The sequence below is a fragment of the Lissotriton vulgaris genome, chromosome 9, assembly GCF_964263255.1.
Source record: "Lissotriton vulgaris chromosome 9, aLisVul1.2, whole genome shotgun sequence".
NCBI classification, from domain to species: Eukaryota; Metazoa; Chordata; class Amphibia; order Caudata; family Salamandridae; genus Lissotriton; species Lissotriton vulgaris.
This window is the reverse complement of record NC_141697.1, coordinates 964,478,437-964,550,525: the sequence shown is the minus strand read 5'-3', so window position 1 is coordinate 964,550,525 and position 72,089 is coordinate 964,478,437.

Here is a 72,089-nt window from a genome sequence, read left to right as displayed (position 1 = left end):
AAGTGCTTGTGCACCTCCTCTGGCTTTGTCCTGTAAAGACCCAATGACATCGTTAAAAGCTTGGAGAGAACTCTCATTCCCTGGGGTGGATGAATTTCAGATGGTGGACTGTTCTATGTATTTAGAGTTTTCTCAGAAAATTGGAGGATTTTTAGAGTTCCCTCCAAAGTTTATAGAAGGCCCTGTATTAAATCTATTTCCTTAATTCTCATAGATGTCACATCTATCATTTGTTTGACATCTCATTACTCCATCATTTCTTTATAAGTAAGCAGAAGCAAATAAAATTGCAAAACAATTAAAAAAGGTATCATTGTGAATCACACATTGTATAGCAATCCCCAATGGTGAAAGGCATTACCAAAAATATTCTCTTTTTTTATACTTGCTAAATATATATTTGTTGCAGTTATTCTTGAATATTTGATTAACATACCCACTTGCCCAAACATTATAATTCATATAGTTCGAATCATTTATTTTTCAGACAGTTGCCTATTCACAGTTCTTTCAAGAAGGCCCAATTCTAATCACAGGTTTTCAGCTGCTGCTTTCATTATATAGTAATGTAGTCAGATTGCTTAACTGACTTCATCCATGCCAGATAGGTTGTGGGAAACACAATTAACATACCTAATATGCCTAAATTCATCGTGAAGAGAGGCATTGATCATGCTTTGTAGCAGCCTCAGAATGAGACCATAGTTTTTCACTCAGCACTGCCAGCCTTCCCACCCCACAACTGCCCTGATAAGCTCTTTGGACGCACCTCTTTATATAACACTAAATCTCAATGCACTAATGTTCTCCAATCAGCTACCTCTTATCACTCACTGACTTTATGTTTGTCTTTGACCCTGTATCAAAGAAAGAAAAGTCGATTACCCATGAAATAACACTGCAATCAATACATACAAATACAATGAAGTCTATGTGAGTGTCTAAATGGAAAACCAATACATTAATTACGTTTCAAATACCACATCAATAAAGTGAAGAACAATCAAAAGAAAGTTAAAAATCTAGACTCAGACAGGTTGCCATGTGATTTACAATGAAAGCATACTTGACATGTTACAGATGTTGTTAAGTACCTATGCTAGCAAAAACCAATATACATTAACAATAGGAGTACTGTGGTCGATGACATCTCGATCCCCTAACGGGATATAGGGATCATCATCAGGACACAACCAAATATGCCTGAGACAAAAAATGCCTGCTAGAGAAGAAAGAAAGAAGAAGGAAAGGAAACAATGGCAGGGAGGAGAAGGTGGACAGAAAAAGGGAAAAACAATTAGTGACCCTACTGTTGCTGGCAATTTCCAAACAATCAGGCCATGCAGGTGACATGATGTCTTCATGCGCCTCAACACGAGCTGTAAAACAGGATATCACTGACAAAATATGACATGCACTGTGGTGTCAGCGACGCATAAGCATGCTTGAGATTTACTCGTAAATTAAGCCCAGGGGCAAGAGGATATGGGGGCAGATGTTTCATCCGTTTTTTTTCTCGCAAACGCTGCAATTCGTAAAAAAGCAGCGTTAGCAACAAAAAAAATCGGAAAATTTGCGATTCCTTCATTTTGCGCAAGCATTTAAGGAATCGCTAAAAGCGATTCCTTAAATGCTATGTAAGAAACATTAAAGTTTTGCGATTTCACACTAAGAAATCACAAATTACCACTAACTTGTAGTTGGTGGTAATTTGCGAACTCTTTTACAAATGTACTTTTTGGCATTTGTAAAGGTGCCATGTGGCGCTCATACATGCCCTTAGGGCATGTATGTGCACCAAATGCGCACACATGAACATTTCAGGGGTGCAGCAGGGTGTCCTTAAGACACCCTTGCACCCTTGAAATTAATCTCAATTTGAGAATAACTTTCCATTCCTTCCTATGGGCCTCCTGGCCCATAGAAATGAATGGGAAATTATTCCTTAATTGCGATTAGCAATTTGCTAATCGCAATTAAGGAATTCTAAGAAATCGTAAAAAAATAGCGATTTTCTACATACATCCCAAATTGCAATTCTCAAATAGCGATTTCTAAAAAATCGCTATTTGAGAATCGCAAATGATGGTGATGATACATCTACCCAATGGAAACTGACCGAAAAGCCATCAAGATGATATGTTGACTACAGGTTACTAAAGTCACGAGCCAATGGATAATCATAAAGGAATACATCTAATCAATAAGGAAAAACAAGGTACATCAATAAAAAAAACATGATAGTGCTGGGACAAAGCTGTTAGCTTGAGGAAACCAACCTGAAGCCATGGCACGTCAATGCGACTATCTGAACCCGAGAGGCTGCTAGGAGAAGGAATTGAGGTGAGTCAGTAAGATAAGATATGGAATGAGCTGACTCATGTATAAGATTTACATGCTTTATCTGTTAAGTGGCAATTGAAAATAATCAGCCTAAAACAAATATACAAATGGGGCAATCAGATTATTAAACCTCCACATATGGAGTGCTAGCAGCGGCACCCATTGATTAAACTCACCTGAGGAGACAGTATGTGAAAGAGATTGTGGCTGCGAAAAACCACATCGGTATGCAACTGGCAAAGGCGCAATATGAAACAGATCGTGATTGTAGGAGACTGCGTCGAAGTGTGGCCTGCGTGGGTGTCTTATAACGCTAAATGCATGTTGGGATGTGCCAGCAAGAGAAGAGGTGAGGGAGAGACATGTGGTGGCCATATTCGAATGGTGCCCGATCACTATAGCTGAATTGTAGCAGAGTGAGATTACATTGGAGAGGGACACAAGTGCAGACCAAAACAATATAACTTCAATTAGGAGTCATTTCAAAGATATAACTGAAATTCAGGAGCAATCAGTTACGAAATTATGTACATCAACAATTAGGACCATGAATTTGTACGGTGGACAGGAAAAATAAAAAATTATAAGAAAGCTAAATCATATTGTGCAGTCATATGAGAATTTGCATAAAGTTATATCTGCAGGGGAGCAGAAAAAGCAGTCAATGTCACACAGCACCTCTTAGATCAAAGCAGGAGCTTTTTAAAAGGTCAGGCATCATCAGATACAGTCTCATATCTTTATATTAAATAATAAACCATATTATTGACAGTGAGGAAATATATATATATATATATATATATATATATATATATATATATATATATATATATATATATATTTTTTTTTTTCCTGATGTACTATTGTATAGATCAGGTTCCTAAATCTGAAAGAGGAGGGAATAGCGAGAAAGCCATCAGAATAATGGAATCAAAGTACATCTTGGACCTCAAAACGATGACACCTTGGGGTCTCAACAACGATGCTGAGATGTGGGTGCACCTATGATAAGAAACCTGATCTAATATTCTATCGAATGTATCGATACATTGGATAGAGTACTTCAAGGTCCTAAACAAATAGAGACAGAGTATAGTTCAGCGAATTTGTAAATGCCTGTTTTGCAATCATGTTGATGAATTTGTTAAAATCATGATGATACCAAAAAAATAAGAAGATGGCAAGGTAGGGCAATCCATTAGCCCATACAGGGCATAACAGCCAACAAAACAGCATAGTCCAATAAAAATAATACCAACCCGCATAAGTGACAACAATACGTTTGTATATATGTGACATACTAGAGTTTTGTAAATAGTGGGCATTGGACTAGGCAACAGTGTTATCTGTATATATTGGATTTGCACACATTTTTGACACAAATGAAATTGGGGATACACCCCCACATAACGTTTGTAAATAGCCTGTAAGATATGTAAATAAGATGGCTTTTGGTATCATCAAATGTAAATAATTGTTAATATGTGATAGTCGGAATAATCATTCAGTCAAATGTCGAACTTTTTCACATATTTGCACTGTGCACTTTATCTGTCGCCATTTTTGAACAGTAATTGAGAAGCAAGTATTTGCACACTTAGAAATGGCCGCCACATAATAGAATCATGTACCATCTTCTATGTTTACCAACTGGGAAGGGCGGACTGTTTAAAATGGCGAAAATGTTTGTTCACGAACGACACTGACGAAGCCTTGAGCGAAACGCGTCTGTCGGGGGTGTAGGGGGGTTCGGAAACGAAATAAAGAAACAGATCACATCATCTGTGTGCTGGCCGTTTTTTCTGGTAACTATCACTGGAATCGTGTGATGATATATATATATATATATATATGTATATATATATTACCTACTGGCGGTCGCCAGTAAGTATATATAGTTAGGATTTTTTCTCTATGGGATTTTTGAAAATTCTATGTCTAATAACTTTGGCGTTTGTGGACGGAATTGTCAGGTTTGCCCCACAAGTCTTACCTTTGCTTGTGGCGCGATTCCGCAGAGGCGACAAGAGCACCCGTCCCTGTACCCACCTGACCCTCGTGGACGATTATACCCAGCAGGGATGAGATGGACGCAGGGATGGGAGCCAGGGTGTAGGGTTAAGGATGGCGTGGAGCTGGTGGGGCGTCCCGGTGTCACTGGAAACCAGAACAAGAAAGATCAGAAAGTGAAGCAGACCCGAAAAGGAACCACCCCACATACACACACACAGGACCAGTTACCCTTGAGGACTCACCAAGGCTCTTGAAACGAATGTTCCCCGATGAGTGTAGCTCCGGATGTGAATAGCGAGGAAGGCGCTCCTGCGCGATATCGCCAAGTGCACACTAAATAAAGCGCCCCTGCGCGTTCACCCAAGCTAAAACAAAATGAAAGCGCTCCTGCGCGGGTAGCTGAAAACCGGAAACAACCACCCAGGTATGTGGTATCCCTGGTAAGGTGACAGGGTCTGTAGGCAGGGTTATTCCCAATGGCGCTCCTGCGCAGTGGGAAAACTAAAGTGTACACCCAAAACACAATCCTAGGTTCAATGTACACCCTTAGGGCGCTCCTGCGCACCAAGGGTCATGAAAACAAAAAATGAGCTTTTCCTGGAACCCCCAGGTGAATAATTGCACAAGCGCTCCTGCGTGGCGCTTTCTGAGACAAGGTAGCGCTTCAGCGCGGCTTGCCTCCTAGAAGGGTAAGAATCAAAGTATCCCTTCAGCTCGGCTCTCCGAGAAGGCAGCAGAAACAAAGTATCTTTTCAGCGCGGCTCTCCGGGAAGGCAGCTGAAACAAAGTATCCCTTCAGCGCGGCTCTCCGTGAGTCAGCAGAAGAGAGCTTGGAAGGGCATGCAGGTCTCGGCAAACAGTGTTCCAGCAAGGTACTGGAATCCGAAGCACTCAGCCGGCGGGAAACGCGAGGTTTATGCGTTTTCCCCCGGAAGTGCTTCTGAGCCTTGCTGCCTGGTGACTAGACCGGGTACTCGACTTCCGCCGGAAGTGAGTATCCCGGCCTCCCGTGTGTGATTGCGGAAATGGCCGGCCGCGGCAACGCCGCGAGCCGTAACAGTACCCACCCCCAGAACAGAACCCCTCCAAAGCCACCCCCGAAGTCAGAAAAGAGAGACAGGGCGAGGACACAGGGGATGACGGAGATGGAAAGCACGGACCAGAACAGGAGCATGGCGTACATGGGACAAGGGCTCCCAGGATCGTTCATCTGGACCGTACCCCTTCCAGTCCACTAGGTAGAACAGCTTGCCCTTGGTACGACGGGACCCCAAGATAGCCCTGACTTCATATTCATCATGGCCCTCCACCACCACCGGAGAAGGGGGAGACGGAAGAGAACTGCCAGACTGAACCGCCCGCAACAGGGAGACGTGGAAGACCGGATGGATTTTCATGTGCGGAGGCAGGGACAGCTTCATGGCCACAGGGTTGATTACCTTCTCCACAAGAAAGGGACCCACATAACGCGGCAACAGTTTTTTGGGCCCATGCACATTCAGGTGCCGAATAGAAAGCCACACGCTATCGCCTTCGCGATACGCGGGTTCTCGTTGTCGATGAGCATCTGCACGCTCCTTGTAGGTGTCTTTTGCTTTTGCCAACTCGAACCGTGCCTTTTGCCACAGGTCGCGCAGTGTCGCATGGTAAGAACGTACGGAGGGCAAGGGGCAGTCCTGAGGCTCTTCCCATGCCGACGTGCGGGGATGGCGTCCATGGAGGCAGAAGAAAGGGGACATGCCGATGGCCGAATGCTTGCTGTTGTTGTACGCATACTCGGCCATCCATAGCACTTCGGACCATTCCTTCTCGACTGACAGCAGCAGACAACGGAGGTACTGTTCCATGGTGTGGTTTGTCCTTTCGGCCTGTCCGTCGGTCTGGGGGTGGTATGCTGAGGAGAGACGTACGTCCATCTCGAGTATCCTGCATGTCTCCTTCCAAAAACGGGACACGAACTGCGATCCCCTATCCGTTATGACCACGGACGGAATGCCATGGAGACGAACCACCTCTTGTACGAATATCAAGGCCAGGTCGGCCGCCGTGGGAAGTTTCGTCAAGGGGACGAAATGTGCCATCTTGGTGAGGTGGTCCACGATTGTGAGAACCGTGGTGTGTCCTGTTTTGGTGAGCGGGAGCTCAACCACAAAGTCCATGGAGACGGTATGCCAGGGAGAAGGAGGCACAGGAATGGGCTGTAAACGACCAACCGATGGTTCGGATCTGTTCTTGCCAAGCAGGCAAACGGCGCAGTTCGTCACATGTGCCTTTGTATCCGTCACCATCGTTGGCCACCAATACTGCCTCCGCACAAGATCGAGCGTTTTGTGGTAACCTGGATGGCCGGAGAGAACATGATTGTGACACGAGTATAGGGCCTTCGTTTGATCGGCTACCCCGGTTAGATGTGTTTGGTTACTGGGCCCTCCTTCTTCGTCCCCTTCCGAGACCACGGGATCGGACCGTGTCGTGTCTAGTTCTGCCTGGCCGCTGGAACGAACAGGAGCGATGATGCCCTGGAAATGTTTCTCTGGTAAGATCAGGCCAGGCTCATGGTCTTCGGCGTTTTCTTCCGTTTCAGCCAGCCGCGACAGTGCATCTGCTTTGGCGTTGTCTTTCCCGGGCCGGAATGTAATCATAAAGTCGTACTCGTTGAAGAATAAGGTCCATCGGAGCTGTCGGGCTGTGAGGGCACGTGCTGATCGTAGAAACTGCAGGTTTCTGTGGTCTGTATAGATGGTCACTTTATGTTTCGAGTCCTTCAGGAAGTGTCGCCATTCCTCGAATGCGGTCTTGATGGCTAGCAGTTCTCGGTCAGACACGGTGTAGTTGCGCTCGGCGGGTTGGAGTTTCTTAGAGTAAAAGGCCACGGGATGCAGTCGGCCCGTCTCGCAGTTCCGTTGTGAGAGCACACCGCCTATGGCGTCCTTGGAAGCATCAGCCTCTACGATGAAAGGCTGCTCGGTATCAGGGTGCACCAGAACCGGGGCCATGGTAAACCGTCTCTTTAGTTCCTGGAATGCGTTGTCAGCTTTTTGGTCCCAATCAAAACGTACTCCCTTGCGCAGCAAGCGCGTGATGGGAGCCACCATCTCAGAGAAGCCAGTGATAAAACGACGATAATAGTTGGAAAAGCCGAGGAACCGTTGGACGCCCTTCACCGACTCAGGTGTAGGCCAAGACAGGATGGCTTCCACTTTTTTGTTGTCCATTTGAATGCCTGCCGGTGTGATGATGTGCCCCAGGAACTCAACCGATGTGACGTGAAACAGGCTTTTTTCTAACTTCACGTACAGCCGGTGTTTCTCCAGTTGCTGTAGGACTGAACGTACATGATGGACGTGCTCTTCGTTGGTTTGTGAATAAATCAGGATGTCGTCGATGTAGACGATACAAAAGACGTCGATGTAGTCCCTCAACACCTCATCTATAAAAAACTGGAAAGCGGCGGGGGCGTTGCAGAGTCCGAACGGCATGACCTGGTATTCGAAGAGGCCGAACTTCGTCCGGAAGGCGGTCTTCCATTCGTCACCCTTCCGGACCCTGACAAGATGGTAAGCCCCCCGAAGATCCAGTTTGGTGTAAATGGTGGCGTTTTTGACCTGGTCCAGGAGGTTGGTTATCAACGGTAGCGGGTACCGGTTTTTAATCGTGATGGTATTCATCGCACGAAAGTCGATGCAGGTCCTCAAATCCCCTTCCTTCTTCGACACGAAGAAAAGAGGAGAGGAAACCGGAGATCTGGAGTGACGTATGAAGCCATTGTCCAGGTATTCGTCCAGATAGGAGCGGAGGTGGATGTTCTCTTTTTCTGTGAGCGAGTAGATCCTGCTGCATGGCAACGTGGAGCCGGGAATCAGGTCTATGCGGCAGTCAAAGGATCGATGGGGTGGCAAAGTGTTGGCTCCCTTCTTATCGAATACCCCCGCTAGGTCCTGGTATTCTTTCGGTATGGTTCCTTGGGAAACCATTCCCATCCCTACTACCGGTAACGAGTGTGCCTCTATGACCCGAGGACCTGTCAGGTCGATTTCTGCGTAACAGGTGCTATTACAGTACTCTGATTCAAGATGGACGGTTCTGGTCACCCAATCGATGCGGGGATTGTGCTTCACCAACCAAGGCAAACCCAGGATCACCTTGAACTGAGGGGCATCAATGACGTCGAAACATACGGACTCGGTGTGGTTGTTTGAGAAAACCATGGTCAAGGTTTCTGTTCGGTGTCGGATGGGGCCGGAAGTAAGGTCCGTTCCGTCAACGGCCTTGACGGGTTCAGGTTGGGCCTTCGTCACAGTGTCGATACCCAATGCGCGGGAAAACGCTGTATCGATGAAGCAGCCTGTCGCCCCGGAATCCAACATGGCGGTCACCACCCAGGTTCTGCCCGCCAGATTCCGTAAGGACACGTCCATGCCGACGTGATGACTACCGTCGTATACCACTGGGATCGCAGATGTGCTTGATGAAGAACCCAGAAGACGGACCCCTGTGTCTACTGGGTTTCCTCGTTTCCCGTCTTGTCTCCCTTGCTGATGGGCAACACGAACGGCCTTCTGCCTCGTGGTCTTGAGGGCTTAGCAGGGCATTCCCGTACGAAGTGGCCGCTTTTGCCACAATACAGGCACTGGTTCTGCTTCCTCCTTTTTTCCCGTTCTTGACTGGTCAGGGGTCCTCTGACGCCTCCGATCTGCATGGGTTCGGACGCTTCTCCCTGGGGAGCAGGTGCTTCTTTGGCTTTCTCGACGCCCTTGTCTCCGATGGGCAAGAGACGGTTGTCGTTCCCTTTTCCCCTGTCGGTCTTTCTTTCCTGTAGGCGGAAGTTCATTTTCACCACCATGTCAATGAAAGGGCCTATAGCTTCGGGCGGATCGGGATACTGCGAGATGAGGTCCTTTAGGTCATCCCGTAACCCTCGATAGAACACAGATACTTTCTTGTCCTCTGGCCAGTGGGCCTCGATGACCAGCCGGTTGAACATGGTGATGTAATGGAGCAAGTCCTGGTTGCCTTGCTTGAGGCCGAGCAACTCGTTGTCTGCAGCCTGCACGAAGGTATGGCGAGCGAACATACGCCGCATAGTTTCCTTAAACGTAGGCAGGTGGTTAAGCATGGGATCGTCGTTCTCTACCAAGGAGATGGACCACTGAGCCGCATCCCCGCCCATGTAAGAAAGTATGTAGGCGACCTTGGAAGCATCGTCGGGAAAGGCCGCAATTCTGGCCATGAAATGTAGTTGGCATTGATGGATGAATATTCCGTACTTAGTACTATCTCCGTAGAAACGTTCGGGTGGTGCCAACTGCACCGGGTGGGGAGTGACGACCTGGATGGCTGTGTCTTGGTTCGTGGTGGTGGTGGAAGGACCCCCAAAGGTGAACGTTGGTTGTCTCAACAGGCCGTCTGGTCTGGCTCTGGGGCTGGGAGTAGAACCCCAAGGATTAGTGACCCCGGCTGCCATTTGACCCTGTAGGGCCGTTATGTCCTGGCGGAGGGCGAGGTTCTCTGTTTGCATGGCAGCCAGCATGACCGCGATGTCTTGCAGAGTGACTTCCTGATCGCTCATGTCGTCTGGGCGGAATAGTTTTCGTGGGCTTCGGATTCTGTCAGGTTTGCCCCACAAGTCTTACCTTTGCTTGTGGCGCGATTCCGCAGAGGCGACAAGAGCACCCGTCCCTGTACCCACCTGACCCTCGTGGACGATTATACCCAGCAGGGATGAGATGGACGCAGGGATGGGAGCCAGGGTGTAGGGTTAAGGATGGCGTGGAGCTGGTGGGGCGTCCCGGTGTCACTGGAAACCAGAACAAGAAAGATCAGAAAGTGAAGCAGACCCGAAAAGGAACCACCCCACATACACACACACAGGACCAGTTACCCTTGAGGACTCACCAAGGCTCTTGAAACGAATGTTCCCCGATGAGTGTAGCTCCGGATGTGAATAGCGAGGAAGGCGCTCCTGCGCGATATCGCCAAGTGCACACTAAATAAAGCGCCCCTGCGCGTTCACCCAAGCTAAAACAAAATGAAAGCGCTCCTGCGCGGGTAGCTGAAAACCGGAAACAACCACCCAGGTATGTGGTATCCCTGGTAAGGTGACAGGGTCTGTAGGCAGGGTTATTCCCAATGGCGCTCCTGCGCAGTGGGAAAACTAAAGTGTACACCCAAAACACAATCCTAGGTTCAATGTACACCCTTAGGGCGCTCCTGCGCACCAAGGGTCATGAAAACAAAAAATGAGCTTTTCCTGGAACCCCCAGGTGAATAATTGCACAAGCGCTCCTGCGTGGCGCTTTCTGAGACAAGGTAGCGCTTCAGCGCGGCTTGCCTCCTAGAAGGGTAAGAATCAAAGTATCCCTTCAGCTCGGCTCTCCGAGAAGGCAGCAGAAACAAAGTATCTTTTCAGCGCGGCTCTCCGGGAAGGCAGCTGAAACAAAGTATCCCTTCAGCGCGGCTCTCCGTGAGTCAGCAGAAGAGAGCTTGGAAGGGCATGCAGGTCTCGGCAAACAGTGTTCCAGCAAGGTACTGGAATCCGAAGCACTCAGCCGGCGGGAAACGCGAGGTTTATGCGTTTTCCCCCGGAAGTGCTTCTGAGCCTTGCTGCCTGGTGACTAGACCGGGTACTCGACTTCCGCCGGAAGTGAGTATCCCGGCCTCCCGTGTGTGATTGCGGAAATGGCCGGCCGCGGCAACGCCGCGAGCCGTGACAGGAATTGGCTGAAATTTTCAGGAAAATGGCACATTTTGTTTCTGAGCAGCCCCTAAAAATTTGGGGGGGGGGGGTTCGTCAAGGGGGGCCGAGAAAAAGGGGGTCCCAAAACGCGTTTTCCCATGTTAATTTCCATAGGGCGGTTGGCCTCACTTTTAGCTCGAACAGCTGAATGGATTTGCATGAAACTTGGTAAAATTGTAGGGACTGTTAGCCCGATGTGCCTTTGCTAGGTCTCAATATATGTGCTCCAGTGGATTTTGAGAAATTAACGTTTTAAAAAATATATATATCTGTGACAGCGTCCCGGTTCGTGCCCCGGTTCGCGTACCTGACGCGTAACGGAACTTCGCGAAGCGAAGCTGATTGGCTCTTCGGTGTCTGTCAACATTCTAAACAGTCCGGAGCGGCCGCCATCTTGTCTCTCGGTAGGATCGAGAGACAAGAGGAGGAGAAAAACGAAGGGGGAATTTAATGAAAGGGGGCAAGGTAGACCCCTCTTGACCCCCTAGGAATGATGTTGGTGTTATTAAAGGGTCCCGTGGGGCAAAAAAAAAAAAAAAAACGATTTTTCGCGGTAGAAGCGCTTCCCGGTACGCGAACCGGGTCGCTCACCGGTAGTGTAACGGGAGTTCGCCATTTTGTGTTTCGTTTTAATTAAATCACAAGATGGATGAAAAACAATGTGGGAAATGGGTATAAGGGGGCACGGGAGACGTATCCTGACCCCCTAGGTTTTCTGAGGGTGGCTGAGGAAGCTCATATATGTTGATACATGTCTTCCAGTGGTTGCGCGTGAGCGGAATTTTTTTTTGCTGCGTGACGTCTGTTAACGTTCGATTCGAAGGAAATCAGGAAGTGTTGACCGCCATTTTGTCACTGCGAGTAAATATATTGTTCATTTCAAAGCGTTGGAACATGGAAAAGGGAGAAGGTAGAGATTGTCTTGCTGCGTAGTTTTTCTCAGGGTGTGCTGTAAGGCCCCGGTTGTTGTTATACTCACGGTGGGGTATTTGAACACTTTAGCAAATGATGATCCAAGCTGAGGCAAAGGAGGGTGTCAGTCGGGGGGGGGAGCAATGGTGATTCTCACTGTAAGATAGGTAGTGTGGACCCTTGTCCCCCCTTTTGTAATCTGTAATGCCTATCTTCTCCCCACTGATTGGTAATTGGTTCTACCCGGACCATTTATTAGAGGTAGCTCGTCCGGCCCCACCGGAGGGCACCCCTAATAAAGAGGACATATATATAAAATACGGATTAGCCACGATACCTTCCTAGCAAATTATTGCAAAACGAAAGGAATCAAACAAAATCAGTACGCCACTGATAGGATCCTTTCTGACCCTGCTAAAACAAGAAATACCAGGAAATAGCCCTCCGCAAAAAGTATGAAACCAGGGGGAGGAGCCAAGCTCGCGGTCGGGATGGCCACGAGGTAGTTCGGCTTCGCCGCCCTCGCTGCCTAAGCATGCCTGCCCTACCACCCACCCCGCCCAATAACCGACAAACCCTATACAAATGAAAGTCTGCTGATACCCACTATCGGCGTCACCAGATTGGACTAGATCACGCACAATTGGACTATGTCTTTTTCTGGTTATACAGTAACATCTTTGTGCTTGTTGCCACATTACAAATATATAGCACTCCAACAAAGTAGTAGGATTATAACACTTTAATAACTTATAAACATATACAACGCTTCAACAAAGTAAACACGTTAAAAAAAAAACATTTTAAACAACTATTTACATGGCAGCCTGCTGCAACATCCATCTCAAAGCATTCACCGTCCGCTTGACACTGTCCCTGCCCCTCCCTCCCCGGAGTAGCAACAATGGGCTGCTTTGGTCTGTCTTTTAGTTGGCTTTTGGCTATAAAAATCCTACAAAATCCGTCGGCCTGTAAGGCGGCGTCAGTAGCGGACCGTTGTGCGAATAGGCCGAAGGCAGCACAACGCGCCGAGATCCGGATGGCACCAAGGTGGTGTCCAGCAAGTTGCCGCACTGGTCTGGCCATCCTACAATGCTGCGCCGAAAGACGGCGTGGGGTGCCTCGGGGGGAGGCGGCGCGAACGGGCCTCCCCCGCCTCCCCAGGTGGAGGCTTCTCAGCTGCAGTGGGGCGCCCCTTGGCATCCAACTGAGTTGCGCCCGCTCTTGCGGCACAGTGTCTTATCCGCCATCCAGCTGAGTTGCGCCCGCTCTTGCGGCACAGTGCCTCACCCGCCATCCAGCTGAGTTGCGCCCGCTCTTGAGGCTACAACGTCTCGCCCACCATCCAGCTGAATTGTGCCCACTCTTGCGGTGCAGCGATAGGCGGCTGCCAAAGGACTCTCAAAATGGCGGCTGGCTCTTCGGATTTGGTCCTGGTCCACTAAAATGGCCCTGGGACACCTTGGAACTCGGACGCTTGCCTGCTAGGGCATTGGCCCCATTCCCGAAAGCGTCCCCTCAGCCTTGAAGATTCTACAAAAGTCACCGGGGCCCCCACCTCCCGCAGGCTTCCGGTGGGGAGCGGCTGTCATGATTGCTTGCGGAATGGCCACGACGGAGCCACAAGATGGTGGTGCTCTCATGCTGACGCCAGCTTCAGTCTGAAACATCCAGAAACACTGTAGACTACCAATTCGATCAGTTCCAGTGGAGCCCCAACGTGACCCGGTAGGGAAGAACTTGTCCTCCCCTCTTTTGACTGATGGTTCTTGTTGCCTATCTCTTCTGTTGTCATTTAACGGAACCTTTTTTGACTGCCGAAAGGGGTTCTGGTCCGACCGCTGGTTGGTGGAGACATTTTTACTATATCCTGGACCTGCCCGGCCTCGCCCAAAATGGCGCCGGTATAAATGGGACTCGCAACTCCTTGTTGTGTACTGGTTGCCCAGCCTTGATATCACGAGATACGTATGCAGTTTTGAAGCACATGGCGGGCGGGGACGAGTACTGATTGAACATTTGGACATCCCTATTGATATTAAGTTCTGATGTGTTATTGATTACTGTACTATTGAAAGTTCGAATTAACGTCACCCATGGTACTTGCCTGCAAATGTATATCTAGGTAATTTTATTGTAACTGGCCCTGTCGTACTTTAATTATAAAATTTACGTCTACCGATTCCGCAACTGTTAGACACCTTAGTTCTTGCAACCTAATGGCCCGCCCGTTACGTTCTTCTACAGTGTAAATGTCCCCTCATCATATACGATTCCAGTTTGCTCCGTGGCCGGCCCACGTGGTTATAGGCCCGTATTTGTATACTGACATTTTCACAATAAAGGTTTTTAAAACAAAACATGGTAGTAGTACCTAGATTGGTAAAGTTTTGAATAATAGCCACTGTTTTCGAATCAGTAAAAGGCAAGTGAAATAAAGCAGCCTGATTACATGACTGTTAAAAGGTATAATACGCAGGAATGCTGTAAAGATAAATGGGCAAGGGCTGTTGTGTTTTCCACTCCTGCAACATAAAGTGATCGATAAGAATCCGATATTCAGGCCTATCAGCGACTAAGACAGCAGGCCGAGCCTCTTTTGCTCAACGGCTCCCTCATGGGACGAAGAAACGCCCTTTTTCTCGAAATAGGAATATTTTACTTGCAGGACAGTTGTTAATTTCCTGTGAAAATACATTAGCCTGGAACATTGTTAGTGATAAACTGTAAATGCATCTGGGTCCTTTGCTTAAAAAATAAAATATAAAATATATTTTTGAATTAGAATAAGAATACATTTTACAGCTTTTGATATTTGCTATTAAAAACCCATTGAAATTCACTGAAAAAACCATAGGTTATAGACCATATATAGTTAGGGATTAGCATTTACAAAACCTTGAAAATTCACTGAAAAAACCATAGGTTATAGACCATATATAGTTAGGGATTAGCATTTATAAAACCTTATTTTAATCGCACAAAACCATTGAAATTCGCATATATAGTTAGTTGCACTAACTATATATCGCGCAACCGCAATCCACTGCTGATCATGTCACATATTACATCATTCATGACATGGTCAGTGACATCACTGATGACATCACTGATGACATCTCAAATGACATCACTGATGACATCTCAAATGACATCACTGATGACATCACTGATGACATCTCAAATGACATCACTGATGACATCTCATTTGACATTACTGATCACATCATTGATGACATCATTTATGTGATAATACGATGAACCTCTTCAGACTCTAATATAACCTTAGATACTCTCAGTGTAAACAGACACTCACAGACTGTCACTCATCCATGGAGTTACTCACACACCTAGTTAGTCATGCAAAGAATCAATCACACCTCCATTTCCTCAACTATACAGTTATGCACACCTTACTTATTCAAACATATACTAACACATATTTACTCTCTTATACAATCCCTGATACAAGTTCACAATGATCCATACAGCCACTCACACATACACTGGCTCTTATGCACAGATTTTTATATATGTCAACTCTCAAATGTACTGTGTTTTACATATGTACTTACTTTGACATGTAGCACTGAGATATCCATTCACTCCCCAATACACTCATGCACACAGTCAACTGCCCATACAGCTGTTTCCACATGCACTTTTGAACCCATACATCTAGTGAATCAACTGCTCACACATCTATGCACAGAGTCATATACCTCCCAGCCACCCACACACATACTCAGTCTCCCATACAAATACTTGGGCAACCAATCAATAACCCATATAGTTACTCATTTAGCTACTGATTAACACATGCAGCAGTTTACAGAACAACAGACATAATGATGCACAAATTAAGACAGTTTAGTCACTAACCCATGCACTCAGTGAGACACATGTAATCACTCTCTCATACAGTCAGTCATGCACCTACTAAATCCTTCATCCAGACACTTATACATCCACTCATTCTTCAAAATGTAAGACATATTTTAACTTTACAGAAACATACAGTCACTGGATGTTGTCATCAGTGATGTCATCAGTGATGTCATTTGAGATGCCATCAGTGATGTCATCAGTGATGTCATTTGAGATGTCATCAGTGATGTCATCAGTGATGTCACTGACCATGTCATGAATGATGTAATATGTAACATGATCAGCAGTGGATTGCGGGTGCGCGATATATAGTTAGTGCAACTAACTATATATGCGAATTTCAATGGTTTTGTGCGAGTAAAATAAGGTTTTGTGAATGCTAATCCCTAACTATATATGGTCTATAACCTATGGTTTTTTCAGTGAATTTTCAAGGTTTTGTAAATGCTAATCCCTAACTATATATGGTCTATAACCTATGGTTTTTTCAGTATATATATATATATATATATATATATATATATATATATATATATATATATATATATATATATATATATATATATATATATATATATATATATATATATATATATATGTAAAACAGGATTCTGAAGGTAATGCAGACTCAGAGGAGTCACACCAGCACAGTCCAATCTTCCATCCTGTCCAAGTCAGTATGTAGACTATTAGGGCATAGTATCCACTTGAGTTCCTCTTTGTTTAATATCGAGGTGATGTTAGCGCCTCTGGGTGGGGTTTTAACCACCGTGATCAATTGCTATTGAATATCATTCTCCCTGTGTCCTTGCCTCGTGAAGTTGTCGACCAATGGTGCACTGGTCACTTTACATCTTATTCGGCTTTTGTGTTGGCGAATCTGGATGCTCACCTTCTGGGTTTTTTGACAAATTTAAATTTAATTGCATATATAAGTGATAGTGTAGACAATATTCATAGAATTACAATTTGAAAATTGATTCAGAGTAATATTAATATCACTATGTGCAAATTCCTCAGTCTCAATACTAAATTGGCTGACAGTGCCATTGACGCATTTGGTGTGTCCAACTACGGGTATCAAAACCCATAGGTCAGTAAGGGCTGGCGTTATCTTTTTGGGTGGGAGACTTACTCTGACTAAATGATCCTTAATGTTCTTACTTTTACAGAATGCAAATAGAGGGCGTTCTAGTTTGAGTTGCCGAGCAGTCAAAACTGGCCAATGTTTGAAAACACATTTCTTCAGCTGATTAGAGACTATAACCCAATTGCAGCAGAGTGAGATTACATTAGAGAGGGACACACGTGCGGACCAAAAACAATAGAACTTTAATTAAGAGTCATTTCAAACATATAACTGAAAATAGGCAATAAATTCGTTCTGTGTGCCCTGGAGCAATCAGTTAGGAAAATATACACATGAACAATTAGGACCAAGAATATGTACAGTGGCAGGAAAATGTAAACATAATTATAAGAAAGCTAAATCATGTTATGCAGTCATATGAGTATTTACATAAAATGATACATGCAGGGGAGCAGAAAATGCTGTCAATGTCACGAGGCACCTGTTAGATCAAATGAGGGACCTTTTCAAAACTCAGGCAATATTAGATATGGATGCCCATATCTACATATTAAATAATAATCCATATTATTGACAGTGACAAAGTATTTATATATAAAATAGGTTTCAGAAGTTAAAGCAGACTCAAGAGTCACATCAAAAAAGTCCAATCCTCCATCCTGTTCAAGACCACATGTAGACTATTAGTGCAGCGTATCCCCTTAAGTTCTTCTTTGTTCAATATTGAGGTGAGGTCAGCGCCACTGGTCGAGGGTTTGACTACCGTGATCACTTGCCATTGAATTTAATTCTCTGTGTGTCCTTTCTCAGAGAATAGTAAGGAATCCCCCAGGCCCCGGGGTGATGACTCTCGTAGGAGGGGAGAATGTTCCTCTCCGTGGGCTTGCGATGATGTCAAAAGCATAATGATGTGAAAAGCTCACCTTCAGAGGTTTTTATTAGCAAATCCAGTACTGATATGTGTCAGTAAAACTTCAGTCCACCACAGTGTGTTTTGAGCCAATTACAGAATTCTGTCAGAGTGTCATTGGAGCTATGACAAAACATAAAAATGTCATTGATGTACCGTTTCCAAATGCTGATTCTATCGCTGAATGGGCTTTTGTTCAATAGAATTAGATTAGTCTCCAGGTATTTGACCCTTTACAGTACTTTTCTTCATTTTGGCCAAGTACACAAAACAGAAATGCCACATACATACATACACATCTGACCTTCCCAGTTAGGCACAACCTCCACATCCAGGATCCCCATCCCTAACAAAGATCTTGACAATTTTTAAAAATATTTTTAAATAGTGTACTTCTTTTGGTTTTGAAGCATATCCCCAAATCATTTTTTTTGTTGTAATTTCACTAGTGTAGCCCACCCAAATGGGATATTAATATATGAAATAACCACTCAGTAGAGGCCTGTGAGTTTGCACCTAGATATTTAAGGATACATAAAGTTGGGTAGTATTCATCTGCCATTAACTAGCTAAGTATATTGTTCCTGTCTAGCTGTTCTCTGGCCTTTTTCTGACTAGGTAAACAAAGATAGGAAACTATTAAGGTGATTAAAATAGTTTACCTCAAAAAGCAATGTACAGCCTAAAACAAAATAAAAGTCTCTTGCTCACAAGAAGTAGAAAAGCAGCCACCTTTAAACACCCAGTTAACATTTTCTAAGAAAATGGTTATAATTTATCTTGGCTATAAATCCTTAGACTTCCCAGAGACACATATGCACCGATACTGCACTGTTGGGTTCTGTAAATAACACAGATGCCTATCAATATTAGCTTTTAGAAAATTACTTTGTGTTTTTTCTCCTCGTTCATCCACTATCCTGACATACTATATAACTCATTCATAGTTTTTACACTCTTTCAATATTTTGATATTGCTGGCCTAAACATAGAACCTCACTATCAGCTTGCAAACATATTTTTGTGTCCCTTAAAGTTTTGTGTCCCACAGAAGCCAGTTCAAAATAAACAACATTAAATGAGCCACACTATAGATAGTAATGGATGTAAAACTCTTTGTGAGCGGAATGTAGTTTCAAGCTGTTTTTGTTTCAAAATTCTATTTCCATGATCAACCATATTTAGGATGAAAATTTTACTGGATATTCCATAGACAGTGTTACAGAGTTATATATAAATAGCTCACAAAATCCACATATTAATATGTTTATTCACCCCGTTAGCTATTAAATAATGCCCTAATGATGAATATATGCATTTGAATATAGGACGAAAATGAAATTGATTCAGAAACCTTATTACAGTTTCCTAAATGTTCTGCTACGATTCGTTATTAAATTATAAGATAGGTTACAGACCCTATATTTTGGAAAATTGGGCCAAATCCTTAACATGCGTTGTGTAACTTTTGCAAAGGGCAATTAGTCTCTCATTCAAACTGAAGGGAAGAAGATTCAATGATTCAGATAAGCAAATGTGATCCATACAATACCAGTTTTCTTCATGACATTTGGAGAATAATGCTCCAGGCTTTTTCTTCGGTGAGCTATCTTAATCTAAAATACCAGTCCAGTTTGTAGATCTGAGGTGCTTGATGACTGTAGCCCACTGAACAAGCTTGACCTGATTCACAGAAAAAACAAATAAACCTACAGATGGCATGGGTAAAGAATTAGACCTTTTGATAACTCACAGGTACCCCCAATAGAATGTCTGGAAAGTTGTTTCAGACATGCACCTGGGAAAGTCTTGTGACTTTTTGCATATAGGCGTTTCATCAATAAGGTGCGATTTTGAGTTAAAGAAGGAGGAGCTTCGCGGGCGAGCAAGATGGCCGCGTAAGCTCGGAGCTCCGCGGACCCTCCGACCCTCCGCAAATATCCTGCCGGCTATCCTGTTCCACGTTAGTGGATTTCGATTGGTGAGAGGTCGCGGACGCTGGAACTGCTTTCCACTTTCAAATCCGTTGTTCCTAGACAAAGTTACGTCGAGCTGAACTCTGTGCCAGGGATGCGCCATTGTCTCATGGGTGAAAAGGAAAGGAGGGGTTTGGCCCTGTAGGGAAGAGGGTAGGTTGGGCCTGTTAATGCCAAAAAAGGGGGGGTTTACCTATGCCTCTATACCAAAAAAGGGGGGGTTTACCTATGCCTCTATACCAAAAAAGGGGGGGTTTACCTATGCCTCTATATTGTCTCATGGGTGGCTGATGATCGTGCTGACGCTCCACATGATTGGAATGCGAAGTGAAGATCTCCGATCCCTGCTGGTGGAGTGCATGTAGCTGCGAAGTCGCCTGCTGTCGGCCTGGTTTGTTTGCTGACTTCGCCTCTGTTCTGCACATCTACCCACCTCGTCCGGGCTGTGTAACCCTTTGTTCTCCTTGGGTCCATCATGGCCGGCAGAGGAGACCCCCACAAGACGACGAACAGAGGCGTTCGGAGGACAACTCAGACACAGTTGAACAAGATCGGCCGTTATGCCCAGCAACGGACCTCGCCCTCGTTGGTGGCCCCTTCTAAAGACTCGCAACGCGCGGGCTCGCCTGATGGCTCGGAGCCCACTTTGAGTGATATCATGGGGGCCATCGCGGGCATTAGGACTGAAATGCAAAAGCAACATGAGGTCCTGACGCATAAGGTGGACACCCTGGCCATTGATCTCAACTTGATCAGGGCCGACCTGGGAAAGACCAATGATCGGGTGAAATCCCTTGATATTAAGACCTCCAGCTTGACTACCGATGTCTTGGACCTGCAAGCGGAGGTCCGGACCCTACGATCGGTTAACGACCAATTCTCCAAACGGCTGGAGGATTTCGAAGGGCGTGCAAGGCGACAGAACGTTCGCATCATTGGTATACCGGAGGGAGCGGAAGAGGCGACTGTGGACCTTTTTGTGGAGGATTTGATACAGACACATCTCGCACCATCAGGACTGAGTAACTTCTTTTCGGTGGAACGGGCTCATAGGATACCTGGCGGCCCTCCGAAGTCGGGTGTTGCACCTAGACCCATCATCGCCCGGCTCTTCAATTTTAGAGACCGGGATGTGATCCTTCAAGCCTCCAGGAGACATGGGCCACTTAAATTTCAGAACTCTGAGGTGCACTTCTACCCGGACTTCACTAGGGCCGTTCAGAGACACCGTCAGAGCTTTGCAGGGGTAAAACGGCGCCTTAGAGACATGGGTTTTAAGTACTCTATGCTATTCCCTGCTAAATTACGGATCGAGTACGAGGGCCGAGCCCTGTTCTTCGATGTGCCAGAGAATGCGAGCGATTGGCTGGATACTTTGCCGCAACGTCGAGAAGAGCACGACGAGCGCTCCGGAGGCGCAACCGGTGGCCTTGATCTCCAGGACTAGGTTCTGCTGTGCCGATTATGGCGGTTGGTGTTCCTGATGTCTGTGACTGCTAATACCAAAGCTTTCCCGTTCTTGTTGTTTCTTCTGTTTTTACATGGAGGGTGGCGGGAGGGGGTTGCGGAGATTCCTCACTCCTCTAGGGTCTTTTTGTAGATTAGTTTATGGGGCGACAGGCACACTGCTGGTTGGGGAGGCTTTTTAGTCTGCTGCAGGGGTGCAGGGTGGGGGTGGTGGTGGGGAAGTTTGTTTGTTTTTTCTTTATTCTCTCTTTCTACCTCTTAGGCAATGGGTTGTGTGTAATGATCTGTTTCACTTGTTGTTGAGGCTTTCTGGGGTTGGGCGGGGAAATTGCAAGTTCTCAGTTGGAATGTTAACGGGTTGGGTGACCGTATTAAGAGAGGGGTTGTGCTTCAATTGATTAAACGACATATGCCAGATGTTGTTCTCTTGCAGGAGACACACCTGGTTGGCAATACATGTAAAGCGCTTAATCGTAAAGGGTATAAAATGGTGGCCCATTCGGGGTTCTCTTCGGGATCTCGGGGGGTGGGTGTTCTTGTTCGTACGTCCCTTCGGCTTGAGATTGACACTACTGTGATTGATGAGAGGGGGCGGTATGCTGCCGTGGCGGGACGATGGGAAGGGCGTGCCATGACACTACTTTCAGTTTACGTTCCCCCGGGCCTGCAGTCTAGCACTTTCCAGGACCTTGGTGGCGCCATTTTGAATTTGCCCGCTGGGTTGTTGATTGTGGGGGGTGATTTCAACTCGGTTTGCTTTGGCTCCTTGGACCGCCATCCGCCTAGAGACCTCCGTAGCTCCCAATTGTGGCTGCCAACTTTCCTTGAGACGCAGGGGTTGGTAGATAGTTGGCTGCTTTTGCATCCCACACAATGTCACTATTCCTTCCACTCTGGCGCCCACGGTAGTCTTTCTAGAATCGACTACGTCCTTACATTGGCGGCTCACGCGCCTGCTGTTTCTGAGGCTCGTTTTCTGGCACGGGGTATTTCTGATCATTCCCCGCTGTGGGTCTCTTTTGACTTCGATATTATCATGTCGGAACGGCCGGTGGTTGTTAACCCGTGGTACTTCCGCAATCCCAAAACTCGAAATCTCCTAGCCAAGGCCATCGATCTCTATTTCACTGAAAATGAGGGGTCGGTCACGTCGGCCGCAACTTTATGGGAGGCGTTTAAGAAGTTTTGAGGGGCGAGGCTTTTGCTCTTATAGCGGAAGCCCGTAGAGTTAGAGATGCTGATTCGGTACGCATTGAGGCGGAGATCATGGAGATGGACTCCCAGTTGGAGGCTGAACCCGATCCCGCTCTCCTACATGATCTCTCCCTCAAACAGTCGGAGTACCGTGATCTTGCTTCTAACGCTGCCCTCGTCCTAGCTAAAGAACAGCAGGGTCCGATTTACGACGTCGGCAACAAGGCCGGGAAGTTGCTGGCCTGGCTGGATAGGAGAGAGAGGGCTAGCCGTGTTGTACCTGAGATATTGGGGGAGGACGGAGTTGTTGTCACTGACCCAAGTGCCATTGCTGAGTCCTTCGCTGACTACTTTCGAGGCGTCTACACCTCTGTTTCCGACCGGTCTGAGACCGATTAGACAGTATTTCTTTCCGCTGTCGATCTCCCGTGCCTGTCGGACGAAGAACGCAATGACCTGGACAGGGACGTCTCTGTAGATGAGGTCACACTTGCGATCCGCTCATTGCGATCGGGCAAAGCACCTGGTCCCAATGGTAGCCCAGTTGAGTTGTATAAGATCAGGCCGGATGTGGAATCCCCACACCTGCGCAACATGTTCCTGGAGGCACGGGAGACTGGCCTACTTCCCCTTGACCAGAGGTTGGCCACTATCGTGGTCATCCATAAGGAAGGGAAGCTGAGGGATTTGTGCCGGTCGTACCGTCCCATCTCCCTGCTGAATGCTGAGCCTAAGATTCTCGCCAAGATTCTCGCCAATCGTCTGGTTGGTGTTATCGGCGACTTGGTGCATCCGACCAGTCGGGCTTTATTCCACACCGCAACACTGCCCTTAACTTGCGTAGACTTCACGGTGCCCTGGCCAGGGCCCATACCCTTGAGGAGCCGGCTGTCCTCGCGTCCTTAGACGCCACGATGGCTTTTGACTCTCTCGAGTGGAGTTACCTGTGGGCAGTGTTGGCGAAGCTCGGTTTTGGCCCGGTGTTTGTGGGATGGGTTCAGCTCTTGTACGCTGATCCGCTGGCTAACGTTGCTGTTAATGGCCGTGTTTCGGCGACTTTTGCTCTTCACAGGGGAACCAGGCAGGGCTGCCCCGTGTCGCCTCTTTTGTTTGCGCTCGCACTCGAGCCACTCGCGGCCTTGTTGCGGACTCACCCGGATCTACATGGTATCAGCTGGGCCCCTGGTTTCGAGGACAGAGTCTCTCTCTACGCGGATGATATTCTGCTCTACCTCACTTCCCCTTGCACGTCACTTATTGTGGCATGTGACGTACTGAGGCTTTTTGGCCGATACTCTGGCCTTGTTATTAACTGGGCCAAGTCTTCCCTGTATGTACTGAAAGGGGACACACCGCGCCTCCCCAGAGGCTGCGGCATCCAGGTAGCCAACCAGGGCTTTAAGTACTTGGGGATCTATATTTCTTGCAATGCGAAGGCGCGCTATGAACACAATCTTCTTCCCCCTCTTCTCCGCCTCCGGCGAGATGTGGAGGGTTGGCGCAAACTTCCGCTTTCCTTACTTGGGCGCGCGGCATTATTTAAAATGATGTCCTTGCCCAGGTTCTTGTACGCCCTGCAGAATACTCAAGATCCGGTTCCCGCCCGATACTTCCGGGAGATCGAAGGCCTTCAACGTGCCTTGCTTTGGGATGGCCGGCCCCGCATCGCTATCACGAAGCTCACGCTTCCGTGGTACGATGGGGGAATAGCGCTACCGGACGTGCGTAGATACTACTGGGCCTCCCAGTTAGCGGCCATCAATCACGGTTTCTATGGTCCGGAGAACAACCCTGGGTACGCAATGGATAGGTGGCTACTGGGTGGCGGTAATTACTATAGGGCGCTTTACCCGAGGTCTCTGGACGGGCGGATGTCGGGCCCATCGAAAACTGCGGACCATATTTGGAGGGCTATCACCAAGGCGCAGGGCTGGCAAGGCAGGCTGACTAGATTTACCCCACTATATGATTCGGACATCCTGGGCAAGTTGTGGCACACCAAAGGTTTCGATAAGTGGGACCTCATAGGTATCTCCAGGGTAGATGATATGTTGTCGAGAGGTGAGATTAAGACCTTTTCCCAGCTGCAGGACGAATATCAGCTGGGTACCTCGGAATTTTTCCGGTATGCCCAGTTGCGACACGCTTTGCTCTCTGCTACACCGGAGGAGGGGGCGATCCCGGAAAGCTCCCCGTTGGAAGACAGGGTGCTGGACGGCCACATGCCGGACAGCGCCATTTCACTGTTCTATAAAAAGCTTATTAATGTTCGCACTGACCTCCTTCTGGGTGTGCGGGACCAGTGGGTGCGTGATGGGTTGGAAATCGATGACGAGGACTGGCAGAGTGCGGTGTCCTCCCCTAAGGAGGTTGCCATCTCTTCCCGTCTCAGACTGGTGCAGCTTAAGATCCTGCATAGGGTGTACGTAACTGGCCCCCGACTTGTGCATATGGGCTATTCGGTCGATGGGCTTTGTCGCCGCGGCTGTGGTGCCCCTGCCACTTTTATGCACATCCTCTGGGAATGCCCCGCCATAGCCTCCTACTGGAGACGTGTGCACCTGATTATGGGTGAGGTGACTGGGGTAGTGGTGAATGCGGAAGCTAGAAGGTGCCTCCTCAACATATGGGGACCGACGGACCACAACGTGGCCCAGACGCAGTGGGTGACCCTCGGCAACATGGTGGCTAAACGAGATATCGCTCAGAAGTGGGGAGCTTCAGTAGCTCCCATGGTGGTGCAGTGGAAAGCCAACATGGATTGGTGTATGTTTAGAGAGAAGACGGTCTATGTTGCCAGGGGTAAGCCCAAAAAGTGGCTGAAATTGTGGGGGGCCTGGAATGCGTACAGGGGAGACATTTGCATACCCCCGGAACCTGTCTCGCTGGAGGAACATCTGTCGCCGTAGCCTGTGACGCCAACTATACTATGCTGTAAATATTATCCTGTTTTTTCCTCTCTCCCCTCCTCTCTCCTGGCCTTTTCTCCTGTTTCCATGCTTGTGTTCCCTATGCTCCCCCCCTGCCCCTCTAACAACGCTTCGCTGGTTTCTTGTACTTCATTGCCACTTTCTTTGCGCCCTTTCTGGCGTCCTTTTTCTTTTTCTTTCTCTATGTTCCTCTATGAGACAACAAAAAACAAAATCAACCTTTACTGTACTGTTACATTGATTCTTGCACTATTGTTCTCCTGTTCCGTTATGCTGCCTTGCCTCCGGGATGTCAGGCTGAATAGCTGTGTGCACTTTTTTCAAATAAAGGTTTAAAAATTAAAAAATAAATAAATAAATAAGGTGCGATTTCGCATATGGGAAATGGAGCACCACTGCACAAATTCACTGTTTTTCTTTTTTCGTCTCAGGAAAATCATTTCTCTCTCTGTGGAGCAACTTACTTTCCTACTCAAAGTGAGTATTGCCATCTGAATTAACCACACATTACATTGTCTGTGACTGTGAGTTACTGGCTAGATAATTGTATTCACCCACCATCATGGAGCGTTCAACAAAAGTTCTGTCTAGCTATTCTCCAGAATACTTTAGGGTGTTCTTTCATTATACTCTCTGTTGCTTCGGTACAAGTTTGCACCTGATCTTGTTCCCTCACCATCATTGTTTTACTTCTCCTCTGTTCTCCTCGGTCTTCCAAGTGACTTTGATTGTACTTTGCTCCAGTCCTGCTTTGATTTGTACCTTAACATGAATCCTCAACTGCAGTCCTGATTGGCATCTCAACACTGCACAGCATTTCCCCGAAGTGGCAGATTTCGATCATCTTTGGTTCTCAGGTGACTTTACGGGTTTACTTTTGGGCTAGCTTCAGTGAAACTCCTTCACTCATTTGGTAACCATTTATATTCTGTCCCCGTGGTGTTTGTACACATTATTTTTACATCTGAAGCTATGCTTACCATACTCCCATCTCTCTGTGTTCCTACAGCCGTGGCGCTGGGAATGTGTGATGTGTCTCCCGTAATCTGAGGGTCCAGTCCAGATCTTCCACCAGCCATCCTCCCAGTGCTCGTGTCTCTCGCTCCTCCATGCCCCGTTTATCCCTTGGCTCTGAGTTTTATTCATTGTTCCAGGAGCGCTCCTCCGAGATGATGGAGGAGTGTCGCCCCACCTGCCGGAAAAATGAAAAAAAAAAACAATAATAAACTCCTGCTTATTATCGTTTTATTTCTCTCTCAGAGCCGAGGATTGGTGGCGGGGCCAGGGTGATGACAGGCTGGAGAGGGCGTGTTAAGCAGTGCCTTCACTGCGCATGTGGGTTTGGCCACCCGTCTCAGGCTGGCCAAGCCCACATGCACAGTGAAGCTCTCTCCAACTACCCCAGCTGCACTGCTGGGTGACAGAGAGCCACCACATGCTCCCAGTCTGTGTGGGAGAGCAATTCATCGTCACTCAAGCCATTACTGACGCTGCTTTCAGCAGCATGAAAGCAGCCTCAGGATTGGACACAGAACACTCTGGGAGCCTGTGCTTGGGAAATCCACGAGTGTGATGCGGTGAGCAAGTGTTTATTTTGAATTTGTCTCCCCCACCTTCCCCCACCACTCAGTCAACTTGCCAGCCAGTACTGCACTGTACTGGAGACTACATGCAGGCTCTGAGTTAACTCTAAGGAGAGTTTGTGGGATTGGCTTTACATTTCATTATACCATTATTCAAGGTTTATAATATTCTTTATGCCGTACATGCAATGCAAAAACTACAAATATGTATATTTAAAAAATGAGCATATCCAAAAGTGTAGGAGATTTGCTAACCCTCATGTTAATCCTAACTGAACCCAAACGGTTGGTTAAGAACATAGATATACTGAAGACTGCATAAAGCCCTATAATATTATGGATGTAGATATGGCAGAACCAGAAATCAAGTGCAAACCAGCTTATTATTAATGATTATGTTATATCCTAACTATTACATATACATGAAATCAGCCTTTATGTACTATAATCATTTAGTCACTCCTAGTTATGTTTATTCACATAGGACTCCTTAGATAAACAGGACTCATTGGTGTCTCAGATTTTATCTACCAACAGTACTACAAGTGCAATTTCATGATATCTCCCTATATTAGGATGTTGCATATATATGTGTATTGTTCTTTATGTATGTTGTAAACTAATATTATATATGTGTTTACGTGTATTTGGAATAGCATGTTTTATGCTTATATATGGTGTGTATATAATAATCTTTGTATTATTTGTATGTAATTTTGTCAATGGTCTGTTTATAATATATATGTATTACTTAATTATTCCAGCCTTGATAAAGTCTCTGTGGGAGACGACACACGTGTTGGCAGGCGATGTGTATGCTGGAAAAACCTGTTTTTAATGAACTTTGAATAAAGAAGAATAAACATAACTAACGCTGATTGAAGAGGACCTCTTTTTTGATTCTACACTGGACCATTGTTTATCCTTACTCTGTGTGAATCCTATTTATACTGGTGACAATAGCCTAATCCTGTATCCGTGCAATACGCACACAAAGACTGCAATAATTTAAATAGATTTTGGTGTGCTGTCAATAGAATCTCACCTTCAAGCCTAGGTCCTCCTAGCTGCTCAGCCAGAGTGAGAGATGGTGATGGATCGTTGCTGTGACTATGATGAATGGAATGCCGGGGTGCCTGTGTGGATGAGTGGGTGACAGTTGGAGATGGGCTGAGCAGCTAGGTAGGCTGCTCTTGGTGGGGCTGGTGCATGGCTGGTACATGACTTGTACCTATCTAGAGCTGGCTGGATTATGATTGTAATATCCTGACATGGATCTAATAAAGAAGACTTAGAAACTTACAACATGGCTACCAGTGTCTTCATGAACAGAATACAACAGATTATGTTGTATAGTGCGTTTAGTTCATGCTGTTCTGTTGCCCGGTGCTATAGAATCTTTTAATGGCTTAATGATGAGGGAATGTAGAATGCATATCATGTTGTAACAGTGTTTTCAGGGGCGCACGGTCATGGGGCGTTTGGGGTGTCACACCCCTCTAATAAATGTATTTTCTGATAAATAGTTGGGTAGAGATGCTGTCAGCCGGTTTTGTGAGATGGATGTTTACATACACACAGACAAAAATGCACACGTACAAACACACTCCGTTTGGAAAGTCCTCAAAATATTGGTTATTTTACAGAATATTGTTTTCTCTCTCAGTGCTCCTACCAATCCGTATTCCTCGCGCTTGCCACTGCTCTTTAGGCCCCTCGTGTGCACCCTGCTTGTACTTAAATGTAGTTCAACATTATATGCAAGCCTGATTTTCGGAAAATCTGAAGCCCCTCCCCCCTCCACACACAATCTTACTGACCAGACTACGCCCCTGGGTGTTTTGATCTGTAAGCTGAAGGCTGCGCCATTCCGCTCTTCACCAGGTAAAAGCTTGAAAGAAACTTTTAACAGAAACTCAACTTTGCCTGCCCAATGTGTTTACATTAAATTGTCTTTCTTGTAACAAGGGTCTCAGTATTCCCTGGCTCACATATGTCAGAAGACCTTACAAGAGCCAGGACAGTTATCCATTTATGATTACCCTAAATTCAGCCAAAGTGCTGATAAAAAGTTATTAAAATATTTTTTTTAGAACGTGCACACTTGAAATGAGTTATTGCGGAGTGAGAGAAATCATCCGCCTTGGCTTATATGTATTTAAAGACTCCGTACACAAGGGTGCTGAGAAAGATCTTTATTCTTATTTCCACACCATCCCTCCAATCGAAATGATGTGCACTCCCACCATGAGCTAATAAAAGCCAAGCAGTTTTTGGCTCTTTTTCACACATGCTCTCACTAACCCTGAATCTAAAAGTATTAATCTGTCTAGGCCAGAGGCCCAAGAGACAAGACAGACATGCCCTTTCAAGTGCACCTAAGAGGAAGCTGCTCTTCACTGGCCAAATGTATACCTTTCGCTGACACAAATAAACAATTTTAATTGTTTCCACTTAGGGCAGGTACAGTCATCTGTAAACTTTGTTTTCCCACTTGGATATTCCAAAGAAGTTTGAGCATGTCCCTGCCCATGCGATGACAATTCCACAGAGTCCCTGCTGCACTTTTTCCTATTTTGTACATTTTATGCGAACTACACCACACAATCTGTAATTCCATTGATAAAGAAGTGCAACGGGGGGCGTGGCTTGGGCGCCGATGGCGATGGTCGCCTGAGAGCTCGGCTCCGGGACTGAGCCCGGATTTATCCTGTAAATCGGTGGCTGCGGGGCACCCCAGACCCCGCATTCGGCAGAGCGGACCGACGGAGACCTGCCGGGGCCCTTGGTGGAGCTCGGACGAGGGTTGCTCCGGAGCGCAACCGAAGTTTGCGGAGTCGCGGAGTGCGTCCCAACATGGCGCCCGGACTTCTTTGTCCCCCTGGCCGGACCCACTGACTTGGAGGAGCGTAGCGAGCGGCGACTTGCGCCCGACTTCGCCATCCCCGACTGCTCTGTGCACTGGCTGTCTATTGGATCGGATCTCTCACGACGACTTTGCACTCGGCTGGGTGGCCGGGCGGGTGCCCACGTTGTAGGGGACCCCGGGAGCGGACGCCCTGTGCTCTGGACGGTGGCCCGTCTCGCGACTCCGCACCTAGCTACATCTTCCCGGCCAGCCCACCTCCATGGGAGGCGCGACACCTTGGCGCTACACATCGTCCAGTGGAGTTGGGGACCCTCACCCTGGATCCCTAGCGGGTGAGCGGGCCTGCCTGGCACGACGACGGCTGTCTCCGCCCCCTCATCGGTGCCCTCGGACGCCGTGGCGGTGGCGTGAGTCGAAGCGGAGAAGTCTCCACAGGCCCTGGAGACGGAGATCTCCTGTATTCGATCTGAGGACCAGGAGCCGGGAGGGTCGTGGTCGACACCTGCGCCCGGAGACGCCTACTCCGGGACTTTCATGGAGTGCCCCCGGCGACATGGGGAAACCTAGGGGAGCCAAGGGGCCCACCCCGACCGCCTCAGACTCGGAAGCCCAGGACAAAGAAGAGCTTGGGGACCCAAAGAGTTCTGATGGCGCGTCGATGCAACGGCAGTTTGACCGCGTCCTAGAGGCGATAACGACTACGAGATCGGCCCTCCAACAAGATATTGCCCAGGTGGCGACGAGCCTTGGTCTCCTCAGAGCGGACCATGGCAAACTTTCGGACCGGGTCAAAGAAGTGGAGGGCTCGGTGAAGGCCTTGGAGCCGGCGCAGCGAACCTTGGCTGCGACGATGAAGGATGCCCTGTCCCGAATTGCGTCCCTGGAGCAGAGGGCGGAGGATGCGGAAGGCCGCAACAGGCGGAACAACATTCGTGTCGTGGGCCTCCCGGAAAAAATCGAAGATGGCGATATGGTGACATACTTGGAGGCCTGGCTCCGCGACACGGTGGCTCCGGAGGGGCTATCCTCCTTCTACACTCTGGAGCGTGCCCACAGAGTCCTCAACGCCGCCAGGCGTGATGGCCCATTCAAAGTAGCGAACAGTCAGGTGAACATCTTTCCGGATTACACCTACGAGACTCAACGCAAGCGTTTCTCCTTCCTGGCGGTCAAGCGCAAGCTCAGGAGCGAGGGCATCCAGTACTCACTTCTCTACCTTGCGAGGCTCCGCATCATAATAGACGACAAAACTCAGTTCTTCGACACCCGGAGGATGTCTGTGCCTGGCTCGAGCTATATAGGGCGGGGAAAGATGGTTTCGGCTCCTCGTCCCAACAGGCAGATGAGCCGGAACAGAGGCGGCGATCCAGGAGGATCAGGAATCGCCGCGGCCGCACGGGAGGGCCCTCCACTGCAGAGACATCATCGGAGCGGAGGGGAGTGCTGGAAGTGTTGTCGGAGTTGTCGGGTGCCCGGGACGAAGCCATCGAGGAGGAGGAACACCCGGGTGATGAGGTGGCACCATCGGACTCGGAGGACTCAGTAACTGATAGTGCCCATACTCCGGTGATCACACCGAAATCGGTGGAGGACCTTTTGGATGGACAAGGGTAACGGGGTTTGCTGCCTTATTTTGGGTGGGGGCCCGGCAGGGGGGAGGCGGTTGCCGTCTATAAATTGCTGACAACGAGGGGGGGGGGCCTGCTTCTGCCCCGGGAGAGGTTGTCGACACTGTTTAGGGCTTGCAGTGGTCCTGGTGGCCTAAGCGTCGAGGGCCCACTGCCTCCGCCCAGCCCGCACCTGGCCCTTAAGGCCTTCCCACGGTGGCGACCGTGGGATTAGTTGGGGTTATTGGGTTGCTGGAAGGCGAGGTTTGGATGGGATCTAGATGGCATAGTTTGGGTCCTGTTCTGGGGCGGGTGGGTGAGGGTTTGGTTCGTTCTTGGGTGGTTTGGTTTTGGTTGGGGGAAATGGCCGCCATCAGCGCTGGGAAGAATGATGTTTTTTTATTGTGGGGACCCGGATGGGGAGACTGTGCGAGAACATTATGGGACAATGGCTGATGTTGCTAATTTGAAATGTGTAACTTGGAACGTAAGGGGGCTTCATACTATGTCCAGGCGCCACAAGGTCCACGCTTACTTAGTGCGTAGGGGAGTGCAAATGGCGCTGCTGCAGGAAACTCATCTGAACAAGGCGGAAGGGGCGGCGCTACAGCGTAGATGGCGGGGGCAGGTCTTCTCCACCTCGTACTCCGCTTATGCCAGAGGGGCGCTAATATGGATCAGGGCGGGGGTCCCCTTCCAGGTCACGAGAACAGTGGTAGATCCGGAGGGGCGTTACGTGGCCATCTCGGGAACACTGGGAGGGAGGGACTTGAACGTTTGCTGTGTGTATGCTCCTAACGTGGACCAGACTGCCTTCCTTTCCAGGTTATCGGGCTCGTTGGCCCACTTCTTCTCCGGGCCCCTTCTGCTTGGCGGAGACTTCAATTCCGTAGTGGACGTAGACATTGATCGCTCGCATCCACCGCTTCCCGATTCTCCGGTTCGTCGCACAGCTAAGGGTCGCCAGGATTGGCAGACTCGCTGGGGTTTGACGGACATCTGGAGAGCGCATCACCCCGCAGCTCGGGATTAGTCATATTTCTCGAGCCTTCATGAGCTACATGTCAGACTCGATGGCTTTCTGGGGTCGCCCGAACTGGTCTCGGCGGCGCTCCGATCCGAGTACCTATCCAGGACCATCTCGGACCATAACCCCCTCCTGCTGGACCTTCGCTGGTTCCCCGGGAGGCCGGCGGTGCCCACCTGGAAGCTGCAACCCGAGACCCTTGAGGACAGTGTTTTCAGGGCGGACCTGGGGGACAAGGTGGTGGAATTTTTTGCGTCCAACGGCGGCACCGCGAGTACCAGAGCGTTAGAGTGGGATGCTTTTAAGGTAGTGGTGAGGGGTTACTGTATCTCTAAAAAGGTGGGCATGAGGCGGGTTATCCTGGCTGACTTAGACGCAGCGGATCGGAAACTCCGCGAGCTTGAACTTCGGCGCCCCGGGCACCCGGAATTGCATGTACCAACGGCGGAGGCGAGAGAAAAGGTGGCGGCAGAGGTCGAACGGCTCCGCTGTTTTGACTATAAGGCCTACACGGTCCGATCCATTGCAGAGGGGGACAGATCGAGCGCGTTGTTGGCGTGGTTGGCGAACCCTACGCGCCAATCCCAATCGACGACGAGTATGCGACAGGCGGACGGCACCGAGGTGCACACCCAACCCGAGATTCTTAGCTGCTTCCGGCATTATTACGAATGTCTATACCGTAGTCGCTCCGCTCGAGACCCTGACCGACTTGAGGATTATTTACGTCCACTGGAGCTCTGCACGGTGGAGCAGGAGGTGGCGAAAGCCCTGGGATCCGACATTGAGTTGGGAGAGATCCGTGGGGCCATCAAACGGATGGCGAGAAACAAGACCCCGGGCCTAGATGGCCTGCCGGTGGAGTTTTATGCAGCTTACGCTGACCTCCTAGCCCCTCGGCTATTGGTGGTCTACAGGGAGGCGAAGAGGCTGGGGCGACTCCCGAGCTCGATGTGTGAGGCGTTGGTGGTTCCTCTCCTGAAGCCAGGCCGCGACTCGTCCGACCCGGGGTCTTACCGTCCTCTATCGATGCTGACGGTGGACTATAAAATATTGAGCAGCATCCTGGCCTTGAGGCTGCTGGGACACATGAGTTCCCTAGTACATGTGGACCAAGCTGGTTTCATCCCACGACGGAACACGACTATGAATATCCGCAGGTTGTTCCGTTTGCTAGGGGACCCTTTTGTGGATGCCCCATCCCCGGTCGTCCTGTCGGTGGATTTGGAGAAGGCTTTTGATAGCCTGGAGTGGGACTACCTCTGCACGGTACTGCGGAGATTCGGCCTCGGAGAGGGCTTTATCAGGTGGACCACGGTTCTATATGCCTCCGGGTCGGCCAGGGTCCGGCCGGGACCGCTGATCTCCTCGCAGTATCCGGTAGAACGAGGCACGCGGCAGGGGTGTTCGCTGTCCCCACTTCTCTTTGCGCTGGCGGTGGAGCCACTCGCGCTGCATCTTCGATCGGGAGCCCATTATACGGGCTTGTGGACACCTGCGGGCCCGCATTATGTTTCACTGTATGCGGATGACCTGTTGCTCTTCCTGGAGGACCCGATCGACGCTTTACGTGGAGCGGCGGAGGCGCTTACGGAGTTCGGGGAGGTCTCGGGGCTCCGTGTGAATTGGCCCAAGACCTGTCTTTTTCCGGTGCGCAGGGGCACTCCTGCCCCTGCTCTAAGTAGGGTGATTAGGTGGGAACCCGACTGCTTTAAGTACCTTGGGGTGTTTGTCTATCACGACCAACCTGACCTCCTAGATGGGAACATTGCCCGCAGCATTCGGGCACTCCGAGGCTGCATGGCCTTTTGGGCCACGCTGCCGCTTTCAGTGACGGGACGGATCGCCCTGCTTAAAATGGTGGCGCTTCCTCGGCTATTGTACTATTTCCGGACTCTACCGATCTGGGTCCCACCGGCCACGTTTCAACTGCTACGCTCCATGGTGGTCGGATTCCTCTGGGGATCGGGCCGCCGGCGGGTGGCCCTCAAGACCCTGATGAGACCGAAAGACGAGGGGGGGCTCGCGGTGCCGGACTTTGAAAAGTACTATCTGGCGGCACAGCTCCAGACCTTCACCCAGGAGGTCGCCAGGGAATTCCGGGGCCCGGAGGATGGGAGGGGAACGGGCATGGCCAGGCATGTTCTATCCTTTATAGCGCTGCGACAGCGACTGGCCCTTCGGGACTTGTCGATGGAGGAGCGGACTATCCGCCTGTGTTGGAACCGGGCCCACGCCCGGGGCCAATTGAGGATCCCGTACGCGCCTGAAATACCGTTGGGGATGTTGACGGCCCTCCCCCACGGCGGGGATTGGTCGCGCTTGGCGGCCTGGGAGGATGCCGGTTTACAGCTGGTTGGGGATTTATACGAGGACGGAGCGCTCTTGTCCTTTCAAGATCTTATTGACCGCTTCGAGATCCCCCGTGGTGACTTTCTGCTACACTCGGCCATTACGAGAGCGATCCAGGCCCACTGGAAGAACGGGCAGGAGGAACCCCCCTTATCTCAGGTGTGCCAGTATGTGATGATGTCGGCGGGCACGGTGAAGGCGGTCACTTGCCTCTACGGCAGGTTGATCAACGAAGGGTTAGCCCCTCTCACCACTCTCAGACACCGCTGGGAGGAGGACATTGGTAGGGAGATCCCAGAGACGACTTGGTCCCAGTTGGTGAGACGAGCCTGGAAGGGCACTCGCAACGCCCGTTTCCAGCTGGTGCACTATTACGTTCTCCATAGAGCGTACCTAACTCCGGTGAAAATCCGGCGATATTTTGCCACAAATTCGGCGGCATGCCCTAGGTGTCCGGCGCCGGAAGCGGACCTCCTACATATGTTATGGGCCTGTCCAGGTCTGTCATCTTACTGGCGGGAAGTAGAGACGACCCTGGAGGAGGTGACGGGGAGAGCCTTGTCATTCGATGCGGCGGTGGGGCTCCTGCACTGGTTCCCCCATACCCCCAGAAATATAATTTCTAGTAAATTTATCGACCTAGGGCTCCTCCTGGCTAAGCGAGAGGTGACCAGGAACTGGAAGGCACGGGTTGGTCCGACAGGCAGCAGATGGCACAGTGAGCTTTTGAAATGGGCGGCTGGGGAGAGCGCGCTGAGGTATCAACTAGCTTGGAGGCGGCGTAATGAGAAGGCGCAGGAGGCCGCGTTGGAATGGGAAATGTTGGTTCAGGCCCTCAGGGATTATTGTGCCCCCAGCGACTCGGAAAGTGAAGAAGCGACTCGCCCCGAGTCCCAGTAAACGATTGTACTGATGGTCCTATTGCTTTCCCCGTGGGTCCCAAGGCAGATCCTATATAGGTGGCTCCCTAGCGCTGGTGGTGGGGTGGGGTGGGGTTTCTTTGCTTAGTATTCTTTGTGGGTGGGGGTTTTCTTTCCTTTCTTTTGGGTTTATAGGCTTGTTTAGAAAAGCAGATGACGGACAGTGTATCATCCGGACCAGCTCAAGCATCCTACGGACCCCCCTCTGTTTTTTCGCCGCCCGACCCCAGGGTTGTGGGCCGGATGGCTGTGTTTGGGATTGAAGGTGGGGGGCCAAGGGGTTTTATACTGTTGATACTGCCTATGATACAAAGCTGGTCGATACTGTAACGATTTACTAATTCCTGCAATAAAAATATATTAAAAAAAAAAAAAAAAATAAAGAAGTGCAACATTCAGCAGTGTGGAGTAGCTTTCAAGTATTTTCAACAGTTGCCGGATGTTGATTGGTGTTACCATGTGGGCTCCTTCATGAAGTTGTCTATTCAAGAAGTAGTATGTATTCTGATTGCTACCCTATGAGGCATAGTGTCAATTTGTTTTTCCCCAGGCTGTACACATTTTATTATGAAGTTTTACATGTTATGAATTTAATATGGTTTTACAACTGGTTTATTTATATTTATATTCTACTTTATATTATGGATGATGGTTTTAACAGTTTTTATTGTAATTTTGTGGGGGGGGGTTTTAGCATCTGTCAAAGATTTCTTGAGTAAAATTGATTTATTTAAGAAATATTCCATCAAGTTTGGAATGAGTTCGAACAAGTGATCCTGTTCTTTTGTTAATGATCACTCTTTTCATGCCTTTGAGGCAAGCAAAGATTACTTGGCCATTGAACGTATAACATTTCACGTGAAATCCATTGTCGCAACCCATCTCACTTGTTTATGCCACATCTCTACATTGCAACCTTGTTTTCTCTGCCTCTCTGATGTATCAGCCGAGCATAGTGAAAAGAAACTGGCTGCAAAGATTTACTAGAATTCTTTCTCATTAGTATTCAGGAGGTATTTTTCCTTTTGCGAATTCTCAGATCCAGATGTAAATGCAGATATGGGGAATAGCAAGACATGGAAGCTAATTAGAGGTAGCCAAGAGTAACAGCTGCTACCACTGACATGGCCTTTGGATCCCTTGGCACTGCCCTTTCTACGTCTGGTTTAAAGTTACATGAAGGCAGCTGCATGAAGGAAAAGAAGTAACTTGTTAGCTGGGCCTTTTTTTTGGAGGAAGTGTTGTCAAGGTGGGGCTGGGTCCTCGATTCCACGAATTTGTACAGGTGTTTTAATCTAACCCCAAGGGCCAAGTGCGGGTTGATGGTACTTTATCTGTCACATTTTTGATTGGTCGGGGCACCTGTCAGGGATGCCCCCTATCACTACTTTTGTTTGTGCTGGCGATGCTCCGGTGTGGGGCTTTGACTGGGAGGCAGGGGGGATGGCGACAGAAGACCGCATAGCACTTTACACAGATAATGTGCTTCTCCGTATTTTGCGCCCGTCGCTCATGATTCCTAGAGTGGTGCAGATCCTTGGTCTGTATAGGGATGCTTCGGAGCTTATTATCAACTGTGCAGAACTGAATGTTCTTATTCCCTAAATTATGACCTATGCTTACCTCCTACCATTAGAAATATTTGGACACTATAGATTTTATTTTCGAATTTCGACTCATTATGAATTTCTGGTTTTATTATGTATATATAAGTTACTATCAAATGACAATATTAATTGGTGGGCCGTTAGGGCAAATGTTAAGCTATTGGCATATGTACGAATTGAAATGTTTCTGTGTACCAGCATCTTCAATTTTAAATTGAAATTACCAGATTTCTTTTTTAATCCGCTATATTTGATAAACAAAGATTTGTATTAATGATTTTAACTCACTATGGAAATATATATTTTGTGTATATTGCAAGGGTTTTAAGTAGCCAAGCAATTGCTCAAATAAAAACTACAAACTCAAACTACTAGCAACTAGTTCAAATAGGTTTTGGCCCCTCTGAGGGGGCACAGATTGAGGTACAATGGTCTGCGTGGCCTATGGTGCATATACTGAGCTTTCGGTACTTAGCAATGTATGTGGCTGTGGAGCCAGGCCTCACCTGGAGCTTGAATGTTCACCCCTTTGCAGTCCCACCTAATGTCAGACTTCAACCAGTGAGTGAAGCTGCATCTTACTATCTTGGGCCTCACTGCATTCTCTAACATGATCGCCCTTAGCCAACTACTCTACACATTACAAAATTATCCCGTATGACTGTCATAGCTTTGGTGGTACCAGTTGCATACGGGAAATATACTCAATCCATATGGAATGGCGGGCTAGGTATGGTGGATGTGCGTCATTATTATTGGGCTGCACAACTACCGGTGGTGAATGAGTGGGGGATCCATCATTTTGGCTTGAGGTGGCCGTGACAGGTCTGGACAAGATCAAGGAGAAGATTTATGGTGCTCATATTCCGTCTTCCCTCCATGACCCACCAGGGTGGTTCATGGGACCTGGTGCATGGCATTGCAGTGGACGGGATGGGACCGAAAGAATACACAGGCAACCGCCCTATCGGTGGGCAGGTGGTTGCATTAGACATCCACTTTAGAAGGGTTTGGTGGGTGGGACAAGATTGGAATCTCCAGAGTGGGTGACGTCTGGCAGGATAAGCACTTAAATCCTATTAATCATTTGGCCTCTGTAGGTCTGTTTTTTAGATACCTGCAATTACTCCATACCCTAGAGCACCACCGTGGCTCTTTCGGGAACATTCCTGAAGGTAGCCCCTTGGAATCCCAGATCCTTATGGGACCTATAGAAAAGAAAGGAATTTACCAGAACTATAGATTCCTCATTGTACACTCCTCTGATTTGTGTGTGCCCCTCAGGGCCTGGTGGGAACAATGGGTGGGGCCACAAGAGTAATCAGGCTGGCGAGACGCTTGCATGGTTAAGTTCTTTATCTCTACTCTCCTTGTCCCAAAGTGGATTAATAAGGAGACCTCCCTTTTCCATTTACTTGAGACGCTTGCATGGCACACAGAATGCAGCTATATCCTCAGACTTTGGCTCAGATTGCTTAACTATTTGCACATGAGCTACAAAACACCCAAGTGTCTTTGGCGTGCAGGTGTACTGCAGTCGCCGGCATGTTTGTGCTGCTCCGGGACCCCTGCTAATTTTTTGTTTCATATGGTGTGGGACTATCCTGTGATATAATGGGGCAGTGTCACTGGGGTCATGTCTAGGATGGTTGAGAGGCCCATTGACAACTGACCTTTGCCCATTCTGCTGGGAGTCCTGAAGAGAGTGGGTGATGCCGGTAGAGACAAGAATTAGATGGGGCTTGCATTGGCGCTGGCTAAGAGAGATATGGATAAAGAGTGGCGGCTGCCTTTTCCTCTCCTCCTGGCTCTGTGGGAGCAGGTGATGGACTAGTGCACAACACAGGAGAACGCTGTATACGAGGCCAGGGATTGCCCCAAAAAGCATGCAAAGATATAGGGTAAATGGTTGGAGTACCGTGGATTACCATGATAGATATGAATGAGTGGGATGTGGAGATGTGCTTGGTATGTTTGTACTTTACTGAGTTAAAAAAATTGTGACTGTATTTTTTCATGTTAAAAAATCTATAAAATTCAGTTGATATAAAAAAGATATGTATGAAAACTAATGTAATCATTTGTGTCTAGTTATACAATTTGATCTTTCAACAGGATATGATGTTAAACTGGATTTTCCTTGTGAAGTATGACTTCTAATTGTTCTAGTAGGACAAGGCGTAGGTGTATCAAAGACACTACTAATACTAGATCCTTCTTCGCTATCTTCTTGGCAAATTTGGGACACATTAAATGTTTGCATTTCTTCAACTGTATATGTCACTTCTACCAGATGTCTTGCTACTTCATTGCTCTTATGTACCATTTCTACTTGAATATTAGCAATGTGTCTACACAGTCATTGTAGAAGATGCCAACCTTTCCAGTGATCGATTTAGACCCTGTAATGTTATGTTATGTTAACTGGAATTTGCACATACACCAGAGGTTTCTTACCGCCAGGTGTAAAAACGTAAGTAAACGCTGTATGCTGAAAACAAGCATTATTGCAGTAGGTAAGCTTGCTTATTGAGCAAAGTGTTTAAAACTTTCTTAACCCCTTCGCTGCGGTGGCTATTCCGCCGCAGCGCTAAAGCGGCGGGGCGGCCGCACGGCGGCCGCATGCTGGTGACAGAACCGCTCCGTCACCAGCCGCGGTTGAGCTATGCTGGTGACGGAGCGGTTCCGTCATGACCCGCCCCGCTCATTAGTACTGCCGCGCAGGCGCGAAATCAGCGCGCGCAGGCGCGGCGGCTGGGCCATGACGGAACCGCTCCGTCATCAGCACAGCCCAACTGTAGCTGATGACGGAGCGGTTCCGTCATCAGCAGGGGAGGGGTTAACCCCTACCATGCTCATGACGGAACGGTTCCGTCATGAGCGTAAGTTGGCCTGTGCTTATGAAGGAACCATTCCGTCATGGTTCCATAGGCCCAATGGAATGTTCAGCACCGGAGCAAAAATTCGCGCAGCACAGAAGGGGTTAAGGCTGTTCTTGGTGAGGGCCCGCAATTTCTTATAATTGGATTAGGTGTTAAACTTCCGCCCATGAACTTTGTCCCACTTCTTTAAATGTATTGCTTACTCTAAAATTTAGTAAGGAGCATATGGGGGCCAAGAGCTTTTCTGTTCAAGCCCCTATCATTTAGAATTCCCATCCTCTTTTCTAATGGTAACACACTGAATTTCCTTTCTTTAAAGACAATACAACACATTGTAACTTGAGGCTGTGTTCAAGAGGAAGCCAGTGGTGGTCCTTTAACAAAGGAGGTACATAGCATCTTCTATGCTGTTTGAAAAGCAGCTGGGCTACTTGGTTCTGGATAATCTGCAATCTATACAATTGAGTCTTAGGTAGGCTAATATTTATAGAGTTGGCAGAGTCAAGCTGGGAAATTAACCAGGTCACTGCCACAGTGGTTAGGGCAGCTTGCTGAAGAAAACTAGAAATCCTTTTAATTTTCGTAAGAATCGTGCACCGAACTGATATCACAGACCGTATTTGGAGTTTCCTAGACAGATTACTGTCAATGCCACGGTCATTCATAGTTAGGGCTTCCGGTTTTATGGTATTTATTGTTTTGACATTTCCATCTCTATCCATATTTACTTTTTGGTAATTTTATCTGCATTTATCCATATTTGTTGTGGGTTTTGTGAAAAGAATGAGGCTAAAACTGGTATATCGCCACATTTATTTACAGATAAATATTAACTCATGCTTGAAAGCCTGCCAGGCTTCAGTGTTACTAACATCCAAAGAAGATAAATCAATGTGCCTTATGTGAAAATATGCAAATTTCAGTATCAACCATGTGCATATCTACTGCTGTTAAACCCTCTTTACTGAATTCCCTTTCTTTTTTTAACCACTTTCTCATCAATCCACACAGCTATTGACCTGGCAATCATAGCAGAGAATATTTTGAATCACCCAGAAGCAACCCAATTTTCCGTTTTCATCCACATTTAAAAATAAATACAGAAAAGGAAAGAAATGGTTTTCTGTTTGTGTATATACAGTGAGCCTTAATTATAATTAAGGGACCCTGTTTTTCGTTTTTACTGATTTTTACAGATACAAACAGAAAACCTTTTATTTTCTTGTCTGTATATATTTTTAATTGGGGATAAAAATGGAAATTGGGTGCTTTTTGAGTGATTCTAAATACACTTTATCATGACTGCCTGGCCACTAACTGTGTGGATTGATAGGTTAGGGGGTTAAAAAGAAAGGAATTTCAGTAAAGAAGTTTAAACATCAGTTGATAGGCACACGGCTGATACTTAAATCTGCTTATTTTCATTCAAGTGCATTGATTTATCTTCTGCTGGTGTTCATATTACTGAAACCTGGCAGGCATTCAAGCATCACTGCATATTTATTGGTTAAAGAAATGTGGAAATATACCAGTTTTCTCTTTATTTTTCGCAAAACCCATAATAAATATGGATGAAAACAGATAAAGTTGACAAAAATTAAATATGGATAAATACAGATGAAGTTGACAAAAAATAAATATGGATAAATACAGATGGAAATATCAGAAAGATAAATATCATAAAACCGGGAGCCCTAATTATAATTCCTAGACTTTTTGCCAGTCTTTTAGGAGTTGAAGCTGCTCTCATTGCTGAAGGTCAATAATGGGAGTTCCAGAGACCAATTTTATTGTTCAGAATCACAATTTAAGTTTTCACTGTATTGAGTTTCAGATACATTTTGCCTATCCAGTCCCAGAATAAATAAATAACTATCTGAAAGTTTTAGTGGGAGACAGATGATCCGTGAAGTATGAATAATAGTTGTGAATCGTCCACATCATTGTATATTCTACAATGTATTTCTGCAGGTACCTGATTTAATGGTCTAATATATAGATGTTAAATAAATTGGGGGACATAGAGGAGCCCTGCTGAGGCACCCCACACACCACCTGCAGAGCCAATTAGCCTTATAAGAGCCCAAATAGACAGATGAGTGCGACCATTGAAGAAGAACTTAACCCACTCAAGGGCAGGGCTACCTATACCGGCTCCACAAAGTCCACCAGTAAACTGTGGTGAACCATGTCAGAGGCTGCAGATAAATCCAGCAGGACCAACTCAGAGGTTGTACCTTTTTCACCATCTCTGCACATGTCATCAAGCACAGATAGCATGACAGTTTCTGTGAAATACACAGCTCAAAACTCAGCCTAAAGTGGATTTAGGAAATGAGAAGTTACCAAAATTAGAGCAAACACTGTGTCATATGGGCTTCCAAACATTTATCAGGGAAGGGTAACGGAGATGGGATAATAGTTTTCAAAAGCAAAGGATCTTCTCCTTGCCTTTTCTAGAGTGGGGTTTCCACTGTTTCCTTAAGGGAATTTGGAAGTATACCTTTCAAGATAATTTTTCAACAAGGAAAGAAAAGGCTCCACTATTTCACAAAGAAAAGGTTTTAAACTTAGCAGGGCATGGATCAGAGAACCTGATTTCACCTTATTCATCAACTTTAGAAGCTGTTCTTTGTTAAGCAGAGGAAAAGTAGAAAGAATCATGGGATTTCTATCCAAAGAAAGCACAGATAGCTCCTTATGCCTGAGCACATATCATTATATCTTTTTCTACACCTGTTTGCCTGTGCCTCGGAAGATATTGCACAACCTAGATCCCTCATGTCCTGACTATTATCTGACATACCAGCTCTGGTTATGTTATTGCACTCATGCATGGTTGTGTTTGTTTTGTTAATCCTTCTTCTAATCTCACAACTTCCTCTATGTTAGTTTTTCAGAACCATTAACATCGACGTTTCACGCGCAAGAAACGAAGATGCACATGGAGCCGCTACAGGTATGTATTTCACTAATGTAGACCCTGCTTGCCTAGAAGCGCTGCACTGTCTCAATACAGACTGATTGCTACATCATTGCTTTCCAAACTTTTCATAACCGTATCCCACTTATTATCACAACAAACGCGGCCCACCTACCTTTAATTGACATGAGGTGGGCATTTTTTTTATGTAACTAAAGAATCGTGTGGTAGCGCATTATTTGCAGACAGCACATTTTCCACTGAAATGGCAACGAAATTTGCACAGACATACAGGTTTATCGATAAAACTGTATTACACACAAATTATAATGGTTAGAAATCAGTTTTCGAAGAAAATGTATGATTTGTGCATCACCAAGTACAGTGTCTTGATTTGTTATGATCCAACTACAGTCTTTGTTTCCGTCACACAGAATTACATAAACATTTGCTTAATTTTGCTCTGCTAACTGCTGAGTGTGTACAGTTCATTTACAGGTATTTCACACTTCTTGTACCTCACCAAGATTGTCACATAATTTACTTTACGTTTCTTTCTCTGACTGCAAAGTGAGAGGAGTTTGTAAACCCCAGTCTCCCTGTTAATAATAAGCAGCAGAAGACATAGCCTGACATTTGGCTCCTGCTTTGAAGTGCCGCAAACGTAACAGATAAATACAGAATTTAAAGGCATCTATTTTTATTGTCTGGACTTTAGTGACCCACTAAAATTCGTCTCCCGACCAGCCAGTGGGTCACGACCCACAGTTTGAGAAGCACTGATCAAATTTAACAGTAGCACTTTTAGTAGGGGGTGCATTGTCCACATTCGATCTTACATTATCACTAGCTTCAGGTTTGTCAATAATTGGCAACATAGTATCCATTTCCTCCATATGTTCTTCATCTTCAGTGGTGGGTGACTTTTGGTTCGGTCACTTTTAGTAACTTCCAGATTTTCATAGTGCTTAATTTGTAAAACAATACGTGCAACGGCCCTCCTCAGGAGGCTGTAGTGTAGTTACTATATTCCCAACAGGCTCTGTGCAATGGAATAATATATCCTGTAGCTTAGACGTAGGACTGAGGTCTACTAGGTCTCTACCGGTTATATTAGACTTAATTGTGAGTGCCAGCTAGCTCAGAGGTCACTAGAAACTCTCGAATAAACAAGAAGGGATTTGTTTCTGACAACCGCATAAAACACGACAACTTAGTTTCCCAAGAAGAAGAAATCAAATCTCTACAGTCGAGGAAACAATAGAAAACTATTTCACTCAGTCAATCATGCATGCTTAGTTTCACCAGAGGTGCAAGAGAAATTGAGAGACGGGCGTTTTCAATAAAAAGGTATTTATTGAACAGTCTTCTTTCTCAAGCATTGAAAATGAACTGCTACAATAGTAAAGCTTACTATGAAGTACAATGCATATAATACGAACAGTATTATAAAGTAGTACTGTAAAAGCATGATATGGTTTCTAAGCCATAAAGTGCATAAAATGTATAAAATACATAAAATACATACAACGATAAAAGGATGACTAAAATACTCAACTGGTGCTTCTATACTACGCCTACCGGTGTACCTAACCTAAGTCTGGTAAGAGGGAGGGAGTATAAGAGGAGGAGTTTAAGTCTAGAAGTCCTCTGCCAGGAATCTGATTCCAATAATTCTCTAAGAGGTCTAATCAGCTCCGTACCTTTGTTCTAGAATGAAGGAGGCCTTGTATCTCGTTCTCGGAACTCGATTTCCCAGATTCCTGCAAGAGTAGCCTAGAAACACTGGAGCTGGATTTCTCGGCAGGAGAAATGACAGAGTCTCACAGTGCGTCTGCTGGATGGTCGGCTTCCTTCGGCACTTGATGCTGCAGGGTATCGGGCAAGTAGATAGTCGATCTGCTCCAAACCACTGGGTGTTTGTTTAGGCAAATAAAAGCATATTTATACTTTGAAGGTGCTGAGTTTGACGCATGTTTGGACTTAATAAAGTCATTTAAAGGCTCATTTCTTGGAAAACGCCGGGAGTTCTAGGAGAACTTAATATTCAAGCAGGGGGAAGTCCCAAGCTGCTGAAGGCAGGTTTTTCCAAGAAAACATTGTTAATTCTTGGAGCTTAGTGGAAGTATCCATGCCGTATTTGGGCTGTATGGTTTTGGCCAAATATGGTAATGATTTCTATGGCTATATAAGGAAATGATAAAATATACCTATATAAGGGCATGAATCGGGAAATTTATACTAGGGTCCGAGATTCATTTACAACAAGGCTACCGTAACTTACACCACCCATTGCTGCTGTCAGCGCTGCCAATGACAGTACCTACACAAACACTAACCATCACACTGCAACAAGAGTGACAATTCTGACAGTTCAAGGCCCTCAAAGCAATAGGAATAACTTGGCAGCAGGTATTAGTTGTTTTAAATGCATATTGAAATAATAATCATCTTTAAATTACACAAAGAGCACCACCAGGTGGCAGCTGTCTTAAATCCTGGTGTTTACAATTAAGTGCCAGTACCGATCACCGGAAACCATGGGCTCAAATTAAGCACTGGATCTATAAAGTCCGATGTTTTGTGCACTGTATATGTCTGTTTGATCTTTGAGCATGATTTTGTTTAGGCACATATGAAATATGTAAATATTGTGCTCATATTTTATAAGTTTTATACATATTTTTAGTATAATTTATAATTGCATTACCTTTTAAGCTATATTTTTAATGTAATACTTATCAATATCTTATGAGTTTTTTTTTTTCCGGTATCTGGGGGAAAAAGTTTTTGACATTAATCTGTTGAAAAAAAAAGATTGGAAAACATTACCTACAAGCCTCTACTAAAGGTTTCAGTAAAACCTGACATGGATTTATTTTGTTTGTAAATATGTTTTTGTAAATAGTTACGTGTCTTCTGTATTTAATTATAACATGTAAAACAGTATTTAAAAAGTAAATACCTTGAATTTTCTTCCTTGCTGCAGAAGAGTCGCTATCAGTGGCGGCTCCTCCATAGGGGTGTTTGGGCGCCGCCCCCCTGCTTTCTCGACGTGCGAGAAGGCAGAAACATAAATGGTAATAACTACCATTTATGTTCCTGCCTTCTCGCACTTCGAGAAAGCAGAAGTGCCTGGTTGGGGGTGGGCAGTCCTGCTCGAGGGCAGCGGGGGAGTGGGTTGCCCACTGTTTTTCATACTGACTGTTTGGGCCGCCTGAGGCCCCCCAAACAGTCATTATGAACAACAGTGGGCAAGCCACTCCCCCCCTGCCCTCGAGCAACACCGCCCACTCTCCGTTTTCTCCATGTATGCTGCCTACATAGAAAAAAGGACCCAGGTGAAGCGCGCTCAGATTCGCCTCACCAGTTCTGATTGGCGGAGGAGAGGGAGGGATGCTGCCTTTCCTGATGACGTGAGGAGAGCTGCAGCGGGCCTGCCTGTAATTGAAAGCGCACGGAGGGAGTCGGGATCCATCAAGAAGATGGCGCGGGACGGTAAGTTTAAAGTTTTATTTTATATATATATATATATATATATATATATATATATATATATATATATATATATATATATATATATATATATATATATATATATATTAGCCATTAAACCCATCCCGCCTCCCCCCGTGGCGCGACAACCCAATTTCAACTTCACCTTCCCCCCCTCCCGCCGGTAATGCAGGCCACAACTGAATAAATGAAAGTCACGGGTGGAGCTGTGGGAACAGGTACTTACATACCGGGTCTGCCATGGGATCGACTTCTCCTCCAAAATCAATGGCAGTCTGACAGTGACTACTCCATGACAGCCGTAAACAAGCAGAGCGTTCTTGGATCTCACTGTGTGCGCTCATTAAACTCCATTACCGGTATTGTAGGTTAACTTGGAGCAAGCAGTAAATCCGAAAACTGTGGCTCCACGTTCCAGCAGATTATTTGAAATTTTCCTTGAGGTGCGATTTGCCCCTGCCATTGACCCCACACTCCTATTGCATGCTTAAATCACCCCTGTTGCGTATGAACTCAGTAACACTCATATTTTGAGTAGGTGCTTGGAGGACATGTGCTGCTTCCCTCAGTCGGGACATTTGTTCCCAGCTTGAGATCTGTGCTATTAACAAAGATTCCTCACCTACCCCCGGCCATCATTTTTTCGCCTCACCTCTTTCCAAACCCACCAGCCGCCACAGGTGCTATGACAGTCTCCTGGCACTGCTGCAGGCTGGAGAGTTGTTTTGATTAATTGCTGCAAAGGTGATAGTGTATATTTTGACCTTAGCCTATTTCAGATGCCTCCTTTCGTCTGATGACTAGTTTTTCTTTGGTTCATGATCTAAGGTTGTTCTGTTTTTTTTTTATCTCACTCACACTTCTATTTATAGCCCAAACAGCATTTATAATGCTTTGGATTCTTCTCCAGATCTATTTTATGGCAGGCACTGGGACTGTAATGGAGGACTTCCCAAACAATTCTTCATTCTTCCCAACACATTCTTGAAGAAGGATTTCTCATTCCTTGTGAGTAAGGGCCATATGTATCATCAAACCAATTTGCTTTTCCTAAATAGCGAATTTTGAGGAATCGCTATTTAGGAAATGCAAAATGGTATGTATGAACAAAATCGCTTTTTTATAGCGATTCCTTACCATTCCTAATTTGCGATTAGCAAATTGCTAGTCGCAAATTACCCATTCATTTCTATGGGCCAAGAGGCCCATAGGAATGAAGTGGCAATTTGGGATTAGCAATTTGCTAATCGCAAATTTGGAATTTTTTCAAGGGTGCAGGGGTGTCTCAAGAACACCCTGCTGCACCCCTGAAAAAGTCATTTGGGGGCATATGGCGCACATACATGCCCTAAAGGCATGTATGGGCGTCATACGGCACCTTTGGTTTTTGGGAAAAAAGCATTATTAAAAGAATTCGCAACTTACCACCAACTAGAAGTTGGTGGTAATTTGCGAGTCCTTAATGGCATTTTTTGCATATTTTTTCTTTGATACATTGCATTTAAAGAATCGCAAAATTTGCAATTCCTTAAGTGCAATCGCAAAATAAGAAATAGCAAATTTTGCGATTCCTTATTTTGATGCAACAATGTTTGATACATACCATTTAGGTAATTAGCATTCGCAAAGGCCGAAATTCTCTGAATTTCGGCCTTTGCGAATGCTAATTAGCTTCATACATATGGCCCTAAGTATTCTCTTCCTCTTTCTGCTGCCTGGCTCCTGTGAGGATGATATCCTCTCTAGCCTTTCAGAAGGGCTATAGAGTTGTGCTTCTCTCCCAGGCTCAGAATGAATTAACAGGTCCTGAAAGTCAGGTCATCGACTGGAGCGCATAGTACATCACATTTTGCAATTCCAAAATAACGATTCAGTAAAAATCTGTTATAGAATAGTAAAAAGACAGGGCCTCATTTATGAAAGTGGCGCATCGCTGCTAGAAAACAGCGATGCGTCACTTTTCATTGCGCCCTCCTTGCGACACCAATGATGCGTCATATTTACAGTATGACCCATTATGTCGCAAGGAGTTACAGATACGTCAGTATTTCTGATGTATTTGTAGGCGCACAAATGACGCATTGCTGGAGTGTGTCACAAAAGTGACGCAACTCCAGCAAAGAGTCATTACACATAGGAAAATCCCATATGAAATGTGCCTGCATCAATCTTACGCCTGCCATGAGGCAGGTATAAGATATTAACGCTTTTACATCCTACAAGTGGCGCTGGGAAATCTTATAGATTGTACTGTGTCACTTCTATGAGGCTCACATGCGTCAAAACGCCCACACTGCATACATTACACTTGGCGCAGATATAATATGGCGCAGGGTTTTACATAGTGACACATCTACCTAGATGCGTCGCTTTGTAAATGTGACGCGCCATGGCGCATTTATTACCCTGCTACTGCGTTACAAAATGTGACGCACCGGCGGCGCAAAAGTGACACATGGGCTCATAAATAAGCTCCACAGTTTTATACCTCATGGCCCTATTACACAGATGACCAGCACCAAAATGTAAAAAGAACATGGCTCACGTAACTTACTAGGAAGGATTTAGAGTTGTATTATTAGGTATATTATTATATTTTACTACACTTCTCTTTTGCATGTACAACATTGTAGTGTTTCACTAGATTTATTTACATATATACACAATGTTGAGTGTCACACAGTGTGGCAGTGAGAAGGGCAGAGAGTGAGTGATGCCGAAAAATGAAAAGCGACATCAATGTGAGAGACAGCAAAATAAAGTGAACAGGACCCAGAGAGTTCTTGTGGTTGTGAAGGGGGGGAGATGAAAAAGATTGTGAGAACAGGAGAGAGTAACAGAAATCGATATAAATAGCGAGACTCAGGGAAAGAATGAGCGAACGAGACTGGGTGAGAGGCTGTGTGAAAAGAAGGAGGAAATTAAAGTGTATGTCTGTAAGAGAGAGAGAGTTGGAGACAAAAAGAATCAGAGAGAAGTATAGATTGTTCACGGAGGATAGAGAGGAACAGAAAGAGAACCAATTAGAGCAAACGTGCATCAGCTTTTAATTTGAGCCGATGGTTTCCGGTGCTTAGCACCGGCACTTTATCGTCAACACCGTTTATAGCGCGAACTTGACCCAAAGGGGAGCTTCTCATGAGCACCATTTATGGACACATTCATTTTTCATAGGCCTGGGGAGATTAAGTGATTTGCCCAGAATCAAAGGATGTTGAGCTTGCGCGGGGACTCAAACCTGGTTTTCCAAGTCAGCAGCTTCTGCCCTTATGCCACATGCTCTCCCCGCTTGTAGGGTTTTGGTTAGTTCGGTTATAGGCTGCAGGGGCAGTTCCAGCCTTAGGATGTAAGAGCATTGCTCCTCCCCCATTTAAGCTGTCACCCGTATAATTTAAAGTTACCTGTATTTTTCTTCCTTTCCGTGTCCAGGGTATTCCATTAAAAGGTGTCTGGCTAGCGGGCTGGGCCAGTCCTCTTGACTGGCGCTCAGCAAGTGTGATCAAGTGCTGGATACATTATCAGTAAAGTGCACATGTCAAGTTGGACAGGTCCCTTGCTGCTTCCAGCCTGACATGCGCACTTCAAGCCTGTTGAACCTGCACTGTATTAAGGAGCTGCAGGGGAACAGGGCACAGCCCTATAGTCTCCTTTGCAGCGCTGGATTCAACTGCCCAACCCAATCCTTTTGTTGCTCTCATTCAGTTTACTATCTTAAAGAGAATGAGAGCAACATTTGGATTGGTTCTGGTCAAGACGCTTTTGACCGGCCGTCACAAGGTACCACGGGGACAGGAGTACTGACTGATGTGGCCAATCTGGCCAATCACTGAGGAGCTTTATTTTAAAGCTGCACAATGATTGGCCATGCGTTTGTCCCTTGCTGGTTACTATTGCTATTTCACTCGCGCATGTCAGTCATGACGTTGTGCAGGAGGGAATGCAGGGCCCCGGGGGAAGTGAAAGACGCAGTTTAGTCTTCCCCCCGGGGTCGTTTGCGCGGATAGGACCAGGCTGGGGTTTAGGGGTGTGGTTTGGGGGGTGGTATAAGACTGCAGGAGAGGAAGGCGACTTCCTCTTCCTGCATTCTGGCATCGTCGGGTGGGGAGTTAATTAAGGAAGGTGCAGACTAGGTCTTTTGTTATCGCGTGTGGCAGAGGATTGCGGCGGGCCCACAGGTCGTTGGAGTGGTGTTGCGGCATCCAGTGGTGGTTGCGGCGGTCCAGGTCGGGTAAATATGGCCAATGTTACGGCCGCAGAGGTGAGGGAGGGAGGATCTGCTGAGGCCCGGGGTTTTGAATGAGGCGTGGGTGGGGCTTGAGCAGGTCCTGCGGGCGGCCTCAGTGGGAGTTTCTGTGGCGGTGGTGGCGTGCATGGAGGAGCCACCACCGCCGGGTCGAGGTGCGTCAGGGAGAGGAAGGGGTGCGGCAGTGAAAGGAGCGCCACACGGAGGACGGCATAAGAGCCTGCCTCCGCTCCTGGATGTAGCAGAGCGAGTGGCTGAGGGGCATATTAAGCCGGCAGTGGTGAGGAAGCTCCCCCCTGGTGGTGGCTGAAAAGTAACACAGCAGCAGAGGCTGGGGGGATAGGGGCAAGCCCCCAGTTTACGGAGGACATGTCGGCCCATATGACCATGCAGGAGGAGGGTCAGGGTGTAGGGGAGGCAGGATTGTTTTTCCTTGAGGAGGCAGAGCATGGGGAAGACAATGAGGGGGGGAGGCGGAATATGGGGAAGCTCAGTGCCTGGTGGAGGCTGTGCCCATTGATCTTTCTGGGGGTCTGTGCTCCCACACCCCGGCTCTGAGAGGGAGTGAGGCGAAGGGCAGAAAGGCAGTCCTGGAGGCTGGGAGGTCAGGGGGCAGTGGGCTATCTGGCGCAGGCATCCCACGGGGGCACAAGGAGGGCATGGGGCCTAGGGGGCATTGCCCACCTTTGCTGCCCAGATGGGAGGCCTTGAAACTCAAAGACAGGATCAGGGAACAGCGCCTGCTGGTACAGGAGTAGGAGGCACAGTGGACTGAATGGAGGTGCTTAGAGCAGAGTCAGTATGGGATGAGGAGGCGGGGGGACCCCCTACAACCACCTCGGAGGAAGAGAGATGGGCGGAGCAAGATGACAGGGAGAGGGCGGGGAAGGCCCAGCGGAAGCCAGTAGGGGGCAGAGTGGGACAGCAGTGGCAGTCAGGGACAGCCAGGATGGCGATGAGGCCGACGTTGTCAGAGCCCGCCCAGGTTGGAGCGACCTGGGGTGTAGGGGGGAGTTCCCAGCTGGTCGCGGTCAGCAGAGTGGTTGCAGGCTAGGCGGGCGCAAGACGGCCTCAGGACGCCACCTTGAAGCAGCAGAGGGGTCCGCGGTGGTCTTCACTCCAGAGCGGGAACAGGCACTGGTGTCGTGTGTGGAGCGGGAGTGTAGGGGTGGTGTGAAAGTGCAGAAAGGAGTGAAGAGAGCAGTACGTGAGGTTATGTGGAAGCCTGAGGAGGATGAGCCTGTTTTGGAGTTGGATGATGGTTCTGAGAGTGATGAACTGGAGGTTGTGGAGGTGAGGGATGAAGAAGACAGGACGGGGGTTGCAGAGCAACAGTGGTCTTGGTATTTTACAGGCCTCACAAAAGAAAAAAAGCAAGGCGAAGGCGGATACCACCAAAGTCAGCAGCTCGAGAGGGATGGTCGGGAGAGACACAGACACCTTTGACAGGTGAGGGGGCTTGGTGGTCAGCCTTGGACGATGGGCTGAAAGGCCGGCAGGTGTGAGGGACGGGTCTGTGAGGGGGTCAGCGTCCGGTTTGTCTGGGGTGGGGATGCCCAAGACAGAAGCAGGTAAGGTGGTGGTGACCAGACTGACAAACCTGACAGGAAGGAGGACAAAGACGAGAAAGGGGGGGACAGGCAACAAAAAAAAGCTGCCGTATATGGGTTTGGCTATGCCACTGGGCTCCCACTTATCAGACAAGATCAAGTATATGATTTGGAAGCATGAATATGTAGATGTGTTCAAGCTATTGCATAGGGAGGTGCAGGTGAAAGAGGGCTCTAAGGAGTAGGAATGGGAACTGACAAGGCGACCCAGGGCGCCAGTGAACATGGAGAACTGGACGTCCGCCTTTCTTATGGACAGAAGGACGCCTACTCGGGTTAAGGTGGAGGCGATGGCCCCGTGGCTCTCGTGTTACCCAGACAGGGAAGCGGCTTTGAAGTTGTATTGGGGTTTCACGGAGGGTTTTCGGTTGGGCTATCAGGGGCCGAGGGTGCGGAGATGGGTGGACAATGTTAAACCGGCTAAAGAATTGCCAGGAGTAGTGGCGGCCAAACTGCAGAAGGAGGTGGTGGAAGGCAGGGTGGTGGGGCTGTTTGTGGAGTTGCCCCTTGAACATTTGATCGTCTCCCCATTGGGAGTCATGCCGAAGAAGGAGGAAGGTGAGTTTCGCATGATCCATCACCTCTCGTGGCCGGAGGGACAGTCCGTGAAGGATTTCATCGTAGAGGTAGACTCTTGGGTGCTCTATGGGTCAGTAGATGATGCTATCCGCCTTGTGCGGGTGTGTGGGCCGAGGGCGGAGCTGGCAAAGTGTGATATCAAATCTGCTTTCCGCCTTTTGCCAATGCACACTGGGGATTTATCGATGCCGGGGATACAGTTTGCAGGGGCCATCTATGTGGACAAGGTACTGCCCATGGGATGTGCCATTTCCTGTGCGCTTTTTGAGATGTTTAGCACATTTCTGCAATGGGCTTTTACACAGATTAGCAGGCATCGCAACGTGACTCACTATCTGGATGACTTTCTCTTTCTTGGGAAGGCGCAGTCGGGGTACTGTGGCAGGGCCTTGTCGCAGTTTCAGGAGATGGTGCAGCGGTTTGTAGTCCCTTTGGCTTCTGAGAAAACAGCTGGGCCCAGCTGCTGTCTGAAGTTATTGGGAATTCAGCTGGATTCCAATCAATGGATGGCTCGCCTTCCGCAGACGAAGGTGGCTGAGATGCAGGCATGCCTGTTGTGGGCGATTGGAGAAAAGAGGATGGCTTTGAGGGCAGTGCAGCAACTGTTGGGTTTCCTGAACTTTGCATGTCAGGTAGTGAGGGCTGGATGGACATTCTGCAGACGGCTCAGCATGGGCATGTCCGGGGCGGTCTTACCACACCACAGGGTCCGGATTACCATGGGAGTGCGGGCTGACTTAAGGACATGGCTGACGTTCCTCACTGATTTCAACGGGGTGTCACTCGACTTTGTGGAAGAAAGGATGAGCTGGCAAATCCAGATTTACTCGGACGCAGCTGGGGCAGCAGGTTTTGGCATCTTTTGGGATGGCAGATGGTGCGCTGAGTAGTGGCCGGCCCATTAGGTGAAGCAGGAAAGGAGCATTGCGTTTTTGGAACTTTTCCCCTTGTTGGTGGCATTGGAGGTGGGGGGGTCAGAGTTTCAGAACAGATCAGTGTTGTTTCATGTGGACAATATGACTGTGGTGGAGTTGGTCAACCGGAAGAGGAAGAGAGATCTGAGACTGCTGCGTTTGCTGCAGAGTTTCATGCTGAAATGTTTGAGGTTGAATGTGTTTTTTCGAGCCAAGCATGTCCCTGGGGCGAATAATGACATTGCTGATGCTCTGTATCGTTCACAGTGGCAGCGGTTCCGGAGACTGGCACCTGGAGCGGATCAGTGCAAGACCAGACTGCAGGCCGGCATCTGGGCCTTGGGGGAGTGAGGGTGTTAGGCCTGGTTGAGAAATCTGTGGCAGACTTGACAAATCAGACCTACAGGCTGGTGTGGGCGGAGTTCGGCTCATTTATGGGATGGTGACAAGATGCGGCATGTGGAGATTGTTCAGTGGTGGGGCAAGGGGTGTTGCAATTTGTATTACATTGCATTGACAAGGGGTTGTCGTCCACGACCATTACGGGGAAGTTGGCGGGGCTGTCCTTTTATGGTAGCTTTTTTTTTGGTTTTGACCCTACAAAAGAAGTTGTCATAGGTAGGGTACTCAGGGGTTGGGGTAGGGAGCAGAGGGGGGGGCGTTGAGGGAAGCAATCACATTTGATTTGTTGGTTAAGTTGGTTGAGGTTTTACAATTGTGTTGTTATGACAGTTTTAAGGTTTGTCTTTTCCGGTTGTGCATGGTATGGATGTTTTTCGGAGCGTTCAGGGTCTCTGAGCTGCTGGGGACGAGGGCCAGAGGTGGCAGGAGTTATGAGGAAATCAGGTTGGATGCTGGTCATTTGGGGATTTGGTTGGGCCAGTCTAAAACGGATCAGTTGAGGTGGGGCAAGTGGGTTTGGTTGTGTGAGGCTGGCTGTGGGGGAGTTTGCCCGGTGGCTGAGTGGAGGGCATTTCTGGGCTACGCAGGGGCTACCTTTGGTGAGATCTTTTGTCATGCTTCTGGGGCTAGAGTCATGGCTGCACAGTTGTTGGCGGTCTTGCGCATGGCTTTGAACAGGTTGGGTCTGAACCCGGCGGGCTTTGGGACGCATTCTTTCCGCATTGGGGCGGTGATGGCAGCTGCACGGATGGGGTGGTCATGGGACAGGATCCGGCGGATTAGTAGGTGGAAGCCTCGGTGTTGTGAGCGTTATGTCCGGAAGTAAGGTCCTGGTCTGGTTTTGGGGAAAAGGGGGAATGGGGGTTTTGGGGGAGATGTGTTTCAGGATGTATACTAATTTATTTTTCTTCTCATAGGTTGCGTGGGTGGTCCGGGGGCCAAGACGGTCACATGGATTGTGGGGCCTTCGTTTGTGCACTGGCCCTCCAAATATGCAGAGCAACAGGTGTACGGCCGTAACGTAGGATTCAGAGGACAACAACATGAGGTGCACTGGTGGAGGAAAGGGGGGATGCGATGGGGCACTATTGCACTGGCTCGCGAAGATGGTCCGACAGAAAGAATGTCTAGATCTTTTGATTATCCATTTGGGGGAGAACGACTGGATTCAGCTGTTGAGACTTGGAAGTAATGAAGCAAAGATTGGCTGGGACTTGTATAGAATGGACTGAATTTATACCTAGGTGGATTTGGAAAGGGGCAATCAAACATGAGGCAGTGGAGAAGACTTGAAGGAAATTGAACAGAGCGATGAGGGTGTTTTGCAAAGATAAGGGCATTAAGGTGATAGCGCACCATGGAATACGACTGGAAGAACGACTACTATTTAGGGATGACATTGTGCATCTTTCGACAATGGGGAACGCCTATTACATGATGGAGATGTGGTCAGCAAGTTGTGGAACAAGGTGTACCGACCAGATTCTCGGACCAGATGGAATCAGCTCCTAGGAGCTCCTCTAACCCGGCCGGAACGTACTCACCTCCCTCCTTAGAATGTATTTACAATGGGTATGGATATATGTATGTACATCTTATACCTAAGGATGGGAAAAATAGCAATAAACATGCATTGGTTTTCTACAATATCCTATTCACACCTATTGGTCTCGCGGCCACGTAGGCCCAGACTGGTCTACCCTAGGGCAGGTCTGATAATGTACCAGTACACACTGATCATCAGTGCTCACCCGACGCACAATCCGGCGCGCCTACACACATGGGCCTGCAGACCCAGTGCTCTCATTAATATCCGACCTGCAATCTGGCAGATCTACACACCTCTCTGTCTTAGGTGCTCTCACTTACACACGGCCCACAATCCGGTGAGCCTCCACACCGTCTCCCTCCGGTGCTCTCACTTACACACACGGCCCACAATCCGGCGAGCCTCCACACCGTCTCCCTCCGGTGCTCTCACTTACACACGGTCTGCAATCCGGCAGACATATACACACGCCATGTACCAATGACGATCACTTTCCTATGAACATTTAAGGATGAAGTCTTTGGTTATCTACTCGGGATAAAACTACGATAATAGAAATTGATATGGTCAAATTATAATATGTACCTTCTGCTCCTGACATCAAATGTTCCCTCTCTCCCTACTTGCTCAGTCATTCCTTACCTGATCGGGATTCGCATCCGTTCATGCAAACAATGTCTAACTAGAAGCTCAGGTTACCCTGATTGAACAAGAATACAAGGCACATGTCGGTTCACTTTGAACTGGGGTGTTTTTTTTATTACAACAAAAATAAACACAATACTACACAATGTATATACTGTAAAAAAAAGTAAAGGTTAGAATGCGCGCTTAACAAGGAAAAGGGCAGAGATCACCTTATTAATGTGAAGTCGGGGCTCGGCAGTCATCTAGGTTCCCTTCTCGTCTCTGTGTCTTGGCTCGTCTCGGAATCACACCTCAGCAGTCACGGGTACACGTCTGCACCGCTATGCTCAATCTCCTCTGCTTCCCTCCAAGTCACTGGAACCTTGCTGGCTATTAGCTACCGTCTCTCTCTCTCTCTGTTTCTGTGCGCTCCGCGCTATTTCTCCTTCAGTCTTTCTTAGAGAGTCTCGGTTTCAGAATCTTTTCTCGGACTTCAAAATGGCGATTGTCTGCTCTGGAAATAATTAATGGCATAGATGCTAACGGCTAGCTGCCGCCTACAGACTGACTGACTCATTGCCTAACACTTTCGCTAATATCAAAACCTGCCCCTTCATGGAAAGTTACGGCCAGTAACCTGCCGCCCACCAAATTCTTGTACCTCCCCTTACCAAGGGCACGTTCCCAGCCGGCCGGCCTGGAGTTGTGTCTTCGGAGTGGAGAAAAATACAGTCTTTCGATAAGGGCCATCCTGAACCGGTTCTCTCCAAGCGAACAACACCTTAAAACTAAAACATTACACTTGACCTAGAAAGCCTCTCGAACTACCAGGCAGAGAGCAAGATGGAGTCTGTCCCGTTTAAGGCCTACAAGGCCCAAAATACGCATAGCTCCACAGAAGATGTACTAATTCTGAGGTTCCGTGACGATTGTAAGTGGTGTTTTCGACTCACACGAATATGGTCGAGTCTGGTATCTATGAACCGCAAATGACGAGTTTAGTAAGTGTGCGCAGTTTCGCTGTGCTAACTTAAACCGTTTGTTTGTTATGTGGGTTTTTCATCTGTACCCACGGGTTCCATCTTAGATACGGCATCCATTTTGTCTCTTGCCCTCAAGTAGCCAGCGAACGGACGCTGTCCGCTTCGCGACCCTGGGACTCCCAAGATATTTGCGGAAGACACATGTCCTTTGTAAGTGTCTTTATGACGAGGGGGATGATACTGTAAGGCAGATGGCCCCGCTCGAGGCTCATCTTGCCGTGCCGGTTTATTGTCTCAGCCGTGCATCTCATTAGGCACGTCCCTTTGATGCCTGTATCTCGTGTTTCCCGATACCTCCCCTTTTACACCCTTTCCGATCCCCCCACTGTTTCCGTCTTCCTCTGCACCTGTCTTTGTTCCTATTTCGATCTGTTTTACTGCCGATTGGAATGCACTAATGTTGGGAAGATGGGTTTTTACAGTTGGGAACCGCCAAATGTTTCCGCACTTATGTTCCGGACCTTATGTGTATCAAAGTGACCAAAGCGACCCCTCTGGGGGATAATGGTGGGAACCGGGTTGTAAACCTTTGTGTACCATGTTGTCCTATGGGTAAAAACTGTATAAAAGAAGCGATCCACAGAACCAATTTGAAGCAGTCTCCCCAAGTTGCACGAGTTGTACTTGTCGTGATTTCTGTGTTCCCTGCAGCAAATAAACCTTGAATCTTTGACGCCGAAGGAAGTGTCCCGTGTCTCTGTCATTCGTACGCCGGAGCAGGTTACCCACGAAGGTTTCAGGTGTTGTGCCCTGGCACCGCTGGGTCTTAAAGAACCCAGTCCTTCAGTTGGCGCCCAACGTGGGGCTGCATCAGTGGTACCGGTCCAAGCCCGACGATCGTGAGGAACTTCGTGTGAAATCTCCGAGGGAAGGTGCACTCCGCTTCATCGATCCTGTTGTCGAAACAAGTGGCCCGAAGACTTTTCCCGCGAAGATTCCCGCCTCCTGACGGCTGCGACGGACTGCTGCCCTGACTGTAGACCTGTTTTGGCGCCTGGCGTAGACCTTGGTAGAGCGAGACGATTGACGGGCCTTCCTGGAGACGCCATCGATCTTTGAGTTAAGTATTTGTGGGTCGCTCCCAGAGTTCTTGGTTGTGGTTACTTAGTGGTTGCATGGTTCCATTGCATTTGTAGTTCTTGGTACTTTGTTGTGTTGTTTGACGACTGCAGCCGCCAAAAACCGAGGGTTTTGTTCTTTGCTGGGACTTGGTAAATCCCGTAACCCTTGAAGTTTGTGAAACTCAGCTAGTGTGCAAGATGCCTGGTCGCAGTACTTTGTTTAGTTGTTTCAGACCTTGTGGTACGGATTCCCGACTGGAGGACTCGTGTCCGATACCTCCGGTTGGAACTCCCACTTATGAACTGTACAGTAAACATGGGCTAGGCCCGATTACTTTTAATGATTACTGGATCAAATACACGAAGAAGGACGGTGACCTTCGCTGGCCACCACATGGTAGCTTCGAGGCCCCGATCTTAGATAATCTAGAGGTTAAATTGTTCGCGAAAAAGTCAAGGCCGGCCATGTTTGATGCCTTTCGGTTGTGGCGTAAAGAAGCCCGACAGAAAGAAATCAGACAGACTAAGCGAAATCAGAGAGATAGTGCTGGTACCATTGTAAAGAAAGCAGAGCAATTTCAGCATGATAAGGAGGTTAGGGAAAAGGAAGTGTTTGACAGATTACAGCGTATGACTATAGATAAGTGCTATCCTGCTTTGCCTACGGAGTCGGAAAAGAAGGATGAGTCAGTTGAGGATCCTTTAATGTCCTATCTTATGAAATCGCCACCTCCGTACGTACAGGGTACCACAGCCCCTGTGATTCCCCCTGTACCTGTTCCTGCACCTATTCTTCCTTTGCCTGTTCCTCAACCTGCACCCGTTCTTCCGACTGTTCCTGCTCCTTCGTCTGTTGCTATCCCTACTGCTCCTCCGCTTCCACATACTCCTGCTCCCGCTACTGCTCCTGCTCTGTTAACCCCTGCTGTTGTTTCTGTTTCTACTCCTTCACTTGTTAGTCCTGTGTCCTATACTTCTCCCTCTACTCGTAGTCGTAATTCTCCTCTTGCGGCTAGCTTCTTTCATTCGCTCGGACCTGTTCTTGGGTCCGCTGGTTCAGATGGTCCTCAGAGACGTAGCCAGCTTCCAGGTAATAGGGAACGTGCTTCGCTATATAATATGGCGATGGGTTGGATGACGCACCCCCTTAGAAATCCACCCCGTATTGTACTCGACACATTTTGTCAGTTCAATATACCAACCCAGAGATTTGTGTTCGAGGAAATGTGCAAGGTCCTTCGTGATCAGATATCGGCTGACGCACCTGACGAGGTGCTGACCGCGTTGTCTGATTTACAGCTTCAGTTTTCGGCTGGACTGATAGTGGATACCAACGTTCGACGAGCCGTTGAACGGTTGCTATCTTTTCGTCCCACTCCTATACCTCAAGCCTTGTTTGTTGAGGATATTGAAAGACAGCCAGACGAGTCTGGTCAATTTCCTATGCGAGAAGTTCCACCGGTTTGGATACCAGCTGATCCTAATGCTCAACCCCCGATATTGGCGCATTTCCAGAGAGTGTGGATACATCTCCCATGGAAACGCTCGGAAGTGTTACAGGTGAAGCAATCTTTGCCTGACCCACGCAAGAATCCTACAGGGTATTACAAAGAATTATCGCAACTCGTAGATGCTACGGTAATGAATCTTGCCGATATCGATATGTTGTTCGGCAATGTCGTACCGCAACCGGTATGGGCTAAGATTCGTCATGAAAACCATCCGAATGAATTAGGTGGTGCTTGGGCTGCCATTGTAGCGGCAGATGCCGGACAAACGGCTGCTGCTAAACCCGACCAGCTGATTGTTGATCTTCCTCAAAGAATTATAACATTAATGAAAACTCTTATGCCAGCTATGAGGGTGAACTGGGACAAATTGTCAGCTTGTAAGCAAAAGAAGGACGAGGGTGTTTCCGACTTCTTCACGAGGTTCGAGGAGGCATTCATTGACCATAGTGGTCAGGATATGAGCACTGAGGGTGGTCAAAGGTTGTTCGTGGATAAATTTGTTTCGAACTTATTGCCCGATTTGAGCAATAAATTAAAGAATTCAGAAAGTGCATGGGCCGTTTCTACTTCAGCTCAGATATTGGCTACGGCACAATATTATGAGAATAGAGAGAAAGAGGAGAGCGACCGTGCTGATAAAAAGACGAAAGAGCTAAAAACTAAGGTGCTGCTTCAGCAAGCGTATCCTCCACGTTCGAATCAGAATAATTCGCAACAAAATAGATCGCAGCCGCAATCAAACCGATCCCAAACTCGTAATGACTCCTCTTCCCAAAGATCCTCGTTAGGGTACAATCAATGTGCTTATTGTAGACAAGAGGGTCACATTAAATTCAATTGTCCTGTTCTAAATGAACGTAATAGTGGTAACTCATCTAGAGGAGGTCGTGGTGGTTCACAGCAGGCACCACGTGCTAGAGGTCGTGGTGCTCAGAACGATCGTTCAGATAACTCATCGAATTCCGATAATTGTTTCGATCAACGTGGATCGTCGCAAGGACGATCTGCGCAGTACAATGTAGACGATTATTACGTCGATCAGGGAACTGACAATAGTAATTACTAGGACAGCCATAGACAAGGAGAGGGAGTGGTATCAGTTCCGGTTGATCAGAGAGGGCCTTACGTCGCAGTTGCTACATCGGGCGTCGTTGAGCCTTTTCTGTTGGACACTGGTGCAGCGAAAAGTTCCATTAAGCATTCGAAACTCCCTGGCGCACCTTTGTCTGGCTTAACAAATGTTTCCGTTGGATTCTCTGGCGCCCCTGTTAGCAATCCAGTTTCGCGCCCTTTGCCCCTTACAATTGGGCCACGTGAGCTCCAAGCTCCGTTAATTTTGACTACGGGTTGTGGTGAGAATCTTTTGGGCCTGGATTTGCTTAAACGTTTGTATGCAACTTTGTATTGTTCTCCCGCGGGTGTAAAGCTTACGTTGGGAGAGAGGGTTGTCTCTCCCATGTACTTGTCTCTCGACAAGCTCCCACCGGAATTGAGTTCTCTTCCTGCGTCTTTGTGGGCAACGGGTCCAAATGACGTGGGCCTGCTTGACATCTCTCCTTATGTTGTTCAGTTGAAATCTAATGTGCGGTTGCCGCGTATTCCCCAATATCGTATCTCTCTTGATGGTGAACGAGCACTGTTAGCAATCATTTATGATCTGATCGAGAAAGACGTTATTGAAGAGACTCGGGGAAACGTGTGCAACAGCCCTGTACTGCCCATTCTTAAACGTACTGATCCTTCAAAACCGCCTGTTTATCGCTTTGTTATCGATCTACGGGAGGTGAATAAAATTGTGATTCCTCAGTTCCCCGTTGTGCCTGACATTACGGCGCTACTGACTCTGATTCCAGCTTCTGCATCGTGGTTTTCGGTGATCGACTTGAAGAATGCGTTCTTCAGCATCCCGATTGCAGAAGAGAGCAGAGACCTTTTCGGTTTCTCTCTTGGTGGACGCAGCTTCCGGTTTAAACGCGCTCCTCAGGGCTACTGTGAAAGTCCATCGATTTACAGTCAAGCCTTGAAGGGCCAACTGGATGCGTTTAGGTTGCCGGTCGGTGCGGCCTTAATCCAATACGTCGATGACCTATTGGTGGCTGCAGATACTCAGGACATTTGCAAAATTGCTACGATGTCGTTGCTGCAACATCTCTGTGAGTTGAATCATAAGGTATCCCCTTCTAAACTCCAATATTGTTGTCAAGAAGTAACCTATCTAGGTCACTTATTGTCAAAGGAGGGAAGGCGGTTGACCCCAGAGAGAATTGCAGCAATTGCGCGCATGGCTGTGCCAACAACCCAAAGAGATGTGCGTGCCTTTTTAGGTATCACGTCGTACTGCAGGCAATGGATTCCAAATTTTTCGTTGCTAGCAAAACCATTGGTGGCTCTTACGTGCAAGGATGTTTCAACTCCTTTACCATGGACGGAAGAATGTCAGAAAAGTTTTTCTGAACTGCGTGATTCATTATGTTCGGCTCCTGTGTTGGGTACTCCCGACTACAGTAAGCCGTTTACATTATATGTTCACGAGAGGGAAGGTTGTGCTTTGAGTGTCTTAACGCAACCTTTTGGTGGTAAGCAACGTCCATGTGCATATTTTTCCTCGACCTTGGACCCGGTAGCTAGAGCATTGCCGAGTTGTTTGAGAGCAACAGCGGCAGCCGCGGTCTCCATCCGACAATCAGCAGGATTGGTCATGGATAATATGCTTACGGTGATGGTTCCGCATGCAGTAGATACTCTTTTGAATCGTACGAAAACTCAGCACTTGACGAGTGCAAGGTTGTCTGGGTACGAGTTGACGCTGTTGGCAAGCCACATTCAAATAAAACGTTGTAATGTTCTGAACCCGGCAACTTTGTTACCAATTAGCACAGAGTCAGATGAAGTAGCAGAACATGATTGTTACTTGAGGACAGAAGAAGAAACAAAAGGTCGAGTGGACCTTAAAAACACTCCATTGGAAGATCCGGATGGTACACTTTAAGTTGCCGAATGGCGATGTGACTACTGCTTATGCTGTTGTAACGTTGAATACTGTTGTTGAGACTGCAAGGTTGAATCAGAATTCTGCCCAAGCCGCAGAATTGATCGCTCTCACTAGAGCGTGTGTGTTAGCAAAAGGGAAACGTGTGAATGTGTTTACCGACAGCCAATATGCATTTGGCGTCGCACAGAGTTTTGGACGATTGTGGAGAGAGAGAGGTTTTTTAACATCGCATGGTACGAAGATTCAGCATGGCCAGCTTGTGAATGATCTTTTGGATGCACTTACGTTGCCTAAGCAAGTGGCGATTGTTAAATGTAGTGCGCATCGTAAGGTGACGGATGATGTTGGTCGTGGTAATGCGTTTGCGGATGAGACTGCTAAGGAGACTGCCCGGAACCTTAGCACTCGAATGTATGTGACGAGTTCGGTTAGGTGGCCTACAGAATCGAGTATGTGTGAGGACACTATCGAGAGTGTGAAGGCAATTCAGAATGAGGCCACCGATACTGAAAAGACGAAGTGGAAAGAAAGCACGGGAAAGTTGGATGCGAATGGTTGTTGGATCGATTTGTCAGATCAGAAAAGATGGATGTTACCGGATGCGTATGTGCTGGCCGTTGTGAAAATGGCGCATGGGTTAGCACATATTAGCGCGAAAGGTATTTGTAAGTTGTTGTCTCCTGTATGGAAGAATGATGGTATCACGAAATGTGCTGAACGTCTGGTGAAGAATTGTATGGTGTGCATGATGTACAATCCTGGCAAAGGAACCCCAACTCCTCCTGGCAGTTTTGCTCCCCCTTCATGTCCCTTTGAGGTGATCCAATTGGACTTCATCCATATGGAGCGATGCAATAACCTGAAATACGTTTTAGTTGTGGTTTGCGCATTCTCCCGATGGATCGAGGCTTATCCTCTCAAAGACAATACTGCTTTGTCTACTGCGAAAATCCTACTGAAGGAATATTTTCCTCGGTATGGAATGCCTAGAGTCGTGTGGTCAGATAACGGAAGTGAGTTTGTGGGTAGTGTGATGAAGAGTGTATGTAAGGGCCTTGGAATTAATCAGAAATTTCACTGCGCAAACCATCCTCAGTCAGCTGGTTTGGTTGAAGGGTATAACGGCACCCTTAAACTAAAGCTAGCGAAGATTCAGGCTACGACTGGTCTTTCGTGGCCTGACGCTTTACCTTTAGCATTACTGTCAACTAGGGCGACTGTACACTCCCGAGTAGGGCTTAGTCCCTATGAAATAGTGTTCGGTCGTCCTGCGAATGTTTGGGGGGTTCCTAGGCCAGGTATTTTCTGTGATCTTGAATATCCAATGTTGATCGATTATCTTCATGACTTGACTGCTAAACTGAGGTTAATTCACCAACAGGTTCACGAAGCATTGCCGACGCAGACGGAGGGTCCAGGCCACCAGCTCCAGCCCGGAGATTGGGTGGTGACGCTGAACTTTTCGCGCAAGAACAACTTGGACCCGAGGTTCACCGGACCCTACCAGGTCCTCCTTGCCACGAGAACTGCAGTTCGTCTTGAGGGGCGGAAGAATTGGGTGCACACCACCCACACAAAGAAAGTCCCTATCCCGTTGCCAGCAGACTCGTGGGTGAGGAAAGGCATTGCATCAACTGAAACCGAAGGATTGCCGGCGTTTGTACCTTTCAGCGACGCACAACCTGTCGGAGAATCCTCAGTGCAGCAGAGAGACACTGTTGAACAATTGTCAGCAAAGGACTCAAGACCAAAACATTCAGCTGATCAACAGGACGCTGTCTCTTCAACGGATCCTTTGTTTGACGAACAGACACGTCCTGGGAAAACCCGATACTTTTTGCGATCCAGTACTAAAGACTAATAAAAGATCCTGTTCTGTCCCTTGACAATTGCATTATCCCGTCTTCCACGATCAGTTTGAACATTCGTACCATTGTAATTAATTTTGTACATATTCATTGAGCTTCGTTCCTTACACTTTTTGCTTCCACAGCTGAGAGACATTGTTTTTGCATATACACTTGTGAAATAAAGGCCGTAGGGCCGCGCGCGTACTTCCTTCTGGGTGGTAGGTCTTGACGCTAGGTTAAAGACCGTCGGTTCCTGGGAACTCCTAGGGATTGACTATTGCTACACAGAACGAAGTGCGTCAAGAAACGTTGCGGACGGTCATAGGGAATGGCATTCTCGAAGCTGAAGAATTTGGAAGGAGCTCAGGCTCATAGATTCAAGCTGCAGCAACTCAGTCGTACCAAATGTTTTATATTCCAAATATTCGTATTGTTTTTGACTGCTTCTGCATTATTGGCGGGTGGGGTGTATTACACGATGTTTTACTTCTTACCTTCTGCTACACCTACTCCTACCCCTGACCCTAAACTTACCTCCACTGCTTCTCCTCATTCTTTTCATATCTTACCTGAACACGAGCAGGCTAGACGTGCAGAATTCCGCAATAATTCCTTTATTCAGCTCCTTCATCAGCATCAGTTAGTGGTTAACACTACTAATTGTTGGGTGTGTGGGTTGATGCCACATACTACGGATAAGGGAATTCCATATCTGGTGTTACCGTATAGTTCCCAAGGGTCTGCTCGAGCATTTCAGACAATGTTTCGAAGCGCACTGGGTTTCCACCCCATTCGAGAACCACGTTCCCCCTACTCTGGTCCTACCTCGTATCAAAAACCTTTGTCGATAGCAATAGAGGACCTAGATAGCGATATCTATGATCCCTCGCTTATTCCCGAAGAAGAGGTACAAGCCTATAGGGTCCTAAGTAGAGGCGAATATAGTGTGTTCACCAGTGAAAAGCAGCTTAAAAGCTCGCCTCCGATAATGGTCGTACCCCACATTGGTAATTTTTGTCTCATAGGTTGTGGCCGAAGATCGAAAGCCCGACTTGGAGAGAGTGCTTGCACTGAAAATTACATGCTGCCGATGGTCTCGTCCCCTGTGTTTCTGGCTGCCAAGGGTACATACTTTATAGGCGTAATTAGCGAAGAGGATACTGCCGGTCAAGAGGCAGGAGACTTTTTCAAGGGTTTCCTCCCGTTTTGGGGACCTATGGTTAATAGTAGGAACCTGAGACAGTTGACTCGAGTGGTAGAATCGACAGCTAATATTACTGCCAGTGCCCTTGGTAATATCACCACTGAACTTCAGGCGGATAGGCTTATGATGTTACAAAACCGTATGGTTTTAGATGTCATCTTAGCAGATCGAGGTGGGGGATGTAAGGTGATCCATTCGAGCTGCTGTATTTTCATTCCAGATAACGCTCCGACCGTCTATCAAGCCATCTCGAAGTTGCATAAGATCTCCGAATCCATACACGTGGATGTAGGGGATTGGACGCTACTTGGGTGATTTTGGGGCCTGATGTCGACTTGGGGTTGGAAGATTCTGATGATCATCGGAGTCGTTGTGGTGTTCCTGTTCATGTGTTGCCTTTGTGTGCAGTGCGGTCCTGCCTTATGTGGCCTCTGTGCTACAACGTGTATGAGACAGCCACCTGTTACCAAGGGGACTCGGTTGGACAGAGCTATGCTACAGCAACATCTAGATGGTCTGATGAATATCGAATATGATTCCGACTAGTGCTTGCCTACATGAGGGCAAAAGGAGCGTCTGAGGTTCCGTGACAATTGTAAGTGGTGTTTTCGACTCGCACGAATATGGTCGAGTCTGGTATCTATGAACCGCAAATGACGAGTTTAGTAAGTGTGCGCAGTTTCGCTGTGCTAACTTAAACCGTTCGTTTGTTATGTGGGTTTTTCATCTGTACCCACGGGTTCCATCTTAGATACGGCATCCATTTTGTCTCTTGCCCTCAAGTAGCCAGCGAACGGACGCTGTCCGCTTCGCGACCCTGGGACTCCCAAGATATTTGCGGAAGACACATGTCCTTTGTAAGTGTCTTTATGACGAGGGGGATGATACTGTAAGGCAGATGGCCCCGCTCGAGGCTCATCTTGCCGTGCCGGTTTATTGTCTCAGCCGTGCATCTCATTAGGCACGTCCCTTTGATGCCTGTATCTCGTGTTTCCCGATACCTCCCCTTTTACACCCTTTCCGATCCCCCCACTGTCTCCGTCTTCCTCTGCACCTGTCTTTGTTCCTATTTCGATCTGTTTTACTGCCGATTGGAATGCACTAATGTTGGGAAGATGGGTTTTTACAGTTGGGAACCGCCAAATGTTTCCGCACTTATGTTCCGGACCTTATGTGTATCAAAGTGACCAAAGCGACCCCTCTGGGGGATAATGGTGGGAACCGGGTTGTAAACCTTTGTGTACCATGTTGTCCTATGGGTAAAAACTGTATAAAAGGAGCGATCCACAGAACCAATTTGAAGCAGTCTCCCCAAGTTGCACGAGTTGTACTTGTCGTGATTTCTGTGTTCCCTGCAGCAAATAAACCTTGAATCTTTGACGCCGAAGGAAGTGTCCCGTGTCTCTGTCATTCGTACGCCGGAGCAGGTTACCCACGAAGGTTTCAGGTGTTGTGCCCTGGCACCGCTGGGTCTTAAAGAACCCAGTCCTTCAATAGTCTTACAAAAGGATGGATCATCACTAATACTTATATATCTATCCCCTAGCTTAAGTTTATAAGCCCTGATCTAAACTAAAGGGTACGAAAATGCACTACTGTGCCTCATGGATAGGTCCTACTTATAGTCCTAATCCCTATACTCTAAGGGTAATAGGCTGGAGTCATTCTCCATCATCTTCCCTCTCAAAAGAGGGTCGAAAAAGTCGGTTATCACACTTCACCCTTGACTCCAGTCTATTAGCCATATCTTATATCGAACTAACATCAGTGGAAGAGTAATAAGAAACAAAATTAACTGACCTATTTTTCCTACCAAAGCTACAAAATTGTAATAGAGAAGGAATGCACTGAATAAAGCAACAAATAGCTATTAAAACACAAATGGCAAGAATAACTCCCCCTAAAATCTGTCGTAAAGAATGCAAGTCAGGTAACCAATTAAAGAGCCAGTCAAATAAGCCCTGATCAATGTGTTGTCTAATTTCTGCAGTCAAGTCGTGGAGTTTGTCAATATGGGCTTGGATTGATTTGGAATGGTCGGACAAATTAAAACAGCATAGGCCCTCAAAATCAGAACATTCATGTCCATGTTTTAACAAAAGATAATCAATAGCTGCGCGATTCTGTAAAATAGCTCTACGTTCACCCTGGGCATCTAATAACAGATCAGACAAAACAGTAGAGGTTTGGTTGATGGATTTAACCATCCAGCAGGCCATCTTGCCAATTGTTTTGGCATTATAAACAGCCAATGCAGGGACTTCAATAATAGAAAAAGCTAAACCAAGGTATTCCGATTTGGAGTAAAGGTGAACGGAGGAATCACAGTCCTCATGTAATGACATTGAATCTCGTACCATACGGGAATGTGAACTAGGATGTGAAGAAAACATTAATAAACTCAATCTAGTGATGGCACAAGGACCACCGGAAATATTAGCGGGAATATAGGGCCAGGAGGAGTTTCCACAGGAAAACAACCACCCAGAGGGCAGCAACATAGAACGGTAATAACTAGGGGCAACTAATAAACGTTTACATGTCATATTATTTTTCACGGAAACACATGAATTCGGAAGTCTCTTTAAACACAGCAATCGTTGATGAGCTGAAAAGGAAGTGGCAGCCTGAATTTTTAATTTGATGCATTCGGTGATAGCCTTGGGGTCACATGTTAGAATAAAACATAAATCACCCTGCGTAATATTATAGGTCGTGATTTGGGAATGCATAGGGGAATCAGAATCAGGAAGAACAGTACATGAAGGGCAAAACTCATGGGCCGCAAAGTCGCCCAGAATAATATTGGGTCGGGCACTTGAAATATTGAAAATATGTCGCAAAGTCTCAGTAGATGCAGGGACAGCAACCAAGCAGGTCGCCAAGATATCAGTCACAGACCTCATGGGAGTGAGGCAAAAATGCGGAGAGTTAGTAACCCGTTTAGCAAGGGTAATCCAGAAATTCGACGACGAATACCATGCAGCGAAGGATCGTGGAACTCGTGTTCTCCAATCAACCGAAGTCGGTGGGTCCTCTCCTCTCCCGGCGTAGCAGACCAAAAGGAGTCCAACGCCGGCACATCCTGCAGCAGCAGTCCAGAGAATGACCTGAAAGAATACAAACAGAGGCCTTAATCATTCTCGTAAGTAACATTTGTCAGCTGGGACAGCTTCCCAGCTATCTTTCCCTGGCTTCATCACCAAAATGGTGTTGTCATGACCGGTCGCAATAACTTCAGCCTGTTCAGGGGGATGTTTAGGCGATTGCACCCATATTTTGGCACCGGGATTATCGGTGGAACCGAATCCTTTTTGGCCTCGTACTGTCAGCAAAGTTGGGGCAGAGCCTCTCTTAATCTCACCACTGAAGACAGGCATAATGAGTAACTGAGCAACACGGTTAGATTTTTTGATCGATAAATCAATTTCACTGCTATTAAGCAGAAGAACCTTAATCTCTCCCTGATAATCACTGTCAATTACTCCTCCGAGAACTTGAATACCTTTCATGGCAAGGCCCGATCTAGGGGCAATAAGTCCAAAACTACCGGCTGGTATACAGACACCAACGCCGGTTTCAACAATAATTCGGTCTCTGCCTTTCAGGATCGCATTATTCATAGCATGCAGGTCCAAGCCTGCGGAACCTGGGGTCGCTCTGTATGGAGCTAAAGCTCCGGGGGTAATTTCCCAGTACATAACAGTAGTGGACGTGGAATTGGGTTTTGCATCAACAGTTGGAGGAAATAAACGCATTAAAGGAGATTCAGCATGTAACAAAGGGCGATTATTTAGAATCATCAATGCCTGGAGCAAAAAATCTCTCCAGTTTTTGTAATGGTCATCAGTCAATTTACGCAGTTTTTCTTTTAACAAACCATTCATACGCTCAATGAGGCCCGAGGCCTGTGGATAATATGGAATATGAAAAATCCATTCAATGTTATTTTCCACACAGAATTCTTGCACCAATCTTCCACGAAAATGGGATGCATTATCCGATTGAATTTGGAATGGAACACCATAATACAAAATAAGCAATTCCAGAGTCTTAATGGTATTCACTTGGGTGGCTTGTTTGCAAGGGAAAGCGACCAATAGGCCACTAAAAGTATCAACCGCTGTGCAAATATATTGACAATTTTTGCTCATAGGGAGCGGGCCAATATAATCAATTGGCCAAATTTGGGCGGGCATTCTTCCTCGATGTAAATGGCCTTTAACAATATGAGGCACTGTTCTTTTTCTAGAATGCTGACAGATAGGAAAATGCAGAATGACATCTTTAATCAAATTTAAGGGAATATGAATCCCTCGATCGGAAGCCCACCTGCTAGTGGCTCTTTCTCCAAAATGTCCCGCTTTTTGGTGGGCCCATTTCGCCAATCCTGCCAAATCAGAATCCTGCATGTCCACCACTGCCTCAGAAATTTTAGACCTTTCATCTGCAATGTTATGAAAGAATTTGTCAAGGGAGTCAATCGGGGTATGAGCATCCACATGAAAGATTGTAACAGTACTCTGTGGGAGCAATTCCCAAATTTCTTGCCATAATTCTTTACCCCACAGTTCTTTTGAATGCAATTCCCAATTATGAGAATGCCAAGTTGGTAACCAAACCGCCAGTCCATTAGCAGTGGACCAGGAATCAGTAAAAATATGACATGTGCCAGGTAGTTCCTGTTTCAAAACCTGGTAAACTGCATACAATTCAGCATATTGACTACTCTTTCCATCACCAGTTGTACTCAATAATTTTTGCGTGACCGGATTGAATAACACTGCTTTCCAATGCCGTTTCTCACCAATGAACTTCGCTGAACCATCCGTAAACCACACATGTTTTCTGTCCTCCGCGGACAAATCATCAAATGGCTTACCCCACCTAACAGGAGATTCCTGGACTACAGGCACAGAACAATCATTTCCAGTCTCATTCGATGGCGCCTGCGCCACTCGGTCATGCAACACAGCCACACCTTTCGGACCCACACGCGCTCTGTCCTGAATGTACCATTTCCATTTAATGATACTCGCCTCCTGAGCATGTCCAATTCGATGGGATTTCGGCGAACTCAAAACCCACTGCATGATAGGAATTTCAGGTCTCAAAATCACGGTATGACCCAACGTCAATTGCTCGGTATCCACCAGAGCCCAATAACAAGCAAGCAACTGTTTTTCAAAAGGTGTATAACGCTCACCAGCTTCAGGTAACTTTTTAGTCCAAAAACCCAATGGCACTTTTTGTCTGCCCTGCTTTTGCCACAGACTCCAATTGGCATACAGACCATCCACAGAAACATTCAAATCCACATCACCTTCGCCCACGGGCCACAAATCCAAAGCATACTGAATTGCTTCTTTCGCATTTTGTTGTGGTTCACCCCACTCAAATGCATTTTTTTTACGGGTGACTCGGTACAAAGGAGCTAAAATCTGACTCAAATGGGGAATATGCTGACGCCAAAAACCAAACAGGCCAATAAAACATTGAGCCTCCTTTCTTTTCCTCGGAACAGCGAAATCCAAAATGTTACGCCTCACCTGCGGGATCACTTCTCTGTGACCTTCATGCCAATTAATTCCTAAAAATTTAACATTCTGGGAAGGGCCCTACAATTTATCAGCATTAATTTCCCAACCTTTTGCACGTAAACAGTCAAGAATCTGATCTAAATGTGATTGGACTTGGTCGTGCGTCTCACCTTGAATCAAAACGTCATCAATATAATGACACACCTGAATCTGGGGATG